Below are 72,089 nucleotides of genomic sequence, written 5' to 3'. Positions count from 1 at the left end.
TTATTTTCTTTTTTTCAGAATGAAAATGGGAGATAAGGGGTTGCATGTACTTTTTATTGGAGTGTCAAACACCACACCTACTAGAGAAAAGGCTCCATCCTCTTGCCAATTTATCAGAATGCCAGCTAGGCTGAGATTGGGAATGTTTCTGTCTATGGTGTCTCTGGGAAGCCTAGACACAGATGAGACACAGCTTATGCAGGGACCTTTAGTAATAAGGAAGCACAGCAGAACATTCCCAGAGGGTTGAAATTGCAGGAAGACATATGACTGGTCCCTATTTGAACCCTGGTCCATTTCCCACCCAGAAGGAATTAAGACTCTGCCTAGGTTTCTATTTCATCCTCCACCATGAGATGAAAAATGTGAGCGCTCTAAGAAGTCAGAAAGCAAAGATATCATATATTGAAAATTTTAATTCTTTCATCAGATAATTGTATCCTTAACGCAAGTCCCAGGGAAATTTAACATTTAAAAAATATAGATTTCAGTTCTTCACAGACCACACAAATCTTCCATACGAGTTTGTTCTTTTGGTGTGTGCGGGGGTAACTTTTATTTTTAACTAATTTTAAGCTTACAGAAAAGCTGCAAACATTGCACAGAAAATTTTCATTTACTGAGCATTCAGCATCCACTAATGTTAACATCTTACATAACATAATATTGTCAAACTTGGAAATTAACATTCTTTATTCAAATTTTACCAGCTTTTCCACTACTGTCTTTTTTCTGTTCCAGGAGCCTAAGATATTATGTTACATTTAGGGGTTTTTTTGGTAATTATTAATAAAGTTTAGTTTTTACAGCAGTTGTAGGTTCACAGCAAAATTGTGTTGAGAGTACAGAGTTCCCATATATTCCATCCCCACACATGCACAACCTCCCCCATTATCAATATCCCACATCAGAGTGTACATTTGTTACAACCGATGCACCTACATTGACATATCATTATCACCCAAAGTCCATAGTTTACATTAGGTCTCACTCTTGGTGTTCTACATTCTATGAATTTGGACAAATGTATAGTGACATGTATTGTATAGCATAGTTTCATTGCCCTAAAAAATCCTCTATGCTCTGCATATTCATCCTTCTTTCCCCCTTAACTGCTGGCAACCACTAATCTTTTTGCTATCTTCATAGCTTTGCCTTTTCCGTATCATATTCTTGGAATCATAAATTCTGTAACATTTTCAGATTGGCTTCTTTCACTCAATAATATGCATTTATGGGGCTTCCCTGGTAGCGCAGTGGTTGAGAGCCCGCCTCCCGATGCAGGGGACACGGGTTTGTGCCCCGGTCCGGGAAGATCCCACATACCGCGGAGCGGCTGGGCCCGTGAGCCATGGCCGCTGAGCCTGCGCGTCCGAAGCCTGTGCTCCGCAGCGGGAGAGGCCACAACAGTGAGAGGCCCGCGTACTGCAATAAATAAATAAATATGCATTTATGTTTCTTCCATGTCTTTTCATAGTTTGATAGCTCATCTCTTTTTAGTGATGAACAACATTTCATTGTCTGGATATACCACAGTTTATTAATCCATTCACCTACTGTAGGGTATCTTGGGTACGTTCATGTTTTGGCAATTATGAATACAGTGGCTATGAACATTCACAGCAGGTTTTTGTGTGAACACGAGTTTTCAGTTCATTTACATAAATACCAAGATGTGTGACTGCTGGATTATATGACACAAGTGTGTTCAGTTTTGTAAGAAATTGCCACACTGTCTTCCAACGTGTCTGTACTATTTTGCATTCCCTCCATCAATGAATGAGCATTCCTGTTGCTCCACATCTTTACCAGCATTTGGTGGTGTAGGTGTTACAGATTTTGGCTGTTCTAACAGGTGTGTAGTATTGCATTTAGTTTTTATTTCTCCTTAGTGTCCTCCAATTTTTAATAGTTGCTCAATCTTTCATTTTTTTAATGATCTTAATACCTTTGGAGAATTATTTTGTAGAATGTCCCTCAATTTGAATTTGTCTGATATTTTCTCATGGTTGGAATGAGATGAATTTATGCTGTTTTGACCACAAGATCACAGAAAACCATTTGCATCCTTTTCAGTGCATTTATCAAAGAGTACGTGAGGTCAATATGATGGTCTTATTATTTGGGATATTAAACTTGATCAGTTGGTTATGTTGGCGTCTGCTGAGTTTCTCAACTATAAATTACTAAATTAATCCTCATAGTAAAGAAATATATTTTAGGAGAAATACTTTGCGGCAATTCAAGCCATGTTTCTCTTCAAACTCCTACCTAGATTTAGCATATCTACGTAGAAGTATGAGTTAAACCCCAATATTATCAGTATTTATTTTGTTGATCAAATTGTTCAAGCTTTGGCCCATTATGAACTTCTTCAGGTTGACTCCTATGTTCTTTAAATAAACCCCTATCATTTTCTTTTAACCACACAATTATTTTTTGGCAGAATGACTTGTGCTTGCTCTTCTTATTTCAGTCTTTCACATTTCCTTATTGGTAATAGTGTGGAAGACAGATTGTCTGAGGAATGACAAGTATGTTTTTGTCCTGAGCAATTGTATGAATCTGAGGGGGCTTTTATTTTTACCTTACTCCTTTCATTTTTTTCCTGGGGGAGGTATGAGTGTACAAAAGATTGAGAATTAGGAATTCACTTGTGGACATTGGGAATCCTTAATTATAACTGACTGTTGAACAGTCAAAGTTGTTAAGCAGGAAGTACATTATTAATCAAATTCTCAGAAGATGTTAGGGCTGTAGATAAACCTTAGAATTATAAGCATATAAATGGTTCTAATTGTAGGACCAGATGACATCAGTTAGGGAGGGAGTATTGATAGAAGAAAAGCACTGCGGATTAGGCACAAGGCAAACCAATGTTTAAGAACTAGGGAGAGTAAGAGAAGGAGACAGCAAAGGTTGCTGAGAAGGAGTTACACATGAAATGGGATTAAAATGAAGGATGCTTGGTGTACCAGAGGCAAAGGGAGAAAGGATCTCAACAGAGAATGATTGGTTTATTTTGTCATATGCAGTTGAAATGCCCAGTAAAATGAAGATCAAGAAGCGAGTACTGGATTTAGCAAGATGGTGTTCATATAACCAGGATAATATACTGCAGAGCTGATTTCAACTTATTTTTCCCTCTTTATGCTGTCATCCTGATGGCCTGCTTCTTGAAAAGATATATATTTTTACTTTTAGCCCATTTTCTAGTGGGCTCAGGGATGTGCTGATAAGAAAACCACACCCTTACCTCCTGAGTCTGCTTTTGACAAATGTGTTTCCTGAAACCTGGCAAAGTGTTAAGTCTGCTCTTGAACATCTCCATAAACCAGATCCAATTTTCCTGCCCTGGATAGCCTTTTTTCATAGATTTTGCTTTATGCTTGTTTCAATTTCCTAGTTTCATCGAAGATTTCCCTTCCTTCTTTTTTCTCTATTTTTTTTTAAAAGTAGGTTTCAAAGAAAAGACAGTGGCAGAGACAGCTTTTGTTTTGTTTATTGTGTCTCCACCCATATGTTAGACAAGTTACATTAAAACAAAGTTCTGTATTGTTTGTTTTGTTCCTGATTATAATGCATTCCCTGACATAGGACCTGAAACTTAGAAGGCCAATAAATATTTTTTTTAATGAATTAAAGAATACTTTACTGAAAGTTCAGTTAATTTTAAACCGTTTAAAAATTCCATTATCTCTAGTTACTTTAAAAACAAAAATAATAACCTGATGTTCTTTCAAATATATGGAGTTAATTTTATTGTTTTAATTTTTAAATTCTGTTTGCTCTATAAAATATTTTTCTCAGTGTTGGTTTCTGTTTTGATTTGGTACATTTCTTTCAAGGAATTTTTTCCTAGATGTTTGGTGATTCAAGGCTATCTGCGAATCCGTACATTTAAGCTGTCCTAATCATCCATCTACCTTTTGTTTTTGTATTCTGCTGGGGATTATGGGATAGATGAAGATATGCTATTTGTTTGGATTTTCTGGTTGCTTTCCTCCTAGAATGTGTGTGGCCTTCTGTAAGTCTTCCTTATCTCTTCAGTTACAGAGCCAGTATTTGATTATTTAACCTAAAGGCAAATACCTCTGCTTCCAGTTACTCAGCCTAAATGAGGAATGTGGTGGTAGTCAACACTCTTCATTGCTCTGATTTGTTGATGAATTAATCAGCTTAATGAACACTCTTAGGCCTTTTATTCTGAGCTTGGAGTTTCACTGAACTCCTCTTGATTTTTTGTTCCATTCAAGTAGAATTTCTATGCTCATTGTGTTTTATCTGTCTTCCAGAGTGTTAAGATGCATTTTCTCGTAGGTGCTAATAACAAGTAGAAATAACGTTTCACACCTAGTGACAGATATTAGAAACAACAGTGGTCGATACAAGGCAGAAGTTGGAAATCTCTCACAAAGTTCAGTGTCTAGGAGTCCAGAATACATGTGGGACTTTCACAGTGTTATCAGTCTCAGGCTCCTCCTATCTTTCTGGTCCACTCTGCTTCACTGCACTTCTCAAGGTCCAGTGGTACAATGGAACTCCAACCATCATGCCTAGATTGCAGGCGGGAAATGGGGAGGGCAGGAAGAGCACTTGCAAATTGTCTATTCCTCTCTTAAGTCTCACCTTATAACTTCCCTTATGATTCATTGACTACAATTAGCTGTAAGAGGTTATAACCTACTCTTAAAAATTCAATAAACTATGGGCATTTTTTCTATTCTATTGTGACATCTCGACTATGCATTTCAATTTAGTCATCACCTGTAATTCATTGTAAAGCATTCCCTATTCTGAAACATACCCCTGCCCTGAGTAAGCGTGCTTGGACCTTATCAATTACATAGGCTTGTGCTCATATTCTATTTCTTGAAGTGGATTTCAGGACTCAAAGAGCAATTATACATATAACTTTTAAAGATAAGAAACCTGTAAACATAGTCCACCCCATTCTATGTGACATGAAATTAGTCCCTAATGTATTGGGGCCTAATTAATGATATGTACAGCATGAGAGGAAAGTAAAATTCAAATATTCAGGTCCTAGCAATGTGGACCTGATATCACAACAGGTAAAATGGTAATTTTATGATAGTATTGGAGAATATAGTGGGCAAATAAAGAGGATAATATCTGACAACATGAAGCACAGTCTTTTGATATCCCAAATTTACTTAGTGACAAACATGGAATTCAAAATGGATATTTTTATAATGTAGCCTAGGGAATGATAAAAGAAACAAAAGAAAATTGCACATAGGGCCGTATCATGTTCATCCTCCACCTGATATTTTTTAATATGCCACATGATGTGACAGGTCAGATGATTTGTTAGTAACATGTGTTATTTCTAAGAGCTTTATAATATATTTTATTATTTTTTAATTTAATTTTTTTATATTAGAGTATAGTTGATTTACAATGTTGTGTTAGTTTCAGGTGTATAGCAAAGTGATTTAGTTAGATATATATACATATATCCATCCTTTTTCAGATTCTTTTCCCATATAGGTTATTACAGAATATTGAGTTCCCTGTTCTATACAGTAGGTCCTTGTTGATTACCTATGTTATATATAGTAATGTGTATATGTTAATCCCAAACTTCTAATTTATCCCTCTCCACACCTTTCCCCTTTGGAAACCATAAGTTTGTTTTCAAAGTCTGTGAGTCTGTTTCCATTTTGTAAATAAGTTCATTTGTGTCATTTTTTTAGATTCCACATATAAGTGATATCATATGATATTTGTCTTTCTCTGATTTACTTCACTTAGTATGATAATCTCTAGGTCCATCCATGTTGCTGCAAATGGCATTATTACATTCTTTTTTATGGCTGAGTAATATTCCATTGTATATATGTACCACACCTTCTTTATCCATTCCTCTCTCGATGGAAATTTAGGTTGCTTCCATGTCCTGGCTATTGTAAATAGTGCTGCAGTGAACACTGGGGTGCATGTATCTTTTTGAATTATGGTTTTCTCCAGATATGCCCAGGAGTGGGATTGCTGGATCATATGGTGGCTCTTTTTTTTAGTTTTTTAAGGATACAGTCACTGTTCTCCATAGTGACTGTATCAATTTACATTCCCCCCAACAGTGCAAGAGGGTTCCCTTTTCTCCCCACCCTCTCCAGCATTTATTGTTTGTAGATTTTTTGATGATGGATATTCTGACCAGTGTGAGGTGATAACATTGTAGTTTTGATTTGCATTTTTCTAATAATTAATGATGTTGAGCATCTTTTCATGTGCCTCTTGGCCATCTGTATGTCTTCTACGGAGAAATGTCTATTTAGTTCTTCTGCCCATTTTTTGATTGGGTTGTTTGGTTTTTTTTGACACTTCGCTGCATGAGCTGTTTGTATATTTTGTAGATTAATTGCTTGTCAGTTGCTTCATCTGCAAATATTTTCTCCCATTCTGAGGGTTGTCTTTCTGTCTTGTTTATGGTTTCCTTTGCTGTGCAAAAGCTTTTAAGTTTCATTAGGTCCCATTTGTTTATTTTTGGTTTTATTTTCATTACTCTAGGAGGTGGGTCCAAAAAGATCTTCCTGTGATTTATGTCAGAGAGCGATATGTCTATGTTTTCTTCCTAGAGTTTTATAGTATCTGGTTTTACATTTAGGTCTTTAATCCATTTTGGGTTTGTTTTTCTATAATATATTTTAATATTTTATAGGGAAAGGCACCCATATTCTCCTTTCTATTTTATTTTCCGCAAATTTAGTTGATAATTAGTTGATATATTTATTCTTCCAGTAAACTGTTAAACTTTTCAGCTTCAAAGTAAAAGATATAAGGAAATGTTGGGTTTTGCTGAAGCTCCATAAATATCATTGCTAATGAGGAAAACACATGAAGCAGATAAAGTTAAAAATATCATCTTTATTACACGTAAAGCCTAAATGGAAAGACATGGCTCGATGTTATAAAATAATGGGTTTCCTAAATATAGGTCCCAGATTTAGACTTACCTAGGCAGTCATTGATGGTGCTAGAATACTACAAGTGCCCCAAGGCACAGCAAATATGCTGTTTTGCTTATTGCAGATAACACCAGACAGGATACTCTTTAGGCAAACAGATTCCAAAGAAAGAGAAGGGGAATCTGTGAGGCTGTTTTTCCCCATTTTTTAGCCTAAATACACTCAAAAGAAAATGTACTCCTTCCATGGATAAGTGAGGTGGTGAATGGATAGCAAGCATGTTAAACTAATGAATATTCCTTCCACATTGAAGGACAGAACCTATGGTTTCTCTTCTAACAGCTGGAATAAAAAATAGATGTATGCTGTATTTATATGTTAATTTGAGATGACTTTATTTCTATCCTGTTTTTCTGTCAAATGAAATTATATCTCTTAATTTAGTTAAGTTCAGTGACCTTAAAAATGAGCTAGAACATGTTGGGCCTGCCATCTATTTTGAGTTTCACTTTTTGAGAAATTTTGATTCTTTTATGATTAATAATGGTTTAGATTTTTTTTATTCCTCTTGAATCATTTATAAGTAATGTTTTCCTAAACACTTCCATTCCATCCTGATAGTAAAATCTATTGGTATACAGTTGTACATAACATTTTCCATAATTCCTTTATTCTCTTCCACATCTAGATAATATAGACTTTATTCCATTTTGAATTCCCAGTGTTTAGACCCTGGCACATGGTAGGAACTTAATAAATATGTATTGATTATATTTGCTTTCAGAACTGTATTCCAGCATCAGTTACAGGGAATGACACAAATTTGATCTATATGTTTTGGCACTGGCAGAGTTCTCATAAAGGAAACATAAGATTTCACAGGGATTATTTATCCTAAATTGTATAACTGCCAAGTACTGTTGTTAAAGGCAAAAATAATTTTAGGAACAGGGATATTAGATAAGAAAGTGGAATTTAATAATAAAATATTTATGAAACCAATGCAATTGTGACAATACAAATAATTTATTTTGCTGTCTACTTCATATATTGGGGACAAGTATTGAAGATAGACACTCATTGCATTTAGAACTTTTTCTCTCTATCTTCCATTAAGAATATTAACGTAAAAGTCACCTAATATGTTATCTCAAATACACAAATTGTTTTGTGAAATTGTAAACTATTTACTAGGTAGGAGAGTATTTTTTCATTTTTTCCCTCCCCCTTTTTTCTTTTTGAATCTTTATTTTACTATCCACTCCTTCTTATAAACTATAATTTGGTATTCCAGGTGGTAGAAGATCAGGTTGGGAAGTGATGTAGTTAAGGTATTAGAGTGATAAAAAGTAGAGGTAGAGAAAGGAAGTGAAAAAGCTAAATTTAGTCTTAAAAAAAAAATCCCAAGTCTTCCCTGGTGGCGCAGTGGTTGAGAGTCCGCCTGCCGATGCGGGGAACACGGGTTAGTGCCCTGGTCTGGGAGGATCCCACGTGCCGCGGAGCGGCTGAGCCCGTGAGCCATGGCCGCTGAGCCTGCGCGTCCGGAGCCTGTGCTCTGCAACGGGAGAGGCTACAACAGTGAGAGGCCTGCGTACCACTAAAAAAGAAAAAAAAAAAAAAAAAAAAATCCCAGATAATTCAAATTTAAGCACAAAGTTTCTCCCATAAACAGATCAGTATGAAGGGCTGATCCTAAAGTCAACAGACCTGGGAGTATAGATGATATCCATAATTAACTTTAACATAGTGCCAGTTATTAAGTTATTGTATCAGTATTTCAGCTCCAAACTCACCTTCTACTCTCTGCTTTCTGAGATTGGAGCTGGGGCTCTTCAGTCCACATTTCAACATGATTTGTTGGCTCTAGGTAAAACTCTACTAGTATGATAGTGGGGTGACTGCAAGGCTCAAGAAGGAGATGGGACTTGCTTCTTCCTGTCTGTTTCCTGTGGATTACTGTTTGCCTGTGATTCCTATGAATGTCACACATCAGCAGTGTTTCTTTAGTGCAACAACAGGGGTCCTCCCCTTGGCCGTAGCTGAATTCAGGTTGCCGGTTTTCCAACAACCTCAAAGCCAGCCTCATTGTTCCCCACTCCAAGAAACCTGAACCAGTCACGAAATACTTTCCTTTCAGAGTTCTGAGTTTCAGTTGTATAGGGCCCCCTCTCCACATTCTAATAATTCCAGTCTTTTCTCTTTGTTCTCTTGACTGTAGGAGTGGTTGCTGCTTCCTGCAGTGGCTACCTCCATGACACCTTGCATTCCTTTTTCCCTTTCACAAAGCCACAACTTTATATGCAGTTAATAATATTTATCTTAAGTTCTCCCTGTTTATGTGACTGGTATGATTTCTATCCTCTTAATGGACCCTGACTGATAGAAACACTGATCCAGCTGTCAAGAGAATTTATCTATTTGTTTTTATCATATAATGAGCTACCCTGTTCTGAAGAGTATGTGATTTCAAAGTCAGGTTAAGCAGAGCTCTAACTAGGCTCCACCACCTCCTTGTAACTGACTGGGGATTTGTGACTTATGAGATGTGGGGAGAGTTATTTTAATCTTTCTAAACTTCAGTCTCCTCAACTGAAAATAACACCTACTCACAGGTTTGTAAGGATTAAAAGATAATGTTTGCAAATCACGTAGGATGTGCTCGATAAATGATGCAGATGATGATTATGATAAAAGTGGTAATAAAGGCACAGTGATAAGTTTCAGTTATTCAGCAGTGAAAGTTTTATACTTAGTTTACCTGCCTTATTTTAAGGCCTAAAATTCTGAAATCTAGACATATCAAGTGATACATCAAAGTTACAAAATTAGTGACAAATATTAAACTACTGATTATAGCTAAGGACTTTGAACATGCTCACCTACTAGAATCTCCAAAATAACATGTCATTTCATTTAAGTTTATCATTCCATATTGGACTCCTAACAGATAACACTGTTAAGTTAAACACCAACTGACTTAATATCAAGCATTGTGAAATTATATAGGAGAGTAAGAGTCAGTGATGAAATTTATATATTAAAAAATAGTTTGCATTAAGAAAAAGAAAAATTAGCCAAGAGGAAGCTTACATTCATATATAGTATGCAGATAATTCCTTCTTCAGAGAAACAGTAGGGTATGTTGTTTAGGTCATGGACTTGGCATCAGTCGGCCTGGGCTCAGATCTAGACAATACCTTTGATAGACAACACCTATCAATCTAGACAATATCAATGTGCACTTGGACAATTTACTTGACTTCACTGTGTCTCAGTTCCCTCGTTTATAAAATAAGGGTAATAATTCCTAACTCATAGGTTTAAATGGACTATTACAAATAAAGCACTTAGAACATTGTTTTTCATGTTTGAAAAAAGTTTGCATTTTATGAAATTTAACATTCACATAGGAATATGTCACCAGAAAGATTTCAAGTTCTTACCCTTTTTTTTGTGCTATAAAGAAGTGTAGCTTTAGTTTACAGGAACTTCAAGTAGTTACTTTGACTACATGTAATTTATAAAACACAAGGCTACTACCTGAAAAGCCATTGCCACTTTCCTACTATCTCCTAGCCTTACACTGTAATAACTCTGAATTATATGGGATTGTAATTATAGGTGATGTTTTCATCAATAAATAAATTTTGTGGTGTAATTAAAACACATAGGCTGAATTAGGGTATGAGGAATTGGCTGGTCCATTAACTTGGCCTGGTGCAAACTATTGCTTATCGTTTTTCCTTGAGATTTTTTTGTGTAATGCCCTTTGGCTAAGAAGTAATCATCTCTCATAAAGAGGATTTGATCACAAATACGCTTCTACTGTGAAGAAAATACAAATGAAAACTTAGTGAATGGTGAGCTACATCATGGGGAGAATGCAACCAATTGCTTTGGCCACCAAAAATGAATTTGAACTAAATACTGACTTCTCTTTGGGAAGGTAGTTGATCTTAGCTTCATCACAAAAAGGAAGACAGTGATAAAAGAGGGGGAAAAAAAAGAGCTGAGATGAGTTTTTCCAAAGCACGGAAGTAGGTGAAATTGATTGATAGCTAATGCTACTGTCAGTGTAAGTCTCCATCAGTATAATTAAATTAAAATAAAGAGTTGCTTTGGAATTTTCTCATCACTCCTCGAAACCACAAGGGAGTCTGTCAACAAAGCTGCTTTCTTATACACCAGAAAGTTCAAGCGAATTGAAACAAATAATGTCAGAATCATAAGAGCCAGACTATCTGGCTCTTTTGTCTTCATTATATTTCATCAAGTCTCTGATACAAAGCATGTGAGTAACAAAAGAAAGGCCACATTTCATATGAGTAAGAACTCTCAGGGTTTTTATTTGAGTTTGCATTTAACTAAAGAAATTTACATGTCAGTTCGAAATTAAACGCCCTATATTCATTCAAAAAACACTGATTGAACACCGACTATGTTCTCGGCTAGGTACTATGGGTAGAGAATAAGACAAGAACTTTAGAATATTTGTATATTTTTAAATGAGGCCAGATAAATTTCTTAGAAATATATGAATCTTTGCCCTTGGATATAATAAAACTATCTGTAGAAGAATAGAACTTGGAAACAAAGCAAAATGACAATATATGAGAAAAATTTATGGGTATTCAATGACTATCACTAATGTTAGCCAATAGTGGGGTGAAAGCTTCAGAAAAGTAATGTGATTTTAGAATGAGTTAAAATATCTAGAGCATATGGATAATAGTCATCTCACTGTACACTATGGGCTGAGAACACATCCATGTTATCCATTCAATTCTATGCTTCATACTTTAAGAAGAATCACGTCAGTATATAATGTATATAATTACAACCATCATAGCTGAGAAAAACTTAAGAGATTTGTGAGTGGTAAAAATGTGCGTTCTAATATTCTTGGCCTGTATGGAAGAGGTGTGGCGCTTTATTGGCTCGTGAGGGCGGATAAGGAACAATGGGGGGAAAGTGATAGATAGTAATGAATGTCAAGCTTTGGTATCATTTTCAGGATTGAGGCAACACTTCAGCTGCTGGGAGTGATGGTGGCTCCTAGGTAGTTGTCCTCAGCTAAAGAGATTCTTCTTGTCCAAGGACATGTACCCTCCCTGGGGAGGGCTCAAATCTAATGGCTGGTTGATGTGGGAAAGAAGAATTCTACCATCTTCCTCTGGTCAAGGCAGGGCCATGTAAAAGTGCCAGGTGCAGGCCTCCACTAGGGATCAACTCTTGCAACCATGATTAAACTACCCCCACTTACTTCACTTCCCCAGAAGCATTGATTTGGCATCTTGCCATAAATCTGTACACAGATCTTTATTTTGGAGTCTATTTCTGGGAATCCATCTTAAGACATAGATTTGGGTTCAACATTAGGGAGAGATTTGCCACAGAATTGCCTAAAATGCAGTGTTCTCTTGGTATTCGAGGGGGATTTGTCCCAGGACCCACCCCCCCGCCCATGCATCCTCAAGGATACCAAAATCCATGGATGCTTAGGTCCCTTTTATAAAATGGTGAAGTATTTGCATATAATTTTTGCCTATAACCTGAGTACATCTTCCCATATACTTTGCATTATCTTTAGATTGCTTATAATACCTAATACAATATAAATGCTATGTAAATAGCTGCTGGCTCATGGCAAATCCAGGTTTTGCCTTTTGAAACTTTCTTTGCTTTTCCTGAATATTTTAGATCCACTGTTTTGACTTAGAGTGTGTGCAACCTGTGGATGCGGAGGGCTGATTGTAATAAGGACTACCTCTGAAAGTTGTAAGTTCTCCATTTTTGGAGACAGTCAAGCAGAGGCAAGGTGACCATGAGCTGGACTTGGTGAAGAGGAAATACTTGTTTCATGAGGAGTCTGAGTAAACAGTTTTAAAAGCTGCCTTTAACTCTGTGTAATATGATTCTAAAATAATAGAGCCATTCTCTTTATACAATCTATGTCTAGGGTGCTTGCTTCGCTTAGGCCCAGGTTACCTATTAGAGAAGATAATTCTTTACATATCTCAGTTCCCACTTGACTTCTAGAAAAACATATAATTTATAGGTTGGCTTGATGTTCCCTAAATTCACAGCACAATGCTACAGAAAGAAAATCAATTTAAAACATATAAGGGAAAAACTCGACAGTAAGGAAACAACCTGATTAAAAAATGGGCCAAAGACCTTAACTGACACCTCACCGAAGATATACAGATGAAAATTAACCATATTGAAAAGATGCTTCACATCAAATGTCATCACAGAAATACAAATTAAAATAAGAACGAAATACCACTACACACCTATTAGAATGGCCAAAATTCAGAACACTGACAACACCGAACACCGACTAGGATGTACAACGATGGGAACTCTCATTTACTGCTGGAGAAATGCAAAATGGTACAGCCACCTTGGAAGATAGTCTGGCAGTTTCTTACGAAGCTAAATATACCCCTACCATATGATCCAGCAATTGTGTTCCTTGATATTTACCCAAAGAAGTTGAAAACTTATGTCTACCTAAACACTGCAGCTTTATTCATAACTGCCAAAACTTGGAAGCAACCAAGATGTCCTTGAGTAGGTGAATGAATAAATAAACTATGGCACAACCAGACAATGGAATATTATTCCGTGCTAAAACAGAAAGGAGTGAGAAACCCATGAAAAGACAAGGAGGAAACTTAAGTGCATATTGCTAAGTGAAAGAAGCCAATTTTAAAAAGCTATATACTGTATGATTCGAATTGTATAACATTCTGGAAAAGGCGAAATTATGGAGAGAGTAAAAAGATCAGTGATGGTTAAGGGCTGTTGATCATGGAGGAGGCTATTTATGTGTAGGGGCAGCAGGTATATGGGAAATCTCTCATTCTTCTCAATAATGCTGTGGATCTAAAACTGCTCTAAAAAATAAAGTCTATTAAGAACCAAAAAATACATCAGGGACAAATATTTGGTTATCCTAATCTTTCGAATTATATCCCAAGTTGTAAATCATCAACTACATTAGGAGACCCATAAGACTTCTTGTGTTGAATTTACTGCTTCAACCTCACCTTTAATGGGAAATTCTCTAGTGAGAATCTTACTTTCCTTTTGCTGCCCAGAATTTGAACCTCTTCTCATGTATAGTAATTTCAATTTATGAAGCAGAGCTTGATTCCTACTTTTGAAGATATTTTAAAATGACCGATACTTGCTTTCTCAACCTCCTTTGAAGTAAGAACGTGATCATTTGGCCCTGCACCACAAATCGGATTCATCAACCCCAGACTTTGATCTAGAGCACCAGAAAGAGCCAGGCAACATGCCTATGGAAAACAGCCCCGTGGGAAAACTAATTGTTCCTAGTTCTATCCAAACCCCTCTTGCTGTCTCCTGACCTATAACGAGAAACAAATCCACGGTCCAGGTATATCTCAAGAAGCAAACCTAGAAAGAACAGACCTCCCAGATCTTCCCCATTCCCAGTTGCAAGATTTTACTAATTTAAAATGTGGAAAAACTTGGAGAATACTTGTATTCATGAATTTTGATGTGTTAGACCAAGGAAGTAGCAAAGTTGAAAAGAAAGTGCATTTTGCAGAAATTCTGGTTTCAATGTGCTAGCTCAGATATCTTCAAGTGGTTCTCATTATTTTCAGTTGGTTTTTTCAAAACATGGACACAAAGGTGCCCATGAAAAATAAATTTGAAATTTAAAAAAATCCTAATATGCTGTCAAAGGCCCAGTCTTAATTGATCGTAGTAATTATATTAATTAGCTGGTGTTTCCAGTTGAAACTTCTCATCAAGGTGGGGATTTAGGTACTTGTTAATATACATGCATTCCATGAAATCAGAATTAAATTTTCAGCGATTCTGAAAACAATTGCCTTAGTGAGGATTCTAGAGTTTATAGGAAAGCTAATAATGTCTCATCCGAAGCAAAGCTTAGGCTGTACTATGTTGTATCTGCTAATCATATCGAGTCATCTTCCTTAGTGTATTCGTTGGATTTTCAGAGGTACCACATATCACCTTGGTAGCTTTGGTTCATCATCAATTGACCTGAATGCCTGAGTGGGGTCTAGCAAAAGAAGGCTCTACAGGTCATCTAGTCCACAGGACAAGCTTCTCTGCTGTGTGTCTTTCAGAATACAACTGATTCAATGGTAGTCACAGTATTCGTGGTAGATCTGGTTGTTCCATAGTGTCTTCTTGCAATATAACAGCAGTGGCCTCTAGAAATGTGGAATAATGGCATAGTCATACTCTTTGTGCTCAACTGTGAGGTGTTTTTTGTTTGTTTTATTTAATTTTATCTTTCTATTATTGTTGCTATTGCCCCTGTTAGAGACTGAAAACTTGATTATGGGACACAGTTCAACAGGCAACATGGACAAATTCTATTAGCCCCTCTAATCCCTAAACTTGAGCATTACCAGACAGCTCCATTATCAGGCACAGTGATTTTTAGGAGACAAAGCCCCTCTATGTCCTGAAGGGACGAGCAAGTTGCAAGAACAGGTGGCTCATACTCCTAACATTTATATCTGACCCACATTTGAAGACTTGGGAGTTCCCTCTGAATGTTTGTCTGAGGAAGAGTGTTAAAACCTCCTTTACACATAGCTCTACACAGCATTTTGGCACCAGCCCTGGAAGAGAGGAGAGAGACATCCAAGCCCCACACAGTGGTGGCCCTGAAGAATGGTGGGAAAGGGAAATCTTTCTTGGGATCTGACCTTGAAATGGTGCTTTTTTTTTTTTTTTTAAAGAGAGATTTGGTCCAAATTATGGATCTACAATATTTTGTGACCAGTTATGGAAATGAAGAATGAAACACTTGTTTTACCTTTCTTCTGCTTCAAATTATACACATGTATTTAACTAATTTCCTCTCATTCTTTATCTTTCACGTGAGTTGTCAGTTATAAAACTTAAATTTTACCTCACATATCACAGCCTATTTTTGAGAGATTATTACATTCTTGGGTGAATTCATGGTATTACCGAGAGTTCCTGAATGTGGAGCTAGAGGCAGTCACAAACTGGATGTTGAATTGATCCTTTGGGGAAGGGGTAAGAGCACTTTTTTTTTTTTTTTTTTTTTGCATTATGTGAGATAGTTGAATCATGCTAGATGGAATTTTTAAGTCCCAAGGTAGAAAGGATGGAGTACTGGGGAGTCAAAAGAGTATACTCTAGTGAGAATTCATTATTCTTTCTGGCTGTTTAGCTCTAATCTCATTATTTGGGGGTGTTCTCACCTTTTAACACATAGTCTGCTTTCCATCATGTCAGGCTGACATGCCTGACATCTACTTTCCCAGCCTAGCTTGCAGTTAAGACACAGGCAGTTAATCAAGTTTCTGACAGTCGGATCCACTCTCCCAATTCTATTTTGAGAGGTAGTGAGGGGATAAAATAAGTTCCTTGTAGAACTCATTTTGGTCAGAAGGTGATGGCAGAGGTTGCAGCTACATCCAATTCGCTGGATCTTTAGTAATGTTGTAGACGGTCACTGGGTCCTGTGTCCATGTGGCAGATTGGGAGGTGCAGCGTGAAGTTTCTGATCACCAGTGATGGTGTCAATCATGTCTTCACTGGACTAGTTCTGCAGTGAGGGTTGAGGCAGTGTTTTTGCCCATGCAGACTCCAAGCCTGTTTATCTGTCCTTCCTAATAAATTTACTTTACATATATACAGCTTAAATTTCCCAGAGTATGTTTCAATTGTTTTCCATTTAGATCTCTGATTAGTATTCCACCAAATATTTGGGACAAACCTATAGGCATAATCTGAGGGTCATTGGTTAGCCTATGTTACAATAAGTAAAGCAGCCTACAGTATAATGATATGAAAATTCTAGCCCAACAATTCTTCGGTGAATCCAGGAATATACACTAAGGGACGTTCTCTCCTATTCTTGTCTGGTTTCTCTCGGAAACTAGTAGTTCTATGAGAAGACATGGGTCTTTCATACAAATAAGTCCCTTTGTATGCGCCCGTGAAGGAGACCAGTACTGCTATCACCTTCTTAGCGAAGAATCTCTTGATTCCTTTCTCTCTGACTAGGTGAGGTCCTTTTGTCACATGCTTCCTTGGAACTACATTTCTCTTTCCCTGATTGTGATCATATTGGTAGCTTATTTTTAAAATTTTCTGTTTTCATCCACCAGAATGCACAATACATGAGGGCAGGAATCTTATCTGTGGGGTCTTCAGTGTCTAAAGCAAGGTCTGCACAGAGCAGGTATGAAATAAATAGCTGCTGAGTAAATGAATCTCTATTTGAATTAATGTATCTCTGTTAAAGGAAAATAAAAATATTGAGAAAAAAAAGATGAGGATGGAACTAATGATGAAATGAGTTCAAAAACAAATGACGAGAAAAATATAGTAGGAAAAAATATACTAGGGCATAAAAAAACACTCTTGAAAGTACCAGATGTTAGGGGGGCTGATGCTACGGACCCTATATTCTCTATTTCAGCATCTGTCTGCTTTTAAAACTAGTCTAGCACTGAGTAGATAGAAAAATAGTTGTACTGGTTGCTGCAAGAAATGAATTATTTTCATATCTAACTCTTATAATGGAAAAAAGATATAATGGATTTATGCAGAAATAGATATAGTTGGTTATGAAATGACATGTTATCTTGTAATTACTCCATCCTGTGGATGGACTGAATATAAGAAATGTAATTGCAATAAGATACAGAGAGTGATATTACTTCTTTCTTATTCAGCATTGCCTTTGAAGATATGTATGTGTTGCTAACAAATGACTGACTCTGGACCTGAACAATGAAAGCCACAGAATGAACGACATACCTGAGCAAGTCTCACTATCAGGTACATTTATTCCATTTTCTTTTGATCACTCTGCTGTGTAATTAATGGATAAAGCTCTTAAAGCATGGGGCATAGAAATGGAAAATATTTTATGTGTATCCTAGCTTTACATGATCTCTCCCTTTTCAGAAAAATCAAGGTAAAATAAAACACCCCATGTAGATTTCTTAATTTATTTAAAGGAATAGAATTGATGTTTTTCAGGAAAATCACATTTTATTTCATAATAGATTGTGATTTGGCAAATGGCTAAATCCTTCACATTTCTCAGGTAATCATTAAAAACAGGGCTGTGGCTGCCCATAATTACTGTTATGATAGAAGAGACAAACTCAAGAATGGTGATGGAAACAACAATATCCAAGAATTTTCTTCCCCCTCTTCATCCAAGGCAGGTACTTATAGAATACTTCCTATGCATATTTAGCTGTATGTGATATTTTAAAGCTCTGAAAATTTTATCTGCTACCCTGCACACTCAGTGACCCCAATATTGTTGATAAGTGCACAAGGCTGACCTTGCATGAGACTTTTCCAGTTGGGAGAAGTTTTTGTCATGTTTCTACATTCAGTGCCATATTTGAAATACAAAACTTCCAAATAATTACAGAGACAACTGGAGAAAAATTCACTAATATTTAAGATCATCACTAGACATGTATTTTAAAAATTTACAATTTAGAGAAAATAACATTTGTTTTTCTCAGAACAAAGTCTTTAAATTACTTTGACAGTTGTTTCTAGTTCTTAGATAAGCAAAAGACCCTGTGCTTTTCACTTGAATAGGCCAAGTCTACAATGAAGACTTGACAGTACCCTTTCTTTTCTTAGAGACAGTGTTTGCAGTACTATTTCTGGGTATGAAATCATACGTGTTAACTTCTATTTGAAGATATGCTTGAATTGAAAGTACAGAGAAGTAGAAGCTTTGTTTTCTGTTTCTCAAGGATAGGATGTCTCAGTTTTCTTATTTAATTTCTGAAATTGAGATACATTTTTCAATCAGTATGTACATTTCATGTGGCAGAAGTTGTTTCTTTCTAAAACTATTACTAGATCAATAGCATATTTTATAATTGAGGGTGTTTTAAAATCAAGGAAATGTGGTATATAGATAGCAGCCAAAGATGTACCTCATAGGGCTTCCCTGGTGGCGCAGTGGTTGGGAGTCTGCCTGCCGGTGCAGGGGACGCGGGTTCGGGCCCTGGTCCGGGGGGATCCCGCGTGCCGTGGAGCGGCTGGGCCCATGCGCCATGGCTGCTGAGCCTGCGTGCGCTCTGGACCCCGCGGGCCGCAACTGCTGGGCCCGCGCGTCCGGAGCCCATGCTCCGCGGCGGGATAGGCCACCGCGGTGAGGGGCCCGAGCACCGCGGCAAGGAGTGGACCCCGCTTGCCGCGACTGGAGAGGGTCCGCACGCAGCGGCGAGGACCCAACACAGTAAAAGGTAAAATAAATAAATTTATTTTTTAAAAATGTACCTCATATAATTGGATGATTAACCTGAAATGTTCTTTCACTCATATAATCACTTTTACTTCTGGGTTAAAGATCGATACTTAATGTGGAAGGCTTATAGGGGAGTCTGAAAATCTCTTGAGAATTTCACTTTCTATTCTGCTTGTGGTTGAACCTGATGGGGATCAGGCTAGCGCACTAATGTTTCCACCATTTGTCTAAAACCAGACCCCCCCTTCCCCACTCCATCTGCATTAAATCCTGGCTTTATTCTTGATCTTCTTATGAACTGGTTCTTTTTCATGTTGTCTAAACTAATGACTTTGGAATATTAATCTTGAACTAATACTGCTGATTTCAGAATTACTGATATATGTGTTCTCCCTAGTATATAGACATCAGCTTTTCAAAGCACTATCATTAGCATATCTGTAAACTTTTAAAATCTGCAATTGTGCTGGGTAGGAATGACTCCTGTCCAGCTTCAGTTCCTTACAATGCACTCTTCATCTTGCTCTCTTAAGGCAAGTCCCAGGCCTTCTTGGGCTTACTGTGTTGTAAGCATATGTTTAAATTAGAGTTTAATAATAAATATTGAAAACTCACTATTTTATTCCCCTACTAGGATCCCAAAGGCTGGCAGCCAAATATATACCTCCCTTCACTTTCCCCTCAAGTAGAAAGTTGGAGAAATGTCCCTTTGGAAACATTACCAATCCTCTAAAAAAGACTTAATGAGAGTAATATTGGGGGTTTCTTAGTGAGGTGGACCAGTCTGGTCCTGTTAGAGTGAAGATCATAGGTATGAAAGGAGCCTATTCAAACTTAAATATGAACGAATACCCAATGATTGCTGAATTGAGGAAAGCATTTATAATAAAAATCAGAGACATAAGCAGACGAAGAAAAAGATCAACTAAAATAAAAGAGACTATACCATCAGTAATATAATCAAAAAGATAAAGGATGATATTGGCTGCATGACATTATAACAAGATGGTAGGGAGAAAAGGCCCATCCTGCAGATAAAAAAAAGAAGTTCTTCGAAATTAAATACATGAGAGCAGAAAATAAAACCTCAATATAGTGTTTAAAGAGAAAAGTAAAGATATATCTTAAGATCAAAATATAATTAGCAATAGAAAACAGAAAAGATAAGAAAATTAGAGGACCTATAGCATGGACCCAACTTCCAAATAAGAATTCCAGGAAGAGTGGCGTAATACAAATATTATCCAATTATTAATTGAAATAAATTTCTGAAGGAAGAATAATTTCCAAATTGATAGGGCCCATTTCAATGTCTTGTAAAAATAATTAACATATACCTACAAGTAGGTATATGTTAATTATTGCATGCATTTATTCATGAAATTTTAAAACACTGAAGAGTTGCCTAAATTTCTGAAAAGGGAAAATGAAAAGATCAAGAAAAAGCAAAGCATCAGATTTCTCAACAGCAGAACTGGAAGCCAGAAGTCAATAAAAATGTTTTCAAATTTTTAAGAGCATCTCTACTTTTTTAGTTCCACAGTCTCTGAGTACCTTTCTTTTTTTTTTTTTTTCTTAAAGAGAATCTCATTTCTAATTAAAATGCTTTGCCCAGTCACTTTTCAAAAAGTCAAACATGAGATAGAATGAGACTGTTTTCAGACATGCAAGATCTCAACAAATTTTATAATTTAATCTCAACTTCTAATACACCTTTCACAGGAAGCAAATGAGAAACATTCCACATCAAAAGTTGGAATAATCCAGAGAGAGAGAGAGAGACTCAAGCAACTAAGGAACTAGAATGCAATACTAGAAAGAGGTGAGGCGACATTTACATAGCCCACGGTGAAATGTGATCAGCCTGCCCCAGAGAAACCTATTCAGACCGGAGTAAGTCAGAAAGCTCCACTGGAGACTTCATTAAAAAATAGAGTTGACTAAAGAGAATGAGTCAGGTGATATTAAGAGGAGTTTTATAACACTGAGGGGACGTAGTTCAGAATTGTTACTAAGTACATGGAGAACAAAATAAATGCATAAAACAAAAGTATTATCTCTAGAAAAAACAACATGTGGAGGAAAAGAAAGCAATCATAATATAGTGCATTACTACATGGTTTGGATGTGAGTAGCACTCATCACCATATTACTATAACTATTACGACAGATTTGGGTACTGAGTACTTGGAGCTCTATCAATGCTACTCAAACGTGATAAAACGACTAATGCTCACCTGTGAGTTGGTTGTCATAAATTTGTAATAAGAAAAAAAATTGAAGAGTAAGCACTGAAAAACTATCAAGTTGACATTTCTGTGAGATCATATTTGTGATCGGTGGATTTGTCTCACTGAATGGGGTATGGACTAGTCCAAGTGTGGTTAACTTGCCTGGTGAGTTACTTGTGATGTGTGCTGCATTTTAGTCATGCACAATAGGACCAGGAGACAAAATGTGATACTTTAAGGTAGTTTTTCAAGAACAATTCAGTAAAAGTAAGAGGAAAATGTGTGGCTATTTATTTTAAAGGTGACTTAAATTGTTATCAAACATATTTTTTTGAAGCATGTAATTTTTTTTTAGATTGTTTTTGATGTGGACCATTTTTTAAAGTCTTTACTGAATTGGTTACAGTATTGCTTCTGTTTTATATTTTGGCGTTTTGGCTGCGAGGCATGTGGGATCTTAGCTCCCTGACCAGGGATTGAACCTGCACCCCCTGCATTGGAAGGCAAAGTCTTAACCACTGGATCACCAGGGAAGTCCCATATCAAACATATTTTAAAATTTGTAGTTTACCATTATTGGTTAAATTAAGAAATCAAATTCTAACCCTAATTTGCAGATGGTAAATTTACAAGAATTTTTTTTTGGTCAGGAAATGATACATCTTTTATTTCAGTAATAATATATCAAATGGTAATAATAGAAGTTATCTCAAGGAATGAAGAAGAAATTTTAACCCTAATTCACACATGGTAAAAGAAGAGTCACTGGACTCTTTCTGCCAAGAAATGACAACCCTTTTCTTTCAACAGTATATTAAACAATGATAATGAAATTTTCTTCAAAGAAATGAAGACCAAAAGAGGTCAAACTAGTTTACTCAGAACTATTATCCCTCATACATTAAATTTATTTTGTAGCTATAATTGGTGATGAAGTGATTAAAAGAAAAAAAAGTGTGTTATTTGCCCAGATGAATTAGCTACTGAAGCAATTAAACCATCAAAACTTAAGTGTTTACATACACAGCATAAAGAAATACATCCAAGCCCACAAGAATTCTTTGAAAGAAAGAGTATGAAATAAAAAGCTGACAGTAGCAGATGTTCAATATTTCACATATAAACATTACTGCTTTGCAGGAATTGTATAATATAGCACTTCAGTTTCCTAAGAATAAAAACACCATATACAGTTACTGAGAAGTTAATGAACAATGGTATCAAAGCGTTTATCCGGAAATGTTTCTATGGCAAAGCAGGTGACTCGAGTACCACTTTACAATAAAACTATAACTTGACATATTCAAAAATTGGCTGATGATATAGAATATCAACGTATAGGAAAGAAAAGCTAGCAAAGTATGTTTACTTTGTTTAGAATTTATGCAGTTTAAACATTACAGTGATTTAATTGAAGAACCTTTTTCAGATTGATTGCTGACAAACGTAATGAGCCCTGAATTGTGTAAAACTATGACATACAACATTGTGAACAAATGTAGTTAGGAATTTGAGTTGTGCGTAGGAGTATGTTCTGTGGGGTAGTCATCAGAATAAGAAGCCTGTGCCAGAATATAAATGGATGCACTACTTCTTCACGGAGAAAAGTACTGCAGAAAAAAAAAGTCAGCTGTCAACTATACTGTTGGTTTAGATGTGAATTATGTAAAACCTATGTGTTACATTTTAAAATATTCTTTTCATTATATGTAGTATGTTAGGTGATCATAAACAACTGGTATTACATGTAGAAATAGGTTGGTTAATTGAGAAATATGTTATATTGAGAATGTTTAAAATTTGGAACAAACGCTAAATGATTCTTCAAGACAAACTAGTTTTTATCACAACTTTATAATGAAGTAAATTAGACAGCCAGACTTGCTTATCAGCCTGATATACCTGATATTTTAAGTTATTTCTTCCTTTCATGAAATGGAGAAAACATATTTTCAATAACAGAAAAATCAAGAGCACATACAGAAGTTAATATAGATTAGTATCTATAGACTGTTATAACACGTTTCATAATTTAACAACAATTATAAATTAAGTGACTGAACGCTGCAAACAGGTTGTCAATGAATATTTTAACCATTTGATATATTGTTTTGACTTTATTTTCCATCAAAAGGGAATCCATACATAGGAAATTCATGGATCCAGATCTCATTTCTTACACTGAAAGATTATTTTTTATTTTGTTTTTTTAAATTGAAGTAAAATTGACTTACAATGAGTTTCAGATGTACAACATAGCGATTCAATATTTTTATATATCACAAAGTGATCACCATGACAAGTCTAGTTACCAACAGTCAACATACAAACTTACTACAATATTATTGACTGTATTCCTTATGCTGTGCATGGAATACCATGACTTATTTATTTTATATCTTGAAGTTTGTACCTCTTAAGCCCCTTCACTTATTTCATCGATACTCCTACCTCCATTGGCCACCACCAGTTGTTATGTCTCCCAGAGGTAAGCCCTGGGGTTCAAAGCCAGATCTAAAGGGGGCTTATCTTCTGAGTGCTGGTGCCCAGGGCTGGGGTCCCCACTGTAGGGCTTAAAATCCTCACTTTTTAGGTAGGACCTCTGCATTTATGATGTACTGTCTGGTTTATAGGTTCCTGTGCCAAGGGCATGTATCCTAATTAGATCTTGTCTGTGCCCCTCCTACCCATCTTGTTGCGTTTTTTTCTTCATATCCCTAGTTGTAGAAGACCCGTTTTGATAGTCTTCAGGTTGTTGTCAGAGAGAGTTGTTCTATATGTAGTTGTAGTTCTGATGTGTCTGTGGGAGAAGGTAAGCTCAGGATCTTCCTACTCTGCCCTCTTGATCCCTCCCTTCCACTGAAGATAATTTAAATTGAACTATGCAATAAACTTTATAAGATAAATTAGTGAAACTGGCTACTAATGGGAACTGAAGATAAATGTTTAAAATATCACCTGAATCATTTTGGATGAAAGTTAAAGATGAATATACTGAGCTTGCTGAAAGTTTTTTAAAATGTTTTCTTCCACTTCTATTAACCTACTTCTGTGAGACTGGTCACGAAAGCATCACTAAAACTAAACATAGGTCTATTTAACTATATTAGCCTATACAAATAATGTTGTCATCAATCCAGCCTAATTAAATTAACATGTAGAAATCCAGATCCACTGTCACATCAAAAACTTAAAATATTGATATACACATTCTTAACTCAAGATGTGTATAGATATTTAATATGAGGAATTACTTTTAGTTCAAAATTTGTATGTACTTACAATAGAGGAATAATAAAAATTGTAAATGTAATAGTGACTATATTAATCACCTATACATACACTTTTATTTTTAGATACATACACTTTTTATAAACAATATATGCAGTGTTTATAATTATTTTCGTTTTCCCTGTATTTTGTCTATCCTGGCTACATTTTTAAACTGTAATTTTACGACTACTGAATCTGATAAAACAGAACATATATTATGTATGTTTTTATTTTTTGTTTCACTTTTATGGTAATTTTTATTAAATTTTTACAAAATTATTGGCACCTGATGAACTGGAAGTAAAAATAACTGGCCCTTCACCACCAATAGTTTGAGAAGCACTGGGCTTCATTAATCAACCTTTCTGAGCTTCCATTTACACATTTATATAGTGAACATAACAATGCCTGTTTTTCAAGATGTAATTATGACCAGGAGGGAGACATAGAGTAAACTAAAGAATTTTTAGGCTGTTTGTTTTTTTTTTTCTTTACACAGTCCAGTTCCTCTAATGCAGACACTATTTTCCATAACCAATCTTTGTAGCTGGTCAAATAGATTCTACTACCAATGGCTTTTCCTTGATCGTCCTCCCATATAACACTCAAAACAAGTGAATCACTTCTTTATCTATATTCTGTAAGTATTTTTTTCATATTAATTGAAAGTAATAGTTGCTGTTTTGACCATTTTCTAAATGCAAAATACTATAATAAATTTTGGGTGTATAATTTCATTTAATTCTTAAATTACTCCAATGAAATGCACATATTATAACACCATTTTTTAGACAAAAATCCCTGAGAATCAGAGTGATTAAGCAATTTGCCCGAAGTTGCACAGCCAGAGAAAAAAAATTTTTTTGAATGCACATTGGTCTGACTCTAAAATTGTAATATTGTTTCATATAGTCTTCAACTTATTATCTTTAACATGTGATATAGTGGTCAGTATTGTTAAAGAGATACCTATTAAATACATGAATCATTCAATGAATGCAGGAGTGAATACATATGATTTGAAGTAGTAGGAATTTTAGCTTTGTTTATGTATAAATATTTAAATCAAAACTGATTTTTCAATCTTATTTTCTCAAAATTAGTTTTGTTTTCATTAGGTTTCATGAACACAGAAAATTATTAACTCAAAATAAATACATATAAAGCCACAGTTAATTGAGCAATCCTGTTTTTAAAGTTCATTACTTCATGATAACATGTGTGGATAAAGAAAAAATGAGAGTTTTGTAATTTGGTGGGGATGAAAATAAAAGTTATTCCAATATTCATTTAGGAGACTTTGATCTTATAAACTGGAGATACTAAACCTGATGACTCTGGTCCCAATTCAGATACTTTTTCTATAAATGTGAGGGCATACACTTTGTCTTGTTCATTATTGTATCCTGTACTGTGTCTAGTGTAAGGACAATTGCAAATTAAAAATAGCTTAATTCTTCCTGTTGAAAATAAGAAAAGAGACTGCTCCTCTCTCTGTTTTCTTAAAGCATTTCTTAAAGCACACTAGTTCTGTGCTGCTAAGTCAAAGGAACTGATCTAGAACCACACAATCAAAACAAATACAGATCAAATGCAAACAAAATAGTCATTTTTCTTCTCACAACCTATTTCTGAAAATATTTGTTCTAATGCTGTTTTGTCATTTAACTTTTCTAACCATTCCTGATTCTCTATGCTTCTGATGCTTTACCTTATTTCTAGTACATGACCTTGATCTGACACCTGATTCTGCTCCTATTGTGTTGGCTTTTGTTTCTCTCATTGAATAGCAGTCACGCTTGCTATTTGGATTATATCTGTTTTCTACTGTCAGACCACCTACCCACTGGAGTAAAGATCTGTTTTGAGCCCTAGAGTGTGAGTACTCTTGCAAAATTTCCAAACAAGAATCAGAAGAGCATTTTCAATAATAATTATAATTATTTATTAAGAAATAAGGAAATTTAGACTTAAATGTAAAGTCTCCCAGTTCTTGAGCAGCAAAATGATAGCTAGAAAGCAGGCTTTTCACAAGTAAAATCAATTCTTTAATTTATTTGCTTTTCAGTTTTAACCGTAAGGCATAATGTGGTTTGCAGAAGCAGACAAATATTTAGATTAAATATATATACCTTTCTAAATAGAACTTGGGCCAACTATCCCCTAAAGAGTAGGCTTGCTTATTTTCATTTTAAAAAACTTGAGTTCCTTAATAACAAAACTGAAGAAAATGAAACAAAATCACCTCTAGATACAAGTAGAAAATCAAAACAACAAAGTAAGTATTAATAGAAAATACCTTTTGTGGCCTTCTTCCCTCCCTCACAAGATTTGTTGTTAGTTTTGAAATATTTTGTTGCTACTATTTGTAGAAAGAGGCAGCCCTTGGCTTATGAAATAGACTTTAACTACTATTATCACAGTTTTTTTAGATTTCCTGGAAGAGCTAACTTTTTGAAAGAGGTAATTGACACAGGATTCTTATTAATTAATTTTTGCTAAGTGAAGGTGCTAAAAATATATGTTTAAAAAATCTGTCTTCTGTCATAATTTTTTAAAGCAAGGACATCTGTACCACACAAACAAAAAACACAGTCTCAGTATGTAGCAGATACGTCTAATTTGGTTTAACTGTATAAAAATTTAACTATATTGTCCTTGTTTTTCAGATTAAAAAAAAAAAAAAATTAGGTCAATGAAAACTTCATCATGGGCTCTGTATAGCCCAAACAAGTAACCATCACTTCTTTCGTAAACTACTCCAGTTCCTTTTCACTGATTTCCTTAGATCCCTGTTCTAAGTTATCCATTGAGACACAGCTTTAGAAAACAAACAATAAACTGGATTATCTATTTTCAATCCATAATATTAAGAAAAAAGACACTAACATAATGTTTTAGGAATATGTTAGGGAAAAGGTAAATCATTCCATTTCAGCAGACTATCTGGGCATAAAAGGTGTAGTGAGAAATAAAGCTAACAGATAAGAGCCAGGATAAGAATTTGTTCAGAGTCAATAGGAAATCTCACAAGTTTGGGGACAAAACGTGCAGAGAACTGGAACAATAGCCAAGGAACACAACGGGATTCAGGAAGGTTGTGCTAAACATTTGTTATTTCTGACTGTCCAAAATCTAAACTCCTTCTGCTCTATTTTGGGGAATATCCCTCCTTCCACTGTGACGTTGAAGAGGCTAGGTTCTCTTTGGTCTGACTGCTCTAACAGCTATTTCTTGGCCACACGACGTAACTTTTGGCATATCCCACCCACTCCTGAACAAGCACTGAAAGACAAAAGGACTGTTCCTATTCATTGTAGAATAACTTTACAAGTTGTAACCACAAAATCAAATGGATTTATGCAAAATTATGTCAATGTAAAACTTCCTTAGAGCTAGGAAGAGTCAAGTACATACAGACACAACTGGAGTAGTGAGGAATATTAGGGCTAATTTTACTATAGTTGGATGATTTATGTGTCTTGAACCCAAGGATATATATTCAAAGCTTACCCCCTTTGAAGAGATGGGATTTCTTGTTTATGATGTTTATAATAGGATTTGGTGTGTTCCTCCTTTGTTAAGGGCAATATCTAGACCACTGACCTAGCTGGGGGTCTTTCTGTCTGTTAGGAAACCAATACAGTGGATGGGAACATCAACTTGTTTAACATAGAAGACAAAGTTTTATTTTCCCCTAGTTGGTAAAGATATGTTAAGTATGAGGAATATAAAATCATTGTTAGAATGATAAATCCAAATTATAGCATTATTTATTGTGTTAAGGAATAATCCATATATTTGATACTTTAAATATTTTCATGATTAAGAAAATGTGTCATACCAAAGTGTCTAGAAAAATATATTTCTGATTTTAACTTAATATCAATAACTGAGTGATTTAGACTTGTTTTATATTTAAATTGTTCTAAATTTATAAACAGCATTGAAACATTTAAGAAAACCTAATCAGCTTATTTATAATTCAGTGTAAATGATTTATAAGATGTACTTTAGTGCTTGGAAAGATTTAGTTTGGTAGTCAAACAATTTAAATAATTAAAAAGAAATCAGATATATTAAATTTATGAATCATTTTATAATGTTAATTGGTTTTAGTTAAGTTTCACAATGAGACCAAACATTAAATTCCCTTGATTTATAAGTAAAGTAATTCAATGTTTAAGTCAAAATTTAGTTTTACCCAAAAAAACTAGATTAAAATTTTAACTTAAAATTTGAATAGTATTTTAGGGCTTCCCTGGTGGCGCAGTGGTTGGGAGTCCGCCTGCCGATGCAGGGGACGCGGGTTCGTGCCCTGGTCCGGGAGGATCCCACATGCCGCGGAGCGACTGGGCCCGTGGGCCATGGCCGCTGGGCCTGCACGTCCGGAGCCTGTGCTCCACGGCGGGAGAGGCCACAGCGGCGAGAGGCCCGCGTACCGCAAAAGGAAAAAAAAAAATTGGTATTTTAAAATATGTGTCTAACTACTGTTTTCAGTGCACAAAACCCAACTTCAAGTACATCAGGCAGCACACACTGAACTCATTCACAGCAGCTGTGGTACCAGTGTCCTTTTACCACCGCATCTGGAACCAAGACACATCAATTTGCCTATTCAGTACTTTCCATAGGAAATTCAGTCAAATTTAACAATCAGTGATTTTTTAAAGCAGAAATGGAGAGGTCATATTATCTACTGTGCCATCTTCTATCTTCTTAAGTCTCCTCGCTTTGGTTTTTATGGTCTTTATTTTACACTCTGGTCTTTTCTATAGCCCACTTGTTAGTAATTTGATGATTCAGAATATTTCATTTTATTTTGGGAGCACAGGGGCAGACATTTGAGTTAATTGTACTTTTTACTTCAAGGCAAATTATCATCACTGCCCCATGCATGGTCCTTTTCGGTTTCATTTGTTAGTCAGAAATAGAAATTGAAAATGGTAGAGTCATATGCCATCTTTGAAAATTATGAGTGCATTTTAAAGTGGAGATTGAAATTAACAAATATAAAACCTCTTCTAATTTGGCTTTTGGACCTCCTGATGTCACCTCCCTAGAATGCTATCAGTAAGTTACTTGACTTAGCACACAACTGACCCTGGTCAAAATAAGGAAGCAGCACATTGAAAGAGTTTCTATTATTATTTTATCAGAACATGCACAGATAAGGAAACTGATAAAGGTTAGTTTGAAATTTTCTTTGCTATCACTAATATGTTGAGCATTGATTAGGTGTGTGTACTGTAAATGTATTATTGTACATGAAATTAATTGAGGGGTATTTTGAGGGGCATTTATTACTCTTTATTTTCATCATTTGTTATTGAAGTATAGTTAATTTACAATGTTTCAGGTATACAGCAAAGTGATTCAGTTTTAAATAAATGTGTATATATATATATATATTCTTTTTCAGATTCTTTTACATTATAGGTTATTACAGATATTGAATAAAGTTCCCTGTGCTATAGAGCAAGTCCTTGTTGTTTATTTTATATATAGTAGTGTGTATATGTTAATCCCAAACTCCTAATTTATCCCCCCTTCCCCCTTTGGTAACCATAAGTTTGTTTTGTATGTCTGTTGGTCTATTTCTGTTTTGTATATAATTTCATGTGTATCCTTTTTTTTTAGATTGCACATATAAGTGGTATCATATGATATTTGTCTTTCTGTAGCTGACTTACTTCACTTAGTATGATAATCTCTAGGTCCATCCATGTTGCCGCAAATGGCATTATGTCATTTTTTTATGACTAATATTCCATTGTATATATATATATAGCATATTTTCTTTATCCATTCCTCTGTCAATGTAAATTTAGGTTGCTTCCATGTCTTGACTATTATAAATAGTGCTGCTATGAACATTGGGGTGCAGAAATTTAGAGTTTTATCCTAATATATGCCCTGGAGTGGGATTGCAGTATCATAAGGTAACTCTGTTTTTAGTTTTTTAAGGAGGCTCCATGCTGTTCTCTATAGTGGCTGCATCAATTTACATTCCCAACAACAGTGTAGGAGGGTTCACTTTTCTCCACACCCTCTCCAGCAATTATTATTTGTGGACTTGTTAATGATGGCCATTCTGACCAGTATGAGGTGATACCTCATTGTAGTTTCAATTTGCATTTCTCTAATACTTAGGGATATTGAGCATCTTTTCATGTGCCTGTTGGCCATCTGTATGTCTTCTTTGGAGAAAAGTCTTTTAGGTCTTCTGCCCATTTTTTGATTGGGTTGTTTGTTTTTTTGACATAGAGCTGCATGGGCTGTTTGTATATTTTGCAGATTAATCCCCTGTCAGTAGCATCATTTGCAAATATTTTCTCCCAGTCTGTAGGCTGTCTTTTCATTTTGTTTATGGTTTCCATTGCTGCACAAAATCTTTTAAGTTTTTTTAGGTCCCATTTGTTTATTTTTGTTTTTATTTCCATTACTCTAGGAAATGGAGCCAAAAAGATATTGCTGCAATTTATGTCATAGAGTGTTTTGCCTATGTTTTTCTCTAGGAGTTTTATAGTATCTGGTCTTACATTCAGCTCTTTATTCCATTTTGAGTTTATTTTTCATATATGGCATTAGAGAATGTTCTAGTTTCATTATTTTGCATGTGGCTATCCAGTTTTCCCAGCACCACTTATTGACGAGACTGTCTTATCTGCATTGTATATTCTTGCCTCCTTTGTCATAGATTAATTGACCATAAGTGCATGGGTTTATTTCTGCGCTTTCTATCTAGTTCTATTGATCTATATGTCTATTTTTGTTCCAGTACCATACTGTTTTGATTACTGTAGCTTCGTAATACAGTTTGAAGCCAGGAAGCCTGATTCCTACAGCTCTGTTCTTCTTGCTCAAGATTGCTTTGGCTATTCAGGATCTTTTATATTTTCATACAAATTTAAAAAACTTTTTGTTCTAGTTCGGTGAAAAATGCTATTGGTAATTTGATAGGGATTGCACTGAATCTGCAGATTGCCTTGGGTAGTATGATCATTTTAACAATATTGATTCTTCCAATCCAAGAACATGGTATATCTTTCCATCTGTTTGTGTCATCTTCAATTTCCTTCATCAGTGTCTTAAAATTTTTGGAGTACAGGTCTTTTGCCTCCTTAGGTAGATTTATTCCTAGGTATTTTATTCTTTTTGATGCAATGGTAGATGGGATTGTTTTCTTAATTTCTCTTTCTGATATTTCATTTTTAGTGTACAGAAATGCAACAAATTTCTGTATATTTGTATCCCGCAACTTGACCAAATTCATTGATGAGGTCTACGATTTTCTATGTATAGCATCATGTCATCTACAAAGAGTGACAGTTTTACTTCTTCTTTTCCAATCTGAATTCCTTTTATTTCTTTTGTCTGATTGCTTTGTCTAGGACTTCCAAAACTATATTGAATGAAGTGGCAAGAGTGGGCATCCTTCTCTTGTTCCTGATCTTAGAAGAAATGTTTTCAGCTTTTCACCGTTGAGTATGATGTTAGCTGTGGGTTTGTGATATATGGCCTTCCTTATGGTAAAGTATGTTCGCTCTTTGCCCACTTTCTGAAGAGTTTTTATCATAAACAGATGTTGAATTTTGTCAAAAGCTTTTTCTGCATCTATTGAGATGATCATATGGTTTTCTTCAATTTGTTAATGTGGTATATCACATTGATTGATTTGTGTATATTGAAGAATCCTTGCATCCCTGGGATGAATCTCACTTGATCATGGTGTATGTTCCTTTTCATGTATTGTTGGAGTCAGTTTGCTGGTATTTTGTTGAGGATTTTTGCATGTATGTTCATCAGTGATATTGGCCTGTAATTTTCTTTTCTGTGATATCTTTGTCTGGTTTTGGTATCAGGGTAATGGTGGCCTAATAGAATGAGTTTGGAAGTGTTCCTTCATCTGCAATTTTGGGGAATAGTTTTTTTGAAGGATAGTTTTTAACTCTTCTCTAAATGTTTGATAGAATTCACCTCTGAAGCCACCAAATCCTGGATTTTGTTTGTTGGGAGTTTTAAAATTATTAATTCAATTTCAGTACTGGTAATTGGTCTGTTCCTATTTTCTGTACCTTTCTGGGTCAGTCGTGAGAAATTGTACCTTGCTAAGAATTTGTCCATTTCTTTTATTGGCATATATTTGTTAATAGTAGTCTGTTATGATCCTTTGTATTTCTGTGGAGTCAGTTGCAGCTTCTTTTTCGTTTCTGATTTTACTGATTCAGGCCCTCTCCCTTTTTTTCTTGATGAGTCTGGCTAAAGCTTTATCAATTTTGTTTATCTTTTCAAAGAACTAGCTTTTAGTTTCATTGATCTTTTCTATTGTTTTTTTCATCTCTATTTCATTTATTTCTGCTCTGACCTTTATGATTTCTTTCCTTCTACTAACTTTGGGTTTTGTTTTTCTTCTTTCTCTAGTTGCTTTAGGCATAAGGTTAGGTTTTTTATTTGAGATTTTTCTTGTTTCCTGTGGTAAGCTTGTATCACTATAAACTTCCCTCTTAGAACTGCTTTTGCTGTGTCCCATAGGTTTTGGATCATCATGTTTTCATTGTCATTTGTCCCTAGGTATTTTTTGATTTCCTCTTTATTCAGTGATCCATTAGTTGTTTAGTAGCATACTGTTTAGCCTCCATGTGTTTGTGTTTTTGCTTTTTTTTTACTTTTGGTGTCTGCCCCTGGTGGGTGACACTGGTCTAGAGACTTGTGCAGGCTTCCTGGCAGGAGGGGCCATTGCCTGTCCACTTGTGGGTAGAGGTGGGTCTTGGCCCTCTAGTGGGCAGGGCCATGTTTAGGAGCATGTCTAGAGGTGACTGTGGCTCAGGAACTCTTTAGGCAGCCTGTCTGCTGATGGGTGAGGCTGTGTCCCCACCCACTTTGTTGTTTGGCCTGAGGTGTCCACCAGCACAGGAGCCTGAAGGCTGCTCAGTGGGGCCAGGTCTTGGACCAAGATTTCAGCCTCCAGGAGAGACCATGAAGATGAATGCTCCCCAGTATGTCTGCTACCAGTGTTCATGTCCCCAGGGTGAACCACAGCTGCCCACACCTGCCCCCCCACCAGGAGACCCTCCAAGACCAGCAGGTAGGTCTGGCCCAGGATCCTATGAAATTACTGCTTTTGCCCTTGGTCCTGGGGAGCATGAGATTTTGCATGCACCCTTTAAGAGTGAAGTCTCTATCTCCCCCAATCCTGTGGCACTCCCTGCTGGCCTTCCAAGCCAAATGCTTTGGGGGCTCCTCTTCCTGGTGCCAGACCCCCGGGCGGGGCCTGATGTGAGGCTCAGAAGCCTCATTCCTTTATGTCTTTAGCTGTAGAAGATATTTTCTGGTAGTTTCCAGTGTGTGTTTTTTTTTTTTTTTTTGGCTGAGTTGGGTCTTTGTTGCTGCATGCAGGTTTTCTCTAGTTGCAGTGAGCGGGTGCTACTCATCATTGCAGTATGCGGGCTTCTCATTGCAGTGGCTTCTCTTGTTGCAGAGCACGGGCTCTAGGCACACGGGCTTCAGCTGTTGTGGCACGTGGGTTCAGTAGTTGTGGCTCATGGGCTCTAGAGTGCAGGTTCAGTAGTTGTGGCACATGGGATTAGTTGCTCTGCAGCATGTGGGATCTTCCCGGACCAGGGATCAAACCTGGTCCCCCTTGTCCCCAGGGATCAAACCTGGTCCCCCCCATCTTCTGCATTGGCAGGCAGATTCTTAACCACTGTGCCATCAGGGAAGTCCCTCCAGTCTTTTTTATCAATGTTTTTTCTGTAGTTATTTGTGATTTGGGTGTGCTCATGAGAGGAGGTGAGCTTAGGGTCCTTCTACTTCGCCATCTTGCACTCTCTGTTACTCTTCTTCTTTACTAAATTGATGGCTTAATACAGTAAGCCCCCATATACAAATGAGTTCCATTCCAAGAGCATATTTGTAAGTCCAATTTGTTCATAAGTCCAACAAATTTAGCCTAGGTACCCAACTAACACAATTGGCTATATAGTACTGTACTGTACTAGGTTTATAATACTTTGCACACAAATAATACATAAAAAGTAAACAAATACAAAAGATAAAGAAAACATTTTTAATCTTACAGTACTGAACCTTGAAAAGTAAAGTAGTACAGTACAACAGCTGGCATACAGAGGCTGGCACTGAGTGAACAGGTGAGAAGAGTTACTGACTGGAAGAGGGAGAGGAGGTGGGAGATGGTAGAGCTGAAGGATTATCAGCAGTAGGAGACAGAGGGCAAGCTGAAATCTCATTCACGCCTGACATTGATGGAAATGCACGTTCGCATATTTGAAAGTTTGCATCTTAAAAGTTCATACGTAGGGGACTTACTGTAGTAGATAATTTGCATCTAGATTATTTGATAGGTTTTAGCTTACTATTTCTCACAAATTTTATAATTCTCAGTAGTAATACCTAGCTCTTACTATGTCATTGAAAGTTCTCTCTTCATTTCCATTCTACAAATGAATGCTTAATTAGAAAGTTTTAGAAAGCTGTACTTAATGTGAATAAATAGTCCTCTATATGTTATCTCCTAAAATGCATAGGTCCAATCCCAAGTTATTTATATCTGTGTAAATCCTTGATGATTATAGTGTCTCCATTGAGGTGTGTCCATATTATCCCATTATTCTCTGTTTTTCTACTCTTCTGTATAAAAATGGGACACATTTATTATCTTTCACTATTAGGTTTTCTAGAGAAACATTTATAATAATTTGTGATTTTTAAAAAGGAAGCTATAGAATACACAGTATTGGTATCATTAGCTTTTGAAATATTAATAAAGGTAATTAAGATGAAATATGAGTAGCTTTTGTAAATTACTTTATAGTTTTCAAAACCTGTACATATATTAATAAATAAGCAACTATATATATTACAAATGTGAAATAAAATAATTTCAAATGCAAGTAACAAAATCCCAGCTCACAGGAGCATAAATAAGAAAGGGCAATTATTGGAAAGATACTGACTTAGCTTCCAGAAATGAAAAAAAGCCTCAGAAACTAAGGTTTTCCTGGGGAATCACAGGACCCAAAACCAGACACACAATGACTTTTAGAACTGTCTCTCTATAAAGCCCTGTCTGCAGTTAATGTATATGTTCCTATGGTTGTTGTTGCTCAGATTTCTTTATTTGCAACATCTTCCTTCTCTGCTGATTGGTTTACGGTGGCTCTCTGATCACAGAAGGAAAACTCAATGATTTGAATCTATAGTTGATCAACTAGTCTAGAACTTACCTTGTATAACCTTTAGTTTTGATTTTCCTATTATAAATTTATTATTATGCTAGGCTCAATAATAGCACAAAAGCCTCAAAATGTAGCTTAAGAATTGAATAATCTTAGTTTTAGTTACTCTAAACCTGTGAACTGATTAATTGGTTGCCAGACCAAAATAAAGAATTGATCGATCTGTAATAATTTGAAAGTCATTTTTATATATATCTGTAACTATGTACAGAATTAGGATATGAAGTCAAGCATTTCTCTCCCTGAAGTCATCATACCACCCCTTGTATTGATACAATCTCAGACCCTCTCTCTTTGTTGCCTCAATACCTGTTATTAAACATTAACATGAAAGAATATATATTAATAAAACTACTTGGTTCATGATTATGTTCATTCAGTTCTACTGAATATTACATATTCACTATTACATTTGCTAAATTAAAACATTTTTTCACTTCATATTCAATTTATCACATTTTCTTTTCACAAATCAATTCTAAGCTTGTTATTGTAATAAATATGAGTACTGGTGATACAGGGGATGGTGTGTTTTGTTTACACTAAGGAAGTTTCCAGAAGGTGAGGAGATATCGTAAGTTGAATTTTTATAAACTAGATAACATTTATTTCATATTTCTTTGCCCTTTGGTCTTCCTTCATTTGGGAAAAACTTCTGAAATCTCATCCTATATCACCGTACTAACAGGATAAAAAAATAATTTTAAGAAATCATCTTTAGCTTAAAAGGAAAAAAGGGGGATGCAAGTCTGGGGAGGGGTTATACGGAGTGTGGTGGTGACCATGGAAATCAATGTAAGAAGATCCAAGGGTAAGAGAGCGACTACAGGGATGTGAAACCATATGTAAAGCAACTTCTCTCTCTCCAATCTTTTTGATGAATGCTCTTGTTTGGTCTAGATTCTTTATCATTTTTTATCTTTCCTAGCTGATTGATGCAGCTACATAGATAGGTATTCGTGATTTTTAAATATTCCATAACACTAATTTATTATATTGACTTATGATCATTTGCTGTCTTTCTCCACCGTATTCAACTTTGGTTCACCATAGGTCCTTCAGATCTCATAATTGGGCAGTCCTTTGACTTTTGAAGGCTTCTAATCCTCTATAAACTTTCGGTGGGCTATTGTGTTGTTTATCTGGGAAGTGAAGATCCAGGAGATGGCTTGGTTAGCAGATATTTGGCCCTGTCCAAAATGTCCATAAGACATTTGGTCCACACCAAAATGTTCTTGAAATTTGGTTCTGTCCAAAACGTACATAAGACATTTAGTCCATGCCCAATGGTTTCCGAAAGGACCAAATATCAAGGACCTTTTGTCATGGACCAAAATCCCCAAAAGAATGGCTTTTACTATCATAAACCTATTACTCTGCAATGGCTCAGTCTACTTCATCATTTATTACTAAACCTTCTTTGATGTAAAGAAGAGATTGGGCTTTTGAATTGAATATATATATATATATATATATATATATATATACACATGTAATATTTGAGGGGAATTTTAGAGATCCACTAAACTTTACAGATCAGCTAAATAGATCCCTATTTTAGGGGTGTACATGTAGCCTGCATGTACAACCTATGTACAGACTATGTAACAGTAGTTTGAGGCTCAGAGGGGCTCAATGTGTTTGTCAAAGATGATATAGTTAAGTAGAAAGAAAGCCAAGATTAACTTTCAGAACTCCCAGGTCCCAATCCAGGACTCTTTTCACTTCTCTCTCTCTCTCTTTCTCTTTCTCTCTCTTTCTCCCCTTCCCCGACTTGAGGGATGGGAATTTGGTGCCTAGAGGCAGCAAGAAAATTGTGCACAGGTGTGTCGAACAGTAAAGAAATTTTGAGACAGGTTTTCTTTTCTGAAATTACCCACAAATTCTATTAAGTAAATTCTCAGTAGGATTCTTCCCTAAGACACATTACTAAAAGAAGAAGGAGCAGTGCTGTTCAAAAAACCTTTGCTCATTGCATGGTGAGTCAGTGATTTATCCCAAAGTTAATTTTTACATTCTTGTCAGGTATTTAGAAATGAGAAGAGACATCTGAAGATTATTGGAATAAACTGAATAGGGATTATTATATTTTTTCTGCTAATTGTCAAGCACAGTCTACTGTTGGCTATCCTAGGAGCCTTATTTTGAGAATAGGCTATGTCATTTTGAGTGTACTGGGAGAAAAAAGTAAGCAAAAGATCATGCAAAAATCAATAGTTCCTTTTTTGTGTCATCTTATTTATGAGCAAGATACACATTAGAGGTCAACCAAAGCAGAAATAAGATCAGCAGGTTTGCAAATTTTAATTGGGCCTTCTTTGGCTACTGCCAAAGAATACTGGTGTCCAGTCTTTTTGAAGTCAAATGAACAAACTGCACATTTTTAGGAGGGTAGTAACTTGTCTTCCTCAGGATTGATTTTCCCCAAGCATTTTTTTTTTAACCTATTGAGTTTAACAGTGTGATTTATAACTGGGGTAACTTTTTGTGCATTGGGTTGGTCCTCATTTCTCTTTAGAACTGGAAAAGGAAATGAGCAGATTCCTTTGTTAAGAATGGTTAATTCAATCTCACCAATATTTTCTTTTCTTTCTATATTTCATGCTATTCTGAATCAGTACTACTCTGTGCCTATAAATAGATTTATTTTATTTATTGAGACCCTGCCCTTTTGATCTTTAGCCAAGTCCAAAATACTGACTTAGGAACAGTTTCAGAGGCTTTGGTTGGGAAATTCTGATAATGAGTAAGAAACTAGCATTTTTAAAAAGCAACTCTACTCACCAGGATTTCCCTAGATTCTTTATATACATTATTTCAATTGATTGGGCGGGGGTGGGAGGATACCTCCCTGGGAGGTAGCTATCTTCATTTGCAGGTTTTTTACAAATGATGGGTCACTGGTAGTAAGAGGCTATGCTGGCATTTGAATACACGTGTGTGTGATAACAAGGCCTATAACCTTTCCATTTTAGTAAAATTATCTAAAGTGTTACCTAATATGTTAATAAGTTTAACATGAAAAATGGGTTTCTATATTCCAGTAAGGCTGGGCTGGAATAATCAGTTATAACAGTCTTTTTACTACTGGCCTCCTCAAAGCATTTATTTACTTGTAGTCAAAGCAAGTGTATTGTCAGGGTCTAGGTGTGCACTATTTCACAAATTTACTTGACCCCCCCAGAACTCTAGCAGGGACTTTTTTAGAAGTTGTCCTCCCTACTATACTTTGGAAAATACATTAGGGAAACTACCCAAGGGAGCCTCTTGGCCCCATGATTATCTCCCCCAGGCATGACAGATGTTCTCAATAGACACTGAAGCAATGCAAGTTTTTTTTGTTTGTTTTTGTTTTTTAATTTTTTTTTAAATTCAAATCATTGTCTTTACCATGTGCTGATCCATGACAATAACGTTTCTTTTTTTTTTAACTTTTTATTTTATATTGGACTATAGTTGATTAACAATGCTGTGCTAGCCTCAGGTGTTGAGCAAAGTGATTCAGGCACATACACACATGCATCCATTCTTTCTCAAACTCTCCTCCCATTAAGGTGCAATGCAAGTTTTTTGAATGGTTCCTTAATACCAACCTACAAATCTCATGTACTGTGCATACAGGAATAGAATCTTTGTCATGGAACTCTCCTCGTAAAAGGTTTGTTCACAAGCTATGAGGAAAAGTTGTACTAAACCTACTTGTTTGCTTCTTAGATATTATGAGCTATATTTGATAAATTGTACAAAGAAGGAAGTAATAGTCCTGAAATTATTGACCTGGGTCTTGATATTATAGACTAGGGTAATAAAGCCTAACCGAATGTCATTGAACTTAACTAATATGTTGCTAAAAAATAAATCTATAATTTTTAACATCCACATTTTAATGGTGCCAACCACAACAAGAAATAATCATTAGAAAAAGATCTCCATTCAATGTGCTCCATGGTGTTGCCTCATACATACTCAGAAATGTGCCCTTCATGTTCTTCCACTAAAGTTGGCTTATCCTGTAATAACACTACTGCCTCTGCTGCTAATCTCTGATAATGCTGTTTCTCTGCTGGGCACAGGTGTTCTCCTCTGGCAACCACTGATGCTCCCCACTTCCTCAGATTCCTTTACTGGCCACCTCTCTGGGTAACTCTCAGATTAATACTACTGTACAAGACAGCTGAATTCTAACCAACAGGTTATTTGAATCACTTCCACATTTAAAAATCAGGACAAATTAAGCCCCAGAAAGGAATATATCCCCTTTTTGCTAGATTAATGTTGCCCCCAGTCCTCATTTTCTACCTTTATTATCTTCTTCCCAGAATGATGGATTGTGAAAAACTCTGCACTTAAGATGTGCGATGTGGTTTGACTCTATGAACCTGCCAAGACAATAGGAGTAGACTAGCTTCTGGACTAATCCAACATTCAGGTTAGTCTTACCATCATGTGTAGGACATTAACAGTGTGGTTCAAACAAGAAAACACTAACACCACTACAAGACAGTTTTGCTTTTTAATGGTTTCTCTTCCACTATGAACAGAAATTATCAGTTTTACGTTACTTTTCCTGCAGTTTTAAGGGTGTCTGTTCTTAAACTCCTGTGTGTAAAAGCTTTTAAAAACTGCTTAAATAATAGCACACACATATGGAAACAAGTTTCCTACAACTCAAGAAGAAGCCATAACATAGCACAGGGATATCTTAAACTACATAGAAAGAGAAAAAAGAAAAAAAAAAAAAATACTTCCCCAAGGCTGAGTTTGAATACACAATATTGTCTTTAAGAACTACCTATCCTTCTTATTAAACAAAAGTAAATTCTTAGGTTCCCCTGACAGGGATTCTGATTTAGGAAGCATGAAGTGCTCTTTGGGGATCTGCATTTTCATGTATCACCAAGTACTTTGAAACTGGAGATCATGAAATCAAAGTTTAGAAAATGTGGTCTTAAAGTCAGTTTCTGGAGTCCTGGATATGTTCTTAAGTAAAAGTAACAGTATTAAGGAGAACATGTAACTTTTTAATCTGAAGCACTGCTATTCAGATGACTTCACTACATTTAGACAGGCACTCTCCACAAACAATGGATTGGTACTTGTTTCATTCACATAAGCATTTGAAGTGCCTATTCTGCTGTTTCTACAATTTTTCCATTTTCAAAAGTTAACTAATGAGAAAAAGACTCTTCTCAAATAAACAACAAAAAAGCATTTTTTAGAAAAACAATGCTGTAATTAGAGCACTTCTATGGTATCTTAGTTGCTATGCCAACCTCACTTCTCTGTCATCCAGTCCATACTAAATGCATTGGTGCCAGTTTCCCACTTCAGCCTCTTTGTTGGCATCCTCCATCTCAAACGTTCTTAGTGAAACAGTGACCCAACACTAAAAACAGTCTTCATTATAGCTTCTACTGATGTATCCAACAATGCTTGTCACTTTTCTCTTATATGAAAAACTCACTTTACCCAAACTGTTCTACTAATTTTCCCTTTAACATTTCATACACATTTCTAACTGTGTCTTTTCCTTTGCCATTTTCTGCCTGAAATACACTCCTTTTATTATTATGAAGTTCAACTCTTCATTCAAAAGTCATTGAAAGTCTCAATATTTCTGTCTAAATATCTTTCACTGTTGATTTTCTTATGAATTCTTAGTTGAATTGTTTGTGTCAGCCACTCAGCATGTAGCTGATGTCATTTTATGCTGCCATTTATCATATATAAACATAAGTATATCTTATGCATTCTAAATATATGTATTATTTTCTTATCCATATTCAGTCTGTTTATGTGAGGGTAAAGTCATGTCAAACCCTTTATTTCCTTTCCTTATTCATTTTTGTATGCCAAGTACCTTTGCATAGAGTAGAAAAACGCTGTGCATTGGAAAAAAAAAATGAATACGTTAATGTATGATTATAATGATTATAGAAAGGAATATGTTTTCTCTTAAATTTAATACTTAGATAATATAATTCTCTTTATGGAAAAACAACATATTTTTACTTGGATGAAGAATGATGATCGTTCCTAAAATCAACATAATCGTCAGTGTCTTCACAGCCCAGTTGGAGATTTATAAAGGAGCTATTTGTTTCAACAGCAAATGTTTTCCATTTGAGAAGTGTTAGCAGATCCTGAGGCATAAACATACACATTGGAAGCATGAAAGTTTTGTCTGCAGTTTGTGTGTTACAATTGAGGGAGTTGTTATGGCAGATGACACTTTGGCTTAACAAAAGCTGTTAAATTTGCTTGGACCCACTGCAAAATTTGGCTATGTACACAATTCATTTTTATTCATATGGGACTATCTGGTACATTTTGAGACAGACCTTTTCTATATGAACCACTGTAATCCACACTGAGCCAGATACGTGAACTTTTAACATTCCTTGGAATATACCTGAACTGATTTCAAAATAGATCTGATTGACTTTCACTAAGCTATAGCCAACCAAAGGATTCTCTAGACTGGAGTTCTGTTAGGAAGAGTACCAACAAGGTTATTCAGAGAGCAGTTACAGTGTGGTCAGATGAGCACTGATGGTAAAATACAAAGTTTGCTTTCAGTGGAACAAAGTAGCCTACAAATAGATCTATCACATGCAAGAATTTGTTATACGCTACAGGAGGCAACAAAGAACAGAAGAATTATTCTTTAAATGGCCTTGGGACAGTCTGTTAGCAGTGTTGAGAAAAAATACGTTGTATAGTACAAGATACATTTTACATGGATGGTGGATGTGTGTATGGAACTACTAAAAATTATCTTCTGAAAATTTGAAAAGAGAACATCTTTCTAAATTCTGAAGAAATAAGAGACCAAAATGTAAGAGATTTGACTAAGTTAAAATAATTTTTGAAGGTCAAAAGGTAATAAATGCAAGTAACAAATATGTGCAGTAATATTTACACTTGTTATATAAGAGCTTTACTCAATTTAAGTCCTTAAGGCCTCTATATTTAAATTAATATAAAAACTACAATATAGCTTCTCTTTAAGAAAAAGTCAAAAAATCACACATTTGATTCTTTCCTTAGATAAAGGAATTACATTAGACTAAAGGAAGAGTGTAAAGCAAATCTCTTGGACCTGAAAATACTAGGTCAAGGTTTGTTCCTATACGATGTTGTAAAGTATTTACTTTTGCTCCTAAGGAATGCCAGGAGATGCAGAGTCCAGGACATTGTAGGGGAAGAAAATATGCCACTCTAAAATGTGTCTCTTTGCCATTGGATTATATTGAGCTGAAAACAATCTAGGCCCCAAAGACTCAGGAAGAATCTTTGACCTTCCTGTTAACTGCCAAAAAAACAATTAGATTAGAGTGCCTGTTCCCGGAATAGATCTATTACCAGAGACCTGTGAAAAGGACATGGGCCAGATTGGGGGCAGGGGGCGGGGGTGGGGGGTGTTGGTGGAAACTCAGCAGGGCCTGGAGATCAGAGCGCACTCTGTTCCATTGTCTCTGTGTGACCCAGCAAACATACCAAACATTTGCTTTTCCATGTCTAGATGAATTGCCTTCCTCCCTTTGAAGTTCCAAACCATTACCCTAACATCCTCTTCTGTTTTTAGCTGAAAATGGTATGTAAGGTGAGGGCTTTGGCCATTTTGGCTAGTTACTCAGTTTTCCTGGGTGTCTCCCTTTTATATAGATGTTATTAAACTTTTGTTTAATTTTCTTCTGTTAATCTGTGTCATGTCAACTTAATTCTTAGGCAAGAGAGAAGAACCTAGAAGGGTAGAAGGAAAATTTCTTTATCCCTGACATTTGGTATAGTCGGCAGGATTCAACCTTACCATCTGAACACCTACCTATCCCAAGAATGCTGCAGTTAAGAGATCCTGGGAAACTGACAAAAGCTGGCAGAAAGGCAAGGTTCTTACCACCTCAATCTGTCTCCCATATATTTGCCTGCAGGATCAGTTTGAAATAAGAATGGTAAGAGTCCCTTTCTCTATTTTCCAAAATTAGATTAGAAGGAGAAAATATTTGTGGAGCTAGTTCATTGGACTCAGCGATTCTTGGGAAATTTGTTAGTTTGTTGATTCTTTTCCTCCCAGAGATGCTTACTCTTTTTGTCTGTGTTCTTTATGTCATGTGTCATAAGGAGGAAAGCCACTGGTCTAATTAGGTTTTCCTTTCATTGTGTTCTATGTCTTGAGAATTTGGCTTGTTGACCAGTAAGAAAACTGTCTGTGGTCTCAGCCATCGGGAAGGTGGACGTAACAGTGTGCTTTTGGCAGCCCTTTGAATAGACTGGGATTATGAGCAGCTGTATCCAGTTGGTCAGAAGCACAAGTAACAACCTAGGCTTGTGACTGTCATCTCTTTGTCAGACTGGGCCAGCTCCCAGGGAAGATTGTCATAAGGAGTCTCAGTCCTTAGGGGCCTTTGTCATTTCAACCTTTGCTGCTTTGCTAGTCCCCTTTTGCAAGGGAGGCCTTTACATCTTAGACTATTTTGGGGTGTGAACTTTCTGGATCTTGTGAGGGCTGCATCCTTTTAACACTCATGGGATGCCACTTTCATCCATGTTTAAGCCATAAAAAGGTTTATTGGTTTAGTCACTGTTATGATCCTACTAATTTTTTTTAACATCTTTATTGGAGTATAATTGCTTTATAATGGTGTGTTAGTTTCTGCTTTACAACAAAGTGAATCAGCTATACGTATATATATATATCCCCATATCTCCTCCCTTTTGCATCTCCCTCCCACCCACCCTATCCCACCCCTCTAGGTGGTCACAAAGCACCGAGCTGATCTCCCTGTGCTATGCGGCTGCTTCCCACTAGCTACCTATTTTACGTTTGGTAGTGTATATATGTCTATGCCACTCTCTCACTTTGTCACAGCTTACCCTTCCCCCTCCACATGTCCTCAAGTCCATTCTTTAGTAGGTCTGTGTTTTTCTCCCCGTCTTGCCCCTAGGTTCTTCCTGACCTTTTTTTTTTTCTTAGATTCTATATATATATGTGTTAGCACACGGTATTTGTTTTTCTCTTTCTGACTTACTTCACTGTGTATGACAGACTCTAGGTCCATCCACCTCACTACAAATAACTCAATTTCGTTTCTTTTCATGGCTGAGTAATATTCCATTGTATATATGTGCCACATCTTCTTTATCCATTCATGTGTTGATGGACACTTAGGTTGCTTCCATGTCCTGGCTATTGTAAATAGAGCTGCAATGAACATTTTGGTACATGACTCTTTTTGAATTATGGTTTTCTCAGTAGTGGGATTGCTGGGTTGTATGGTAATTCTATTTGTAGTTTTATAAGAAACCTCCATACTGTTCTCCATAGTGGCTGTATCCATTTACATTCCCACCAACAATGCAAGAGGCTTCCCTTTTCTCCACACCCTCTCCAGCATTTATTGTTTGTAGATTTTTTTGATGATGGCCATTCTGACCGGTGTGAGATGATATCTCATTGTACTTTTGATTTGCATTTCTCTAATGATTAGTGATGTTGAGCTTCTTTCATGTGTTTTTTCCCAATCTGTATATCTTCTTTGGAGAATTGTCTATTTAGGTCTTCTGCCCAATTTTGGATTGGGTTGTTTGTTTTTTTGATATTGAGCTGCATGAGCTGCTTGTAAATTTTGCAGATTAATTCTTACCAGTTGCTTCATTTGCAAATATTTTCTCCCATTCTGAGTGTTGTATTTTCATCTTGTTTATGGTTTCCTTTGCTGTGCAGAAGCTTTTAAGTTTCATTAGGTCACATTTGTTTATTTTTGTTTTTATTTCCATTTCTTTAGGAGGTGGGTCAAAAAGGATCTTGCTGTGATTTATGTCATAGAGTGTTCTGCCTATTTTTCCTCTAAGAGTTTGATAGTGTCTGGCCTTACATTTAGGTCTTTAATCCATTTTGAGTTTATTTTTGTGTATGGTGTTAGGGAGTGTTCTAATTTCATTCTTTGACATGTAGCTGTCCAGTTTTCCCAGCACCACTTATTGAAGAGGCTGTCTTTTCTCCATTGTATATTCTTGCCTCCTTTATCAAAAATAAGGTGACCATATGTGCATGGGTTTGTCTCTGGGCTTTCTATCCTGTTCCATTGATCTATATTTCTGTTTTTGTGCCAGTACCATATCGTCTTGATTACTGTAGCTTTGTAGTATAGTCTGAAGTCAGGGAGCCTGATTCTTCCAGCTCTGTTTTTCTTTCTCAAGATTGCTTTGGTTATTTGGGGTCTTTTCTGTTTCCATACAAATTGTGAGTTTTTTTGTTCTAGTTCTGTGAAAAATGCCAGTGTTAGTTTGATAGGGATTGCATTGAATCTGTAGATTGCTTTGGGTAGTAGAGTCATTTTCACAATGTTGTTCTTCCAATCCAAGAACACGGTATATCTCTCCATCTATTTGTATCATCTTTAATTTCTTTCATCAGTGTCTTATAATTTTCTGCATACAGGTCTTTTGTCTCCTTAGGTAGGTTTGTTCCTAGATATTTTATTCTTTTTGTTGCAGTAGTAAATGAGAGTGTTTTCTTACTTTCACTTTCAGATTTTTCATCATTAGTGTATAGGAATGGCAGAGATTTCTGTGCATTAATTTTATATCCTGCTACTTTACCAAATTCATTGATTAGCGCTAGTAGTTTTCTGTAGCATCTTTAGGATTCTCTATGTATAGTATCATGTCATCTGCAAACAGTGACAGCTTTACTTTTTCTTTTCCGATTTGGATTCCTTTTATTTCTTTTTCTTCTCTGATTGCCATGGTAAAACTTCCAAAACTATGTTGAATAATAGTGGTGAGAGTGGGCAACCTTGTCATGTTCCCGATCTTAGTGGAAATGGTTTCAGTTTTTCACCATTGAGGAGGATGTTGGCTGTGAGTTTGTCATATATGGCCTTTATTATGTTGAGGAAGGTTCCCTCTATGCCTACTTTCTGTAGGGTTTTTCTCATAAATGGGTGTAGGGTTTTTCTCATAAATGGGTGTTGAATTTTGTTGAAAGCTTTCTCTGCATCGATTGATATGATCAATTGTTTTTTATTTGAGATGTTTCTTGTTTCTTAAGGTAGGACTGAATTGCTATAAACTTCCCTTTTAGAAGTGTTTTCACTGCATCCCATAGGTTTCGGGTCATCGTGTTTTCTTTGTGATTTGTTTCTAGGTATTTTTTGATTTCCTCTTTGATTTCTTCACTGAGCTCTTGGTTATTAAGTAATGTATTGTTTAGCCTCCATGTGTTTGTATTTTCTACAGATTTTTTCCTGTAATTGTTATCTAGTCTCATAGCATTGTGGTCGGAAAAGATACTTGATGTGATTTCAATTTTCTTAAATTTACCAAGGCTTTATTTGTGACCCAAAATGTGATCTATCCTGGAGAATTTTCCATGAGCACTTTAGAAGAATGTATATTCTGTTGTTTTTGGATGGAATGTCCTATAAATATCAATTAAGTCCATCTTGTTTAATGTATCATTTAAAGCTTGTGTTTCCTTATTTATTTTCATTTTGCATGATCTGTCCATTGGTGAAAGTGGGGTGTTAAAGTCCCCTACTATGATTGTGTTACTGTCGATTTCCCCTTTTATGGCTGTTAGCATTTGCCTTATGTATTGAGGTGCTCCTATGTTGGGTGCATAAATATTTACAATTGTTATATCTTTTTCTTGGATCGATCCCTTGATCATTATGTAGTGTCCTTCTTTGTCTCTTGTAATAGTCTTTATTTTAAAGTCTATTTTGTCTGATATGAGAATTGCTACTCCAGCTTTCTTTTGATTTCCATTTGCATGGAATATCTTTTTCCATCCCCTCACTTTCAGTTTGTATATGTCCCTAGGTCTTAAGTGGCTCTCTTGTAGACAGCTTATATATGGGTCTTGTTTTTGTATCCATTCAGCCAGTCTGTGTCTTTTGGAGAATTTAATCCGTTTACATTTAAGGTAATTATCAATATGTATGTTCCTATTACCATTTTCTTAATTGTTTTGGGTTTGTTTTATAGGTCTTTTCCTTCTCTTGTGTTTTCTGCCTAGAGAAGTTCCTTTAACATTTGTTGTAATGCTGGTTTGGTGGTGCTAACTTTTCTAAGCTTTTGCTTGTCTGTAAAGGTTTTAATTTCTCTGTCAAATCTGAATGAGATCCTTGCTGGGTAGAGTAATCTTGGTTGTAGGTTTTTCTCCTTCATCACTTTAAATATGTCCTGCAACTCCCTTCTGGCTTGCAGAGTTTCTGCTCAAAGATCAGCTGTTAACCTGATGGGGATTCCCTTTTGTGTTATTTGTTGTTTTTCCCTTGCTGCTTTTAATATGTTTTCTTTGTATTTAATTTTTGATAGTTTGATTAATATGTGTCTTGGTGTGTTTCTCCTTGGATTTATCCTGTATGGGACTCTCTGTGCTTCCTGGACTTCATTAACTATCTCCTTTCCCATATTAGGGAAGTTTTTCAACTGTAATCTCTTCAAATATTTTCTCAGTCCCTTTCTTTTTCTCTTCTTCTTCTGGGACCCCTATAATTCGAATGTTGGTGCATTTAATGTTGTCCCAGAGGTCTCTGAGACTGTCCTCAGTTCTTTTCATTCTTTTTTCTTTATTCTTCTCTGCAGTAGTTATTTCCACTATTTTATCTTCCAGGTCACTTATCCGTTCTTCTGCCTCAGTTATTCTGCCATTGACCCCTTATAGAGAATTTTTAATTTCATTTACTGTGTTGTTCGTCATTGTTTGTTTGCTCTTTAGTTCTTCTAGGTCCTTGTTAAACGTTTCTTGTATTTTCTCTATTCTATTTCCAAGATTTTGGATCATCTTTACTATCATTATTCTGAATTCTTTTCCACGTAGACTGCCTATTTCCTCTTCATTTTTAGCTCTGGTGGGATTTTACCTTGCTACATCTGCTTTTTTTTTCCCTGTCTTGTCATTTTGCTTAACTTACTGTGTTTGGGGTCTCCTTTTGGCAGGCTGCAAGTTCGTAGTTCCCGTTGTTTTTGGTGTCTGTCCCCAGTGGCTAAGGTTGATTCAGTGGGTTGTGTAGCCTTCCTGGTGGAGGGGACTAGTGCCTTTGTTCTACTGGATGAGGCCAGATCTTGTCTTTCTGGTGGGCAGGTCCACGTCTGGTGGTGTGTTCTGGGGTGTCTGTGGTCTTATTATGATTTTAGGCAGCCTTTCTGCTAATGGATGGGGCTGTTTTCCTGTCTTGATAGTTGTTTGGCATAGGGTGTCCAGCACTGTGGCTTGCTGGTCGTTGAGTGAAGCTGGGTCTTATCGTTGAGATGGAGATCTCTGGGAGATTTTCGCCGTTTGATATTACACAGAGCTGGGAGGTCTCTTGTGCACCAGTGTCCTGAAGTTGGCTCTCCCACCTCAGAGGCACGGCACAGACTCCTGGCTGGAGCACCAAAAGCCTTTCATCCCCGCGGCTCAGAATAAAAGGGAGAAAAAAATACAAAGAAAGAAAGAGGATAAAATAAAATAAAGTTATTAAAATAAAAAATAATTATTATGAAAAAAATTTTTAAAAAGTGAAAAAAAAATTAAAAATGGACGGACAGAACCCTAGGACAAATGGTAAAAGCAAAGGTATACAGACAAAATCACACACAGAAGCATACATATACACACTCACAAAAAGAGGAAAAGGGGAAAAAAAATATCTTTGCTCCCAAAGTCCACCTCCTCAATTTGGGATGATTCGTTGTCTATTGAGGTATTCCACAGATGCAGGTACATCAAGTTCTTTGTGGAGCTTTAATCCGCTGCTTCTGAGGCTTTTGGGAGAAATTTCCCTTACTCTTCTTTGTTTGCACAGCTCCCAGGGTTCAGCTTTGGATTTGGCCCAGCCTCTGTGTGTCGGTCGCTGGAGGGCGTCTGTTCTTCGCTCAGGATGGGGTTAAAGGAGAAGCTGATTTGGGGGCTCTGGCTCACTCAGGCTGGGGGGAGGGAGGGGCACGAGTGCAGGGCGAGCCTGTGGTGGCAGAGGCTGGTGTGACACACCAGCCTGAGGTGCACCGTGCATTCTCCCGGGGAAGTTGTCCCTGTATCACTGGACCCTGGCAGTGGCGGGCTGCACAGGCTCCCCACGAGGCGGGTGTGGACAGTGACCTGTGCTTGCACACAGGCTTCTTGGTGGCAGCAGCAGCAGCCTTAGCATCTCATGCCCGTCTCTGTGGTCCGCACTTTCAGCCGCAGCTCGCGCCTGTCTCTGGAGCTCCTTTAAGCAGCGCTCTTAATCCCCTCTCCTTGTGTACCAGGAAACAAAGAGGCAAGAAAAAGTCTCTTGCCTCTTCGGCACCTCCAGACTTTTCCCTGGACTCCCGGCTAGCCGTGGCGCACTAGCTCGCTTCAGGCTGTGTTCACCCCACCAACTGCAGTCCTCTCCCTGTGCTCTGACCGAAGCTGGAGCCTCAGCTCCCAGCCCCGCCCGTCCTGGTGGGTGAGCAGAGAAGCCTCTCGGGCTGGTGAGTGCCAGTCAGCCCTGATCCTCTGTGCGGGAATCTCTTCGCTTTGCCCTCCGCACCCCTGTTGCTGTGCTCTCCTCCGTGGCTCCGAAGGTTCCCCCCTCCGCCGCCCACAGTCTCCGCCCACGAAGGGGCTTCCTAGTGTGTGGAAACCTTTCCTCCTCCACAGCTCCCTCTCACTGGTGCAGGTCCCGTCCCTATCCTTTTGTCTCTGTTTTTTATTTTTACTTTTGCCCTAGCCAGGTACGTGGGGAGTTTCTTGCCTTTTGGGAGGTCTGAGGTCTTCTGCCAGCGTTCAGTAGGTGTTCTATAGGAGCAGTTTCACGTGTAGATGTATTTCTGATGTATCTGTGGGGAGGAAGGTGATCTCCGCGTCGTACTCTTCTGCCATCTTGAAGCTCCGATCCTACTAATTAATGGCCAGACGATGGAACCTTTGAATTGGAAACAGTTCTAAACTGGTAAATTTTTAAAGAGCTGTCATCATAAACAACTGATTTATTGGTACCTATTGAGAAACCAGACTAAAAGGTGGATACAAAGAAATATAAATGCTAACCTTAAAAATTCCTTCAATAAGGAAAAGAAAATAATGGTTTGGGAAGCCTTACCATATAGTGGCTTCAGGTTCCCTTCATGGGTCTTACAGATGCTAATAAAAACATTACATTAACTAACAAGACAATGGGAAGAAGGTGGAGGGAAAATCAGGCAACTCTTCCCAACAAGGTGAAAATTTTTAAAGGATTATCAAGAAATAAGTTAAATAAAGCAAATATTGAAGGAGACAGAACAAAGAGGAATCATAAAGGGAAGTCATGGGACTCATCCCCAGCAGGGTAGAAATTTTTGGATGGTTAGTAAGAAATGAGATGAATAAAATGGACATTCATAGAGTTAAAGCAAAGGTTTTGGTACAGCACTACCTATGTTTGGCTGGGTCAAAGTTACTCCCTATTGGTCCCCCAACATTAGAGGGTCCCAAATAACTCTGCTCTATTTACCCCAGTTTGGAGAAATTTTAAAAGCTGGAAGGCAAAAATTACTGTGAGAAATCTGACCAGCAGTTGTTTATGGCAACTGTTAGGCTGATTAATCAAGTTAAAGATTGACAAAAGGGCCTGCATCCCTCGGTTTAATCCCTCCCTCACTGGGGATCCAAGGCCTTTTACATAGTAGTGGATAAAATGGCCAGGGGTTGGAGAGGAGTTTCTGGGACTCCTTGATGTGGGAACTCCATGAGCTGAGGTACCAAAACACATTGGAGGAAACTTGACATGGGCTACAATTAAATTGAGAAAACATAAAAGTGCAAGGGTTGATAGGATTATAAAGGTTGGAATGCTATGTGAAGAGGTTTATATCAACAGTTGCCTGAGGGTTCATGGGAATGGATGTTATGTCTGTCGGGGAACACTTACCCTACCCAGTACTGTAAGACAGAGACTTGTTGGTGTGGTCCTAGTGGAAGGTCTTCCTTCTAATTGATGGAATTGAGGTAAAAGTTTTTAAGAAAATTGGTATATTTGAATGGGTTTTATGTAGGTGGTTGCATCTCTTTTTGCCTGATTATATTGTGGGGATGGACTTTGTGTCTCACTGGGGAATGTTTCCCCTGCCTGGTATTATAAGACAGGACACACATATCCACCCTTCAGACAGTGTTCACTGAACATGCAAAAGGGAGCCAATAGGATTGCCTGAGCCCACTCAGTGTGAGGTGGAATCTGGGGTGTGATATTGGGGCAATAGTGGAGGCGTTTTGCCCCTCAGGGGAATTGGTCTGCGGTTAAACTGTGCATTCACAACAACTTGTGCAGACTTTTTGAAGGTGTGATGCATTGAAACCTGAAGTTCTAGAACACAGAAATCTTTTGATTCCCATTTTAGTTGGAAATCTTCTCCCTGATATAAAGAATCAAAATAACGAAAATGTAGTTGGATGGGTAGATCAGCCTTTTGATATCATTTAGTCAGCAGCCCAGTTCTTTCCCAAATAATTGAAAACAACTGTCTTTGTCTCACAAATCTCTACAAAATCAGAAATGTAAAACACAGTGCACAGTCTCCTGGGGGCAGAGTTTGGCTAACTCAGTCAGTAGAACCTAAAAATCAAAGAAAAAAAGAAGGAAGAAGGCTTTTTCCAAAATCTAACTCGTAGCCTCAAGATTATTTCGCAAGGGCAAATACAAATCTCTAAAGTCTTTTCCACAAACAGTAAAATTCCTTAGCCATCTGAGCAGATAATCTTAACTTATTCTGACTGTTCTTTATAAACTAGTGAGTTTTTTATATTTTTATACCTGATTCATGACTACAGTTTTAAAGTGAAAGCTAGGGGATCTCTGGTTTTGTGTGTTTGTATGTCCATGTGTGTATGTTATAGATAGGGTATTTTCTACTTTTGGAAGCTATTGTAAAATTAATTTGTAAAGGAGCTCTATTTAATTGGCTAAAACAAACAAGCACTTATATAAAAATTCTCAAAAGTATAATAGAAACTAGCCCTAATGTTTTTCAATTTCATATGATCTAGGATTAATCTTTAGTAAATAAAAGTAAATTTAATGTTATTGGTTTAATTAAGATAGGCATGTCTTTAGAATTATCAGCATTAAATATAAAACATGTATCCTACCTAGATTTACCAAAAGTCAAATAAGTTTGTGTTATCTCTGTTACAAAATTTGTCAGCAAGAAAAATAGCTTGGGATGATGGCTGACTTTGCTTAATATTTCATGAAGTTTTCATGGTATCCTAAACATAGTTTTTGGGAACAAGTGACTTATTTTTATTTTTTTTTAAAAAATTTTATTGGCATATAGTTGAGTTACAATGTTGTGCTAGTTTCAGGTGTACAACAAAGTGATTCCATTATACATATATTCATTCTTTTTCAGATTTTTTACCCATATATGTTATTACAGAATATTGAGTAGAGTTTCCTGTGCTATACAGTGCGTCCTTGTTGATTATCTATTTTATATATAGTAGTGTGTATATGTTAATCTCAAACTCCTAATTTATCCCTCCACCCCATGTTTCCTTTTGGTAATCATAAGTTTGTTTTCAAATTCTGTGAGTCTGTTCCTTTTTATAAATAAGTTCATTGGTATCTTGTTTTTAGAGTCCACATATAAGTGATTATATATGATAGTTGTCTTTGTCTGTCTGACTTCACTGAATGTGATAATATCTAGGTCTACCCATGTTGCTGCAAATGGCATTATTTCATTCTTTTTTATGGCTAATAGTCCATTGTATATATGTACCACATCTTCTTTATCCATTCCTCTGTTGATGGACATTTAGGTTGGTTCCATGTCCTGGCTATTGTAAATAGTGCTGCAATGAACATTGGGGTGCATGTATCTTTTCAAATTATGGTTTTCTCCAGATATATGCCCAGGAGTGGGATTGCTGGATCATATGGTAGCTCTATTTTTAGTGTTAAAGAACCTCCATACTGTTTTCCATAGTGGCTGTACCAATTTACATTCCAACCAACAGTGTAGGAGGGTTCCCTTTTCTCCACACCCTCTCCAGCATTTATTGGTGATGGCCATTTTGACTGGTGTGAAGTGATATCTCATTGTAGTTTTGATGTGCATTTCTCTGATAATTAGCTTTGATTTGCATTTCTCTGATAATTAGCAATGTTGAGCATCTTTTCATGTGCCTGTTGGCCATCTGTATGTCTTCTTTGGAGAAATGTTTGTTTAGATCTTCTGCCCACTTTTTGATTTGGGTTGTTTGGGGTTTTTTTGGACATAGAGCTATGTGAGCTGTTTGTAGATTTTTGTAGATTACTCCCTTGTGGTTGCTTCGTTTGCAAATATTTTCTCCCATTCTGAGGGTTGTCTTTTCATTTTGTTTATGATTTCCTTTGCTGTGCAAAAGCTCTTAAGTTTAATTAGGTCCCACTTGTTTATTTTTGGTTTTATTTTCATTACTCTAGGAGGTGGATAGAAAAAGATCTTGCTGCGATTTATGCCAAAAGTGTTCTGCCTATGTTTTCCTTTAAGAGTTTTATAGTGTCTGGCCTTACTTTTAGGTCTGTTGATCCATTTTGAGTCTATTTTTGTGTATAGTGTTAGAGAACATTCTAATTTCATTCTTTTACTTGTAGCTGTCTAGTTTTCCCAGCACCACTTACTGAAGAGACTGTCTTTTCTCCATTGTATATTCTTGCCTCCTTTGGCTGGAATCTGCTAAAAAATGGAAGAAAACACTAGGCAGGGCTGGATATAAGCTGGAGATTTTAGGAGCATGGATTTTAAAACATGAAGAAACAGAAGTAGTATTAGGACATCTTCACTGGAAAATCCACAAAGACAACTGAATAATTCATGAAGAGAGACTAGAGATAAAATCTGGCTACATGCATTAAATAATCTCAATGCCACATAAAAGGTATCCCACAAACTAAAATTTTGAGAGCTCTCTCTGAGCACAAATTAAGGGGTGGGGGTAATGGCGGAAGAAACATAAAACCAAGGTGAAGAGAAGACAACTGTATGAATCTGTACTAACAGTGCCATAGTGTCCAGAAGATTCACTAAAACCAGTCATTCATTTATTATACATTTTAAGGTGACAAGCATTGTGCTGGGCACTGGAAACACAATGTTTGACACAGCTGACAACCCCTGCTCTCAGAGAGCTTATAGCCTCCTGAGACTGACCAATATAAATATGATTATATGTTTATGTGTAGGCCTAAATTGTGATAAATACTGTGAAGAAAAAAACACAGGAAGCCTAGCACAAGAAGGCCATGACCTAGAATGGGGCCTCAGGGGAGAATTTTCCTGAGGCAGAGTTAACATGTGGTGTGTACGTGTTTGTGTGTGTGTATATAGAAAGGATCCCCTAGACTGAGAGCAACATATGAAAATGTTCTGAAATGGAAAAGTCTACAGCCCATTCAAGAAACAGCAGTGCCAGCTGAAGCAGGAAGATGGCAGGCCAGTAGGAGATGGGCAGGGGCTAGATCATGGAAAGCCCACTAGGTCATGTGATGGATTTGGGTCTTTCTCTACTGAGGTGATTGAAGCAGGAAAGTCACATGACCAGATCTGCATTTTTAAAACTCACACAGGTTACGATATGGAGAACATAGAAACAAGGCAGAGGAAAGACAATCAGTTGTAACCATGACAGTGCAGTGTCATTGGAGCAGAAGGGAGAGACTGAGAGCCATTTAAGGAACAAAACCACCATATCTTAGTGGTTTAGTGATGGATTTGATGAAGGCGGTGAGGGCAAGGTTGGTCAGTGATGCTATCTGAACCAACTTATATCTTTTCCTTTTGAGGGGGAGAGTGCATAGGGGATTCTTAATGAGTTTTAAGTCTCTCTTATTCTATAACAGTCCCCCTTCCTTTTCTCTGCCATTTATGTGTTAGTAAAGCTGGGTCTTTTGGCCTGTAGAGTATCAAGTACCTCATATTCGCATTTGATTGATTACTTCCTTGTACTATTGGTTACCTTTTTCCTATAGCCACTAGGTTTCCTGTAAAATGATATACAGTAAGTAAGTCCCCTACATATGAACCTTCAAGTTGTGAACTTTCAAAGATGTGAACGTGCATTCGTTCACATGTCTAATGCATGTGTCTGGCATACACTGTCACGTGCGTGCATCCTCTACAAGTGGTTGTACTTTTTTGTGTACTTTACCATACAGTATCTTTATTTCAAGCCCAGGATGTCCGGAAGCAAGCGTAAAACGGCAGTGATGTAGCTGGCACTACTGTACTTTTCAAGGTTCTGTACTGTAAGATTAAAAATGTTTTCTTTATCTTTTGTGTTTGTTTGTTTTTTATGTATTATCCTTTGTGTGAAAAGTATTATAAACCTAGTACAGTATAGTACTATATAGCCGATTGTGTTAGTTGGGTACCTAGGCTAACTTTGTTGGACTTACGAACAAACTGGACTTGCAAATGTGCTCACAGAACTCGTTTGTATGTACGGGACTTACTGTAGCTTTGAAGGCTCCATTGCTTCTGGTTCAAGTTATTTTTTCCTTTTGACTAGACTACTTCATGGGTTGCACTGGACACTTACTATTACATCACATCCTGATACAACAACGTACCAGTCAGAGCACCTTTAGTGATGCTGGGATTGGGAGTGTAAGTGGGGTCAGCTTGACCCTCCCATTATGAAGTTCCTCTTTCACCTTTTTAATGGTTCTAGCATCCATTGATGGTGGTCACCTCAATCTCCCCAAAACTGACTTAGATAAAAGAGAATAAAGAGATTCTCTTTTATCTAAGCACAGAGATTTTAGCAAAACATGAGTTGGACTCCATCACCCAAGCTTTTCTAATTCTCCTCCAGCTGTTTTGGGTACATCTTCTCAGTGGCTGCTTTAATGCTTCTGACTCAAAATGTATATATAAAAGCCCTATCTTCCGTCCCTTTTCTTTTCTCTCTGGTAAATTGTATCCACTCCTTGCAAGCTTCTATCTGTGCAAAAATCTCATACAATCAGAACTGTAGCCTCCATCTGAGTGGCAATGTTCAGTTGCCAACTGGTCCCTTGCTTTGCCATAAATCACACTTGTCACCTTAATTTCCAAACCACCTTCAGACCCCTCTCTTTCGGCCAAGGATATCATGATTCTCTCAATCACCATGGACTCCTCCTCCCCGCCCCACCCACTGTCTACATCAGTAAGTTCACGACTCTGTGCAATCTCCCTCCAACATATCATTCTCATTTTTCTCTTTCCAAATTGCTGCCACCCCTCTAGCACAGTTCATTATCTCTTGCCTAAACTATTGCAAATAGCTTTTCAGTGGCTCTACCAGCTTCAAGGCTCTGCCATGTGCAGTCCACCCTGAAAGCGGGGCTGGAAAATGCTCCTGCAAAAACATATGGAGTCATTTCATTCCCCTGCTCAAACAGCTTCACTTGCTGCCCACTAGCTACCCAAAGAAATACAAGCTGTTCACGCCACATTCACTCTGTCTCATCTGCCTCTCCAGACATTGTTCCACCTGTGTGTTACCCAGGCCTGCACCCCTGGAAAGCTGGACCCTGAGCCTCCTCCCAGGAGTCATGCCTAGAGTCAGTCCTTCCTTCCTGATGCCCAAACCATCCTTGATTACCAGCAACCTACTCATTTTTTTCCTCCTCACTAAGTGACATATATATTTTTATTGCCAGTTATTTGAATCACAAAGGTGTTATATTATTTTTGTAACAAGTTCCCCTTCCCTTCTCTATTTCTACCACCCTATGGGAATAACATTGTGTTTTCTTCCGTAATTGTTCTTTAACCTACATAAAAATAGACGTACCTTGTTTTTTCTTGCCACCTGCCTGCTTGAGTTGGGACGTCAGTCTCCTCCTGCATTTGGACTGGGCTTTACACCATCAATTATACTGGTTCTCAGGCCTTTGGACAGGGACTGGAATTATACCACTGGCTTTCCTGGGTCTCCAGTTTGCAGATGGCAGATGATGTGATTCTTAGTTTCCTTAATCACTCATTTTTTTCTGGGCACGTAAAGCATTTTTCAATATGAGGAATATATAATCACGGTTCTAAAGATGGAGAGGAAGAAATATATAAACTTAGCCAATCTGAACAGAAAGCATTTGCTTACATGTAAACTTGATGGTTCCCATCTTACCCAATTTTAATTATTTTGAGATTGTCTGAATCTATAGAACCTAAACATGATCATAGCTTTTTATTTTGATTTCCATTGGTGAAACATATTTCAGGGACAAATTCTATTTCCATCCCTTTTAATTATTAACATTTTTATAGATTTCCTCAGCCAGATTATTTCTTTCTTTATTTTAAGTTGAAAGTCAAAGTTTCTATTGTTTTCCTTAGACAATTAATGCATTTTTCAACAGCTAAAACTGAAAATACAAATGTGTGAAAATAAAAAGCTAACGCTCTCCTTTTTCTAAGTCCATCCTTAAGTAAACCAGTGTTACTGACTTGGCAAATAGTTATTTGCGTTTTCCTTAAATTTATAAAAACATGCAACAATATACAGGGCCCTACACTTTTATTCTTCTATGCAGTTTTTGGACAAACTGGAGCTTTAATCACTTAAAATACCTTTTTAGTTCAGTAGATAGACGGCATTATTTTTTTATACTGAGCTATAATTGACATGTAACATTATATTAGTTTCTAGTGTACAACATAATGACTCATCACTTGATCATTTGTATAGACTGCAGAACAATCACCGTAATAAGCCTAGTCAACCTCTGTCATCACACGCAACTACAGGATTGTTTCTTCTTCTGATGAGAACTTTAAGATTTACCCTCTTAGCGACTTTCACATCTGCGAGAGCATCATTAACTATAGTTGCAATGCTGTACGTTACTTCCCCATGACATTTCATGAGAAGACATTATTTTAAATTATAGCACAATATCTCACCATAATATTCCATATTTCTATAATATACTCAGGCATTATTAATAAATACTGGCTGTTTAGATGAATTTTATAATTATTTTCATGATTAAATAAACATTCTTTTATATGTAAAAAATATATGCACAAAGATATAATGATGAATAATTTGGTTTATAAAGGTATATTATATATACATAAAATATACATTATTCTGCAACTAGCTTTTCTCATACAATTCACATAGACTCCTTTTACCTCAGTATATAGAGATTTGCTTCCTTCATATCAATAACAGCCTCAGATTCGACATTATAAGTAGTCCGTATTCTGTCATTCCCATAGATGACCGTTCAGTTTGATCCCTTTTTAACTATTACACACAAGGCTGAAATAAATATCATTGTATGTAAACCTTTATAACTTGTTACTTTTTTTTTAAAATCCATTCTCAGAAATGGATTCCTGGGTTGAAAGGCACTCACAATTTAAATTCTAATAGGAGACAGCTAGATTACTTTCCAAAAGTAATAATGTACTCTTATGTCAACAGTATATGAAGGGAAGTATTTATTTCTCCACACCTTTTCTAATTACAAAGTGTTGATTTTTTCATTTCTGTCAAATTATTACTTGAAAATTGATATCTCTGAAGTTTAGCATCCCATGCCCGTTCTCTAAGACCCCATCTAAAATACCACATCCTTTATGAATCCTTTCTTCTCTCATCCTAGATATCCTCCCTTTCCTATGAAACCTTTGTAGCACATGTTTTGTCCTTCTGTGGAACTTTTCGTGTCACACTTTATGCTGAATTGAGTTTTCTCGTTTTACATGTCTACCACACTGTAGCTCAAAAAGGAGAGGTCACGTATTTTACCTATTCTTGTAACTTCCTTAATATTAGCACAGAAGCAGTGCACAGAAGATGCTCCACTTTCTGCCTCACAGGATCCAGCTGATCAGTCAAGGGAAATGGGAGCTCAAGGCTAGGAAATAGAAGTGTATGACTCCATGTCCTCGGAGGAAACTGCAAGCAGATTGCTGCCAAAATTCTATCACTGACAAAACAGTTGAACAAAACAGATATACCATGTTTACTTATCAAATCTACTGCTTGAACATCCAGGGTAGGTGAAGCCAACTGACAAGAGTATGACAGCATCACGAGGTTTATAAGCCAGAACTGTGGGCAGAAGCAAATCCAAAAGGAAGCACAACATGTAAGAAAAGCACTTTAAAAAAAAATTTGTAGGTACCTTATTTTAAAGTGAATTCAGATAGAAGGCTTGCCAGTGGGTAAAAGATAAAAAAGAAAGATTATAGCTCAGCATACAAATGAACAGCTAAAAGACAGCAGAGCTAACATGAATTGACTAAGGCTATGGACTCATTGCCTTGCATACATTATCCCATTGCACACACACACACCCCTGTGCAGTAGATATTATTATTATCATCCACATGTCATATATGGGATTTAACTTTCCCGAGGTCATAGATGGTACATATAAGGGAACTGACCCAGATCTGTTTGAGTGTAGGCTGTAATAATATCCCACCCATAGAGGTACTAACACAGAGACCAGATGATTCTTTGTCAGCAGTGCCATAGAAACCATATTTTTATTAAGGGCAAAGAATGGAAGGATGGGGCTTCCTTGATGGCACAGTGGTTAAGAATCCGCCTGCCAATGCAGGGGACACATGTTCGAGCCCTGGTCCGGGAAGATCCCACATGCCACAGAGCAACTAAACCCGTGCACCACAATTACTGAGCCTGCGCTTTAGAGCCTGAGAGCCACAACTACTGAGCCCATGCACCTAGAGCCCATGCTCTGCAACAAGAAAAGCCACTGCAATGAGAAGCCTGCTCATCGCAACTACAGAAAGCCCACGTGCAGCAACAAAGACCCAATGCAGCCAAAAAAAAAGAAAAAAGAATGACATCTAAACCTGTTCATAGAACTTATTATGCTATCAGAGAAGTAAGAATCTCCTCAGAGTCAAAAACCCACAAGAAAAAACAAAACAAACAAGCAGTGTTCTACTTACTGTTACTTCATAGGGACAAAGAAGGGCCCAAAGATAACGTAAGTTCATTTTTAAAATACATAAACCATACAAATATAAAGGAATGAGTAACAGAGTATACCTACCAAGTGCAAACAGCACAGTCACTTAAAACGGCGATAAAGTTCAATTTCTAAATATTTTCTTGGCTGACTGCACCCAGTCTTCTGAACCGGGACCACCTATCATGCAGTACAAGTGTTAAATGCCACGTTAGCACTTCTTACTCAGAGCCTCAACAACTTCCTTTAAGTTCATCCAGCCCAATTCTCGTTTTCCAAAGTTACCAATGTCTGCACTTCTCTTAAATACCGGCCTCTTAGTTTTCTCTCACTTCCTTCTTGAGACAACAAGACACTGATAAAGACATCTGAATTCAATCTTTTAACTGGATTGAATCAGTGAAGGCCCTTCTCTGGGCAGATAGCACCCATGAACTCTGCAGCCCAATCATGATAGAGATTGAAATTTGTGAGATAAGGAGCTATGATTCACAAAGATTCAAATTCAAACTCTCAAGCTTACTACTGTAGAACCCTGAGTAACATATTTAACCTACTTGATCCTCACTTTTGACAGGACCAGAATGATATTGTTGGTTTCATTTGTTGTAACTCATTTCAAATAGACTTTATACTACTGAATGGCTGGATCACAATGCATCAGAAGAAGTTAAATCTTTCTTTGTCTGGTCTGTCATTGCAATACCATATAATCTTTTTCTCTATTTTAATTATACTCCAGTTTCTTGTAGTCTGATTTCTTCTGAGCGTTAGCCTCTGATCCAGGCTAACCCACTAAGTCATTGCAAGGCAATAATTTTAGAAGAGTCTTCAGGTAAACGATAGGCAGCAGTCATCTGGTATTTATACTTATGAAATCATGTTGTTGGTATATTAATCTCTCTGATTTTCCTTAAAGTGGTTAAATTAGACCACTTCCTTTATGCCACATGTGTAGGAACATTTTTGCTCTCTCTAGTCTAATAAAGTTTGACTCCATCATCAAATGGAAAGCATAAGTCAATGATCAGAAGCAAGCATGTTATATTTCAGTTCAATTAGTGAATCTTACAGAGTAGAAGGGAGGGATGGAGGAGAGAAGGAACACCATAGTAAGCACTATGTCATCATGTAGATCCTCACAGGGATTCTCAGAGGTCATTATTATAAGAAAATGTCAATTCAGAGAGGTTAATTATTCAGTCAAGATCTATTGTTCTAGATCTTGAATTAATGTATAAATCAGGAAAAGGCACTAAGGAGCTGTCTACTCAAGAAATACACATATCAGTGGAGGTCCCTTAGCTTTGCCTTTAGCTTAGAAAATATTCAATGCAGGGAAAAACTAAGCAAGTCCGAGCTATGGAGAAAGCAAAAATATCTGAAAACCACAAGGGGGAGATCTCAAGTGAGTAGAAGAGAACAAACAGGTACAGAGAGAGAAAGAGAGGAGAGAGTATGCATGTAAACTGGAAGCGGAAATCCAAGGGCCAGAAATGAAAGAGCCACAGACAAGGTAGGTTCATATCTTACAAGTGGGAGAAGACGCTCAGAACTCTAAAAGTCAAAGTCTAAAAGTATGACAGCCAAGAGGAATCTAAGGAGAATGACTACTAGATGTAATGTGGTTAGGATCTAGAACAGAAAAAAGACATTAGGAAGAAACTAAGGAATTCTGAATAATGTATGGACTTAAGTTAATGATAATAGATCGATATTGTTCATCAGTTGTGACAAAGGTACCATATTAATGCAAGATGTTAATATTAGGGGAAACTGGATGCAGGGTATATGGGAACTCTCTGTATTACCCTCACAATTTTTCTTTAAACCCAAAAGTATTCTAAAATAAAATGTTTATTTTTTTTTTAAAGTCAAGAGTTTAGAAACAGATTTTTTTTTACCGGTAATCTTGTCCCAAGGAAAATCCTAGAAGCATACACCCAAGCTCCCAACTCTACCCTCAGGAGGAATAAGGACCCTTAGGGACAACATATTGGTACAAGTCTTGACCCATTGAGGTATGTTTTTATTCCGCATGTAAATATAATCTACCAATTAAGATATTTAAAAAACCTGTGCCTTTAAAAAATACACATTTTCTTAAAGGTAGCAAAAATTTTAAACTTAGCCTTGTTTAATGTTATGAAGGCAAGAAATCAAACAACCTTCTGTTTATTTAAACAAATTGCCTGGAAAATGCAGTCTTAATCAGGTAATACCAATTAAGTGTCTCCTTAAGCATACTAAAATTCTGTAGCTAGAGAAAGCCAAGAACATCAGACCAAAAGTAATTAGGATTTTACTCTGTAGATGGATGACATTGCCTCCAAAGGAAAAGAAAAATAAAAGGAGCTCAGTGCCACTATTATTAATTTTATTAAAAAAAAAAAAACTGTAATACCACAAAGCAGAAAAGGGTCCAGTGGTAACAGAGTCACTGTGCGCATAGTTCACTAACCAGTTACTAAATAATACCCAAGCTACTTAACAAAGGTCCCTAAAATACAAGTATAAGGAGAGAATATCCCCACATTCCATTTGGAATATCAACTTCAGCCTGTTCTTTCCACACCTGGAAATGTATTTCTGTCTTTCTGTAACAATCTTGCATCTCCCATCAGGCAGCTGAGCCTGAAATATTTGAAAGGGACCCAAGGCCTTCTGTGGCCATTTGAGTTCACGTAAAATCAGGACACTTTCAAAGGGATTCTACTGAATGTCAGGTTTGAGTCAAGGTTTTAATTTCACAGTAGATTTAACTGAAGAGATGTAATTTTACCAAATTAAAAATGCATGCCTGACAACAGCCCCCAAGCCCTCCAGGAGTGAAGTCAGAGAAGGTTTGATCCGAGCCTCAACGAGAAAGAAAGAGGCAGTGATGCCAGATGCCCTAGTTTCAAACCTCTAGGCTCAGAATGGAGGAAAATGGGAGAATTAACACTCTGTGAAAAGGATGCCATCCTTGCTGACTGGAGTCAATTTTTTTTCAATTGAAGGGCATCCATCTGCCCTCAGCTCATTCCTCCACAGTCCACTTTTATATATGAGTAACACAAATTGTGTCCAACCAACTCCCAGCGATGGAGAGGAAGAGATTGGTGGCTAATACTAGTCATCAATAATATTCTAGTGTCTTCCATGACTGTGAGCATGGATGAAATAGTAAAGGAATGCAAACCACCTGCAAAAACATAATCACATAAAGGAAAGGAGAAGGGGGAGGAAGCAAGGGAATAGGTATCAGCTGGTGAGAAACGCCGGGTAGAGAATAGAGTTGTGACTACTATTAATACATCACTACCATGTAGCAGACGCTGTGATAGATTGTTATATACATTAGCTCATCCTCACAATGATCCTACAGTGTAGACACCATTTAAATTGTAAAATGGAAAAACTGAGGGTCACTGGGGTTTAAGTAGCTTACCCTAGAAACATTCTGAATTTCTAGGCATAAGACAAAATCCAAGGTTCTTTTAACTCTCTGGGCCTTTGTTTTTTTCCACTTTATTATCTTGACTGTCCAAGGGAGACAGTTAATTAGTACCTGGGTAATGTAATTCATAAGATAAAGTGAGTTTCCAAAATTTCACATTTGTGCATAAACATCCATCTTAATTATCCATCTAGGTTGTCAACTCCTTAAGGACCAACAAGTTCATGTGCTTTTAAGGAAAATAATATTTTACACTTACATAAACTCGATGAATCAAAAAATATACTTCCATAAAAATTTGAGTTTGAAGTTGCTGAAGTAAGGCATTCCACCAATCAAATAAAGCCAAATAATGGTGATCTGTTACACAGTAAAAAGTTGATCTATCAATCTGCAGATCTGTACACTTATGATAGTACATTTTATTGCATGTAAATTATAAATCAACTAAAATAATAAATAGTAAAGAAAAAATGGGCAGTGATTTCCGCTTCTGATTATGCTGGATGTGGCAGACCTATGCTTTTCTTAAGAACAACTAAAAATTCAGCTAATACTTGAAAATTCTTTAAAGAAATTGGATTGCTACTGAGAAAATGAAACTTCAGAGGTCAAAATCCAGGAGAGAATAAACTCAATGAGATGAATCAAATATTTTGTGTCCAGCCTCTCTCCTCATGGCATATATATTTTCTTGGTTATGGGGAGAGGTTGAGAAACCAAGAAGACGGTGGCTGCTATGAAATCATCAGAGAATTCAGAAGCTTTCAGAGCTGAGGAGGTAGAAACTACAGATTGGGCTGCTGATCGAGGCAGGACTGGAGGGACCAAGTTTTCCTAAAGAAGGAAGATGCAAAGAAATAAGACCAACAGTGTATTTTCCCTCACTATATTTGCTAAATACTTAAGCTACCACAGGGCAAGCGGCTGGAAAGCCAATAAGAAGTAGCTGAAAAACAAGGAGAGCTCAAGGTGGTGGAGAAAGAGAACACTGGGCTCACCTCCCCTCATGAACACACCGAAACTGCAACCACGTATAGACAGAGCAACTCCTGCTGAAATCAAACAGCTGGGAACTAGAACAGATTTTCTACAACCAAGGCTAAAAAGATCCACACAGAGTCTGGTAAAAAGGGAAGAGAAGCAATCTGGTGGAGACCCACATCCCTAGCAGGGGATACAGAAGAGGAGGGGGTTATCACAGGCTCGGGGAACCTCCCTGGGGAATGAGGGGTTCAAGCCATACGTTAGGCACACAGCACCGGGGTCTGACGCCAGGAAGGTTAGACCCCTGAGCTGGTTTGAATACCCGTGCAGCTTACCGGAGGGCTGTAAGAAACTGAGACTCTGCTCTTCAAGATGAGAGCACAGCGTGGAGGCAGGGGACTGAAAACTGCCTGGGGCTCTGGCTGGCTTGCCAGGACCCTCCTAGCGCAACCCCCGGCCCTCACCAGGCTCCTGCTGCAGAGCCTCTTGCTTGGCAGTGCTCCCCACTAAGACGGAGCCTGCCCTGGCCAATAACAGAGTGCGTGGACCCCAGCGCTGCCTCTGCCCAGGGCCAAGGCAGCCATTGCCAGCACACACTGTGGTGCACACGCTTGAAAGAGAGCAAGGCGAGCTCCAGGTTGGAGACCCCCAGTCCCTGGGCACGCTCAGAAGGGAGCAAAGCTAGACACGGTGGAGACTTATATCAGCCAGAGTGTGGGTCCCGGTGTGCACTTGGGAGGGAGTGGGGCCAACCCGATCGTGTGGCACCACCCCTTAAACCCTAACCCACCCTCTGACCAAGGCGTATATGCCCCAGAAGAAAAAGTGAAACCAGCACAGAAATGCAGCCCAAAGTCCTCAGGCCCCAGGCACATCCCAAACCAATGTGGAGACTGCCATCACCCTCTGGAGAAACCCGACTACCTCAGGGCTCCGGCTTCAGCCCCTCAGGCCCCAGCCTCACCCCTGATAGGTCAGTAATGGTCACTGAGCATAGGAGCAGCCCTGGCTCACATCTGGCTCTGGCTCTAGTCCCTCCAACTTCAGCCCTACCTGCCACAAAGGCAGTGACTGCCAGCAAACCCCAGAAGATGCAGCCCATGCTCACTTCAGATCAGCTCTCCCACCAAAGTCACTGGCAGACTGCATAGGGACACTCCCACAAAAACACACCCTTTCAAGACCAGGATCAATAACTATTCCATGTAATTTCATTGAGACATAGAAAGGTAAACAAAAACATAAGAGAAAGGACTATGTTTCAAACAAAACAAACAAACAAAAAAAACGGGAAAAAACCCTGAGAAAAGCCCTAATGAAACAGAGATAAATAATTTACCTGACAGGAAGTTCAAAGCAATAGTAATAAGAATGCTAACTGATCTACGGAAAAGAATACAGGAACACAGTGAGAATTTTAACAAAGAACTAGAAAATCAAAACCACAATGAGATATCACCTCACACTTGTCTGAAAGGCTATCATCAAAAAGACAACAAATAATAAATGTTGGTGAGGCTGTGGAAAAAAGGTGACCCTGGTTCACTGTTGGTAGGAATGGAATTTGGTGTGCCACCATTGAAAACAGTATAGAGCTCCCTTTAAAAATAAATCCAGCAATTCCACTCCTGGGTATATATCCAAGTAAAACAAAAACACTAGTTTGAAAACATAAACGCACCTCAATGTTCACAGCATTAGCTACAATAGCCAAGATATGTAAACAATTTAAGTGCCATGGACAAATGACTGCATAAAGAAGATGTGGTATATCTATACAATGGAATGTTACTCAGCCACAAAAAAGAATGAAATTTCACCATTTGCCACAACACAGATGGACCTGGAGGGTATTATACTAAGTGAAGTAAGTCAGATAGAGAAAGACAGATACTGTATGTTTTAACTTATATGTGGAATCTAAAAACAAAACAAAGGAATGAATATAACAAAACAGAAACAGACTCATAGATACAGAGGGAGAGGGGTGGTAGGGAGGGACAAGATAGGGGAAGGGGATCAAAAAGTATAAACTACTAGATATAAAATAAATAAGGTACTAGGATGTAATGTACCACACAGGGAATATTACCAACACTGTATAATAACTTTAAATGGAGTATAACTTATAAAAATATCTAATTACTCCACTGTATGCCTGAAACTAATATTACATTGTAAATCAACTATAAGTCAATCAATAATTTAAAATATAGATAGAAATAGCTGAAAAACAGAATAGTCTTTGCAGTCTTATGGTGCATAAAACCAGAAATTGGACTCTAATACCCACCAGTAAATATGGTTTCATAAAGTAATACTATATAGCAATGAGAATTTGATCCATGCAATTTTATGAATGAATTTTACAAACATAATGTTGAGACAGAGAAAGTAGTTACAAAAAAAGTACATACAATATATTTCCATTTATATAAACTTCAAGAATAGGCAGATTTTGGTCACCTAATCTATGAAAAGGGAGGGAAGAATATACAATGGAGAAAAGACAGTCTCTTCAATAAGTGGTGCTGGGAAAACTGGACAGCTACATGTGAAAGAATGAAATTAGACCACTCCCTAACACCATACACAAAAATAAACTCAAAATGGATTAGAGACCTAAATGTAAGACCGGACACTATAAAACTCTTAGAGGAAAACACAGGCAGAACACTCTCTGACATAAATTGCAGCAAGATCTTTTTTGACCCACCTCCTAGAGAAATGGAAATAAAAACAAAAATAAACAAATGGGACCTAATGAAACTTCAAAGCTTTTGCACAGCAAAGGAAACCATAAACAAGACAAGACAACCCTCAGAATGGGAGAAAATATTTGCAAATGAAGCGACCAACAAATTATTAATCTCCAAAATATACAAACAGCTCATGCAGCTCAATATCAAAAAAAAAACAAACAACCCAATCAAAAAGTGTGCAGAAGACCTAAATAGACATTTCTCCAAAGAAGATATACAGATTGCCAACAAACACATGAAAGGATACTCAACATCACTAAGTATTAGAGGAATGCAAATCAATGCATTACAATGAGGTGTCACCTCACACCAGTCAAAACATCTACAAACGATAAATGCTGGAGAGGGTGTGGAGAAAAGGGAACCCTCATACACTTTTGGTTTGAATGTAAATTGATACAACCACTATGGAGAACAGTATGTAGGTTCCTTAAAAAACTAAAAATAAAACTACCATATGATCCACCAATCCCACTCCTGGGCATATATCTGGAGAAAACCATAATTCGAAAAGATACATACACCCTAATGTCCACTGTAGCACTGTTTACAATAGCCAGGACATGGAAGCAACCTAAATGTCCATTGACGGATGAATGGATAAAGAAGATGTGGTACATATATACAATGGAAATTACTCAGCCATAAAAAGAGTAAAATAATGCCATCTGCAGCAACATGGATGGACCTAGAGATTGTCATACTGAGTACATCAAAGACAAATATCATACGATATCACTTATATGTGGAATCTTAAAAAATGGTACAAATGAACATATTTACAAAACAGAAATAGTCACAGCTGTAGAAAACCACTTATGATTACCAGGTGGGGAAGATGAATTGGGAGACTGGGATTGACATATACACACTACTATATATAAGAAAGATAACTAATAAGGACCTACTGTATAGCACAGGCAATACTAATCAATACGCTGTAATGGCCTATATGGGAAAAGAATCTAAAAAAGAGTAGATATATGTATATCTATAACTGATTCACTTTGCTGTACAGCAGAAACTAACACAACATTGGAAATCAACTATACTCCAATGAAGATTTAAAAAGTAAATAAATAAAAAGAATAGACAAATTTTATTGTGCTAGAAATCAAGACTTTTTATCTTTGGTAAAGTAGTGACTAAGAGGGTTAAGAGAGGCAACTTTCTAGGTGCTAGTAAATTTTAGTTTTCAATATGGGTATGTTCATTTGAGAAAATTCAATGAAGTGTATACCTATGATTTATGTACTTCTTTCTATTAATATTTTAAAGAAATAAAATTTACTTTCACACAAGAAATCTTATATATCTACTACCTTTTCCTTTACCTGTTAACAGAAACTAAAAGATGACAAAATGAATGTACATGTAATATATACATTTTTAAACTTAGAAATACAGTGTTTTTAAAATACGTTAGCCACTTACAAGTGCAGAGATCTGAATACACATAGTATAGTCATATTTTGGGCCAGATAATGAAGTACTGGTGAGAATGCTAGATTTCATTAATAAACATTTTATAATGTCCTGCACAGAATACCATGAAATTAAAATATTCCTATATCTGAAATCTGTACAATTTTCAATGTGCTTTCACATTTAGATATCATTTAAAGTTATCTCATTTAATGAGATAACTCACTTAAAGATATTTCATTAATACCTCCATGAAAAAGGCAGAACAGAATTTTTTTCTCCATTTGACAAATGAAAAAAATAAATAATCTGGCCTCAGAGAAGTTCATCTGTTCCTGTTTACATGTCTATTACATGGCTGAAGTGAATATCTATTGTTTTGGCCTGCTTGGGATCTTTCCCCTGTGTTTTAGTATCAGTACCCCCTTTCTCTTTGTCATTTTGGTACTGTAAAACAGGGTATCTCACCACCACCCCTTGCTGTGTTAGGTAGTATGATACCACGTGAAGTCAATGATATTCTATCTCCTAGGAATCAGAATCTTGACTTGAGTAATATATGATTGAAAGTAGTTGGGTCTGAGAATACACTGGCAGTACCCTAAAAAAGATGGTCAATTCGTTTCTACTATCCAGATTCCTGAAGCTCTCCAGCATCTAAACTAACTTCCCATGACCTAATTGTTCACCTTTTAATTTGCTTCTGTAGATTACTCAGTATTCTTTTAGATTAATTAGCCAGAGTGGGTTTCTGTTGCTTACAACCAAGAATGCTAATGAGTTCTGTGGTCTACCAATAAATTATAAGGCCAGGTCTATTCCATCCCTTCACTGGTCAGCCCCTTCTCCAGCTCACCAAGGAACATTCCATGTGTGCCACAATGAAATACTACTGCCATTCAATTACCAAAAGTTTAGTATGAGTGCAACTGTAGATGGGGACTAATAAAGTTGAATAGAGAAATGATAATCTTGAAGGAACTTCAAAAAAATCTAATTGAGATTTTCATTCAATAATATCAGAGTTTATGTAAAACCGATAGCTAGTGGGAAGCAGCCGCATAGCACAGGGAGATCAGCTCAGTGCGTTGTGACCACCTAGAGGGGTGGGATAGGGAAGGTGGGAGGGAGGGAGACACAAGAGGGAAGAGATATGGGGACATATGTATATGTATAGCTCACTGACTTTGTTCTAGAGCAGAAACTAACACGCCATTGTAAAGCAATTATACTCCAATAAAGACATTAAAAAAAATAATATCAGGGTTTTGTGATAACTCTACCGTAGAAGTCTTGGGTTCCACAGATGATGATTTCATTATTAACTACTCTAAGATTTGCCAAAAATACAAGCAATGAAAATAACCTCCCCTCTAAAACCAAAAAATCCAATTAAAATTTTTTAAGTTTAGTCTTCCAAATTAGCTGATATTTTCCAAAAATAATGTTTTTTATTTATTCAAAATGATGGCCTTACCTCACCTAAATCATTATTTTTCTCAAAACTGAGGGGAAATGCAAATTGTGGAGATAATGGAATTCAAGTATTCCGGATGCAGAAGGAAAGAGCAGAAACACAATTTTAAGCACAGGAGGTAACAAGGAGTGAGGAAGGGATGGGTATTTTTTTTAATAAGATAAAATTTGCTAGTAAAACTAGTTTATGTCAAAAAAAAAGTCAAACATTTTTTAAAAAGAGGCAAGGTCTGAAAAAATAAAATCCTCAGTGGGAATTAGGAAAGCTGACAACATTGTCGATTGTGATTCATTTGAGAAGAAGCTCAAATAGGGAAAGGTGAATTTATTTTTTTTGCTAAGAAAAATATGATCAATTACACAAAACATTCCAAGACACCACCCTAAGAGACCAACAAACACTGAAGAAATCTTTTGTGGCCTTCCTTGAAGGCCACTAAGGTTCAAAACTCTAAGAGAAACGTACTGTTAGTCTGAAACTAGTTTTCTCCATAGCAATGACTCAACAATGATGCATCTTTTCTTAAACTAATTGCTGGGTTAGCTCAAATCGTGAGCCAATAAAACAAGCTGAAGGTGACTGAAATAATTTATCAAATAGCAGTCTTCATCTCTGCAACCCTTTGACAAGAGACTCTGCAATTGACAGGAGACCAATGCTAATTCACCCAATATATTGGTCAACTCCACATAAAAGGTTGATCAGCCTTAGCTTGAAATATAAAAACACCTCAGGGAAGATGCAAAGAGAACTCTGAAGCTTTCTTGGGTAGTCTGTCACTTGTTTATTCCTACGTGTTGAAATCCTCTAGCCTGCCCAACCATAATGATAGTTCAGCCTTTCAAAGCATGAGCGTGATCGAGAAACTCACAAATTCCCACTCAGCCTCAACTACTTGTTTCTTTCCTCCTTATCTACACAGGACTATACTCAAGTTATCACCCCATACTTCCCTCCCACGTCAACCTATAACATTAGGTGTATCTAAAGGTCTCTATACAAATAAAATCATTACTTTGGGAAGGAGGCAGTCTGATATTCTCTCAAAGATCATGGAAAAAAAAAAAAAAAGGATGTCTTATACTTGGAT

This window comes from Orcinus orca, chromosome 14 (genome assembly GCF_937001465.1).
Source record: "Orcinus orca chromosome 14, mOrcOrc1.1, whole genome shotgun sequence".
NCBI classification, from domain to species: domain Eukaryota; kingdom Metazoa; phylum Chordata; class Mammalia; order Artiodactyla; family Delphinidae; genus Orcinus; species Orcinus orca.
This window is presented reverse-complemented; position numbering follows the sequence as displayed.